At 34.7% G+C, this 56,643-nt stretch overlaps 4 protein-coding genes across 4 annotated transcripts; 3 read left to right on the top strand and 1 right to left on the bottom strand.

The window, feature by feature from the left end:
• The first annotated feature begins 8,989 nt into the window (after positions 1 to 8,989).
• LOC140979892 (sulfite exporter TauE/SafE family protein 3-like) lies at positions 8,990 to 12,926 on the top strand. Its single transcript, XM_073445524.1, has 12 exons — positions 8,990 to 9,529; positions 10,125 to 10,284; positions 10,609 to 10,809; positions 10,884 to 10,948; positions 11,065 to 11,092; positions 11,178 to 11,263; positions 11,336 to 11,422; positions 11,533 to 11,583; positions 11,675 to 11,896; positions 12,085 to 12,178; positions 12,278 to 12,418; positions 12,590 to 12,926. The coding sequence occupies exons 1-12, from the start codon at positions 9,302 to 9,304 to the stop codon at positions 12,673 to 12,675; spliced, it is 1,449 nt and encodes a 482-aa protein (XP_073301625.1). The 5' UTR covers positions 8,990 to 9,301; the 3' UTR covers positions 12,676 to 12,926.
• A 4,656-nt stretch (positions 12,927 to 17,582) lies between these two features.
• On the top strand, positions 17,583 to 43,571 carry LOC140979893 (uncharacterized). The gene is made up of 36 exons (XM_073445525.1): positions 17,583 to 18,518; positions 18,753 to 18,897; positions 19,465 to 19,743; positions 20,379 to 20,546; positions 20,676 to 20,891; positions 21,058 to 21,152; positions 21,508 to 21,679; positions 22,536 to 22,966; positions 23,237 to 23,360; positions 23,808 to 23,900; positions 24,008 to 24,079; positions 24,392 to 24,529; positions 25,952 to 26,105; positions 26,229 to 26,596; positions 27,570 to 28,030; positions 28,107 to 28,445; positions 28,536 to 28,757; positions 28,840 to 28,930; positions 29,050 to 29,127; positions 29,277 to 29,567; positions 29,656 to 29,853; positions 29,923 to 30,411; positions 31,427 to 31,588; positions 31,669 to 32,001; positions 32,079 to 32,161; positions 33,087 to 33,191; positions 34,087 to 34,315; positions 34,883 to 35,242; positions 38,432 to 38,533; positions 39,477 to 39,620; positions 40,542 to 40,630; positions 41,250 to 41,332; positions 41,438 to 41,553; positions 42,185 to 42,270; positions 42,705 to 42,804; positions 42,900 to 43,571. Exons 1-36 carry the CDS (start codon positions 17,686 to 17,688, stop codon positions 42,963 to 42,965), a joined length of 7,515 nt encoding a protein of 2,504 aa, XP_073301626.1. The 5' UTR covers positions 17,583 to 17,685; the 3' UTR covers positions 42,966 to 43,571.
• A 1,148-nt stretch (positions 43,572 to 44,719) lies between these two features.
• Positions 44,720 to 50,363, top strand: LOC140979894 (potassium channel KAT3). Its single transcript, XM_073445526.1, has 13 exons — positions 44,720 to 45,100; positions 47,296 to 47,511; positions 47,592 to 47,753; positions 47,900 to 47,957; positions 48,024 to 48,341; positions 48,434 to 48,673; positions 48,798 to 48,896; positions 48,971 to 49,003; positions 49,129 to 49,314; positions 49,413 to 49,490; positions 49,599 to 49,656; positions 49,778 to 49,918; positions 50,060 to 50,363. The coding sequence occupies exons 1-13, from the start codon at positions 44,898 to 44,900 to the stop codon at positions 50,161 to 50,163; spliced, it is 1,896 nt and encodes a 631-aa protein (XP_073301627.1). The 5' UTR covers positions 44,720 to 44,897; the 3' UTR covers positions 50,164 to 50,363.
• Positions 50,364 to 52,303: 1,940 nt separating this feature from the next.
• On the bottom strand, positions 52,304 to 56,415 carry LOC140979895 (uncharacterized). Its single transcript, XM_073445527.1, has 2 exons — positions 56,267 to 56,415; positions 52,304 to 56,179 (listed from the first exon to the last, which is right to left on the bottom strand). The coding sequence occupies exon 2, from the start codon at positions 56,113 to 56,115 to the stop codon at positions 52,384 to 52,386; it is 3,732 nt and encodes a 1,243-aa protein (XP_073301628.1). The 5' UTR covers positions 56,116 to 56,179; positions 56,267 to 56,415; the 3' UTR covers positions 52,304 to 52,383.
• Between the last annotated feature and the right edge of the window lie 228 nt (positions 56,416 to 56,643).

The raw sequence follows: 56,643 nt of genomic DNA on the forward strand, positions 1-56,643 counted from the left end.
ACTTATTTAGCCCTACCTAATAATATTTTTTGGTTTCACCCATAAGTCCTTGTACTCAAAATCCTAGCTACGCGAAGATCGTCGATTTGTTCTTTTTACTTTTAACAAGAACGTAAGCTTCGTTGCACCTTTTTATAATTATATTTACATCACATTGATATTTTCGATAATAATCAATATACAATTATAAATATTTGAAACTTCCGCTTATTAGAATACTATAATTCTAGGTGTTCCATATTTTCGATTAAGTACATAATTTGTTTAAAATGTGTATAAAAATAACTTCCCGATAATTTTGTAGTATTCTCACTATTTTTTCTAATTGGGCCTCAATCCTTAAACCAAGTCCTCGAATATTAGCCCAAATTAGTTGTGCCCACTCCACGTGAAAGTGGATAACTAAACTAAATAGCATTTCTGGCGCAGTCCATATTTTCAAGAATTTAGTGATACAATGCATATATAACATGATAAAATGAAGAGTATGTCTCTTGTGAAACGATCTCACTAATCTTTATTTGTAAGACGGGTCAATCTTACCGATATTCATAATAAAAAGTAATACTCTTAGTATAAAAAGTAATATTTTTTCATGGATGACCCAAATAAAAGATTTGTCTCACAAAATACGACCCGTGAGACCGTCTCACACAAGTTTTTGCCTAAAATGAAAGTATTCAATTATAAAAATTTTTGAATCATTTTATTTTGAATTTGTCTTCTCATTTTATAATTGTAATATATCATTAAAAATGTTCGATGACTCTTAGATAACCATGAAAAGAAAAAACATAAATCTTGGTCAAAGATTACCAAACATATATCAGTACATACAACGTCGTACTTAATTTTTTCTGGGTCTTCGAACTTAAAAAGTTAGGTCCCAAGCATAAATATGTGTTCATTTTTTTTTTATTATTAAAGAAGGTTTTTTCGAAACTAAAATTATGACGTGTATACTCAATAATTACGAGGGGGCAAAAAAAGACGTAGTAACACTATTTACCGAATATATACCTCACAAAATGTAATATATGTGTGTGTATCGGGGATAAGAGAACGCAAAAATGAGTTTGAATGTCTCTTAGACCTGAGCATGAAGTCGATCGACGAGTAATGTTATATGTACAATCAAATTCATACAACACAAAAAATTCAATACAAAATCTCACGATATAATAGCAAAATATCACAATATTATTGTTGTACATATCATTATACAATATTTTAGTTGTATCTAAAATATTATTCTTTTATAAAACAAGTGTACGAAATCTTTCTCCGTAGGGACAAAAAATGAACATATAATATCTTATATAATCAATACACTGTGGCCATATGTTGCTAGTACTGGAGGCCTTGTCTTGTTGCTGCATTTGGTATTGGACAAGTGCATTTATTGATCGGATCATGGAACAACGTTATCGTATATAATATTATATGTACGAACATAATATTAGTTTTGATAATTTTAAATTTGTTATAGATGTATAGGCTATAGTCGAATTGAGATAAAATGGAAGTTGAAAATTTGTGAATTTTGGAGATAATCTAGGTGAATGGTAAGATTAGATGAATAGTTGTTTATTCCGTGGGAAGTCGAATACAATTTTGTGTGAGTGAGTGAGTGAAATTATCTAATACTATAATATATATTTTTTTGTTAAAAAGAATATATATATATAAGTAAATTTTCTATGCTATAATAGAATATTGATGTATAGATACATATTGCATAGTAATTATTTGCATAAATATCATATAAAGTATATGAAGAGTAATATTTAAATAATTCTATAATTTATATCACTGAAATGATTATGCCTTTTGAATTTATCAAAGTCCACAAGAGTTCGAGAACTCAATTATTGTGAGGGGTGTCAATTTGGGTTGGTATTGTGGGTCAGAGGTGTCAATTATTATTGAACGAACCCGAAAACTCATAACTCAAACCCAAACACGATTTACTCGGAATCCACTCGATTCAACCCTATTTTTTATTTAAAAATTTAAATAAAATTCAAAATAATAATATTTTAAATTAAACATATAATAAGAAAATCTCTATTATATATGATTTAAATTTGAAACTCTAATCGTAGAAAATTAAAGTATATTTATTAAATTAATAAGTATTTTTTAAAAAAATGTACAAAATAAATATTAAATTATGAAAATTTATTATATAAATATACAATAAATATTTTTTCCAACAGAATATATATAAAAATATAGGAAAAATTTATTAAATATATTTTTTTAAAAAAAATTAAAATTTTAGAGTAAACAAACTGATTATTTTTTGGGGACCCAAAAACTTAAAATTCATACCTAATTTTGTTCTCGTAGTTAATGTAGTCAAATAAAGTAGGTCGGACATCCCGTGAATAAATGTTAAGTTTCGATAATTAATCAATTAAAAAGGTTGGTATATATATATATATGATATGTATGCAGTACAAATTCTGAACAAGGTGGAATAAAGGGTTGGGTGGCAAGGACTGAGCTAGAAAATAGAAGTTGTGGGGAAAAAAAATTTAAAAAAAAAAATTGGGGGGTGGGGGGCAAAAACAAATATTAGGAAAAAAGGTACAAAAAATATAATTAATTTTAGACTAATAATCAATTAAAATATCGCGTGACGGGTGTGTGCGTATGTGGGTGTAGGGATGACAATGTGTTTAAATTTATGGGTTTTCTCATCCCCATCTCTGTTTTCGAGCTATGTTCTCGCTTTCATTCTCGCTTCTAGCTACCCGTTTCGAGTTTTTTAGAGGGAGCCCCGAACATGTTCTCTAGTTGGGTGGGTGTTGGGGGACGCCATATGTGTAAATAAATCGAATGAAACCAAATATAACAAACTGTTGAAGCTTCGATTTAGTTTTATTATAATACGAGTTTGATTCGAAATTCAAATTTTTTACTATTTTTGGCTCGAGTTCAATCCGAAGTAAAGCTCGAGTTCGGTTCAAAAGATTTGAAAATATTCGCGAACTATTCAAATTATTGCTCAAAATAAATATGACATAGGTTCAAAATTTATTTATTTAATATATAATTAATTTAATAAAATATTATGGTTCACGAACTATCGAACAAATAATTTGAGTTCAAGTTTGACTCGGAAAAAGTTCGAACATGTTAGAGATCGGCTCGAAATCGATAAGCTCGAATACAAATAAAATATTATTCGATTCGATTAGAAAAAAATCAAAAACCGACTCAATTTGTTTACTCGGTTACAGAAAGCTGTCTTCCTCAAATTATTTTTTTTTTTTTAAAAATGGTATGAAATTGGGTGATGGAGATTGGATGTGGCTTAACTACTTTCTCAAATTTTTGTTGTAAAATTTTATATTAAATATAATAATAATACAGAAAAACAATTAATTTTTCCAAATTTTCGTTTACCATTCCTTTTTTCTGCCAAAAATCTATAAGTGATCTAGTAGGTGGTCTCTGTTATTTTTATTTTATCTTGTGAACTTTTAAGCTAGATAATGATATTTCACTTAATTTTTTGTTTTGTAAAATTTAGTATGAAATTTTATTATATTTTTTAATATTTTTGTTATTAAAAAATATTTGTCATGGATATATTATGATAAGAGTTTCGTCTCATAAAATTGACTAATAACATGATATTATATGAGTTTTTGTGTCAGATAATTTTGTTTTACAAATAGTTATAATTAATGTTTGAGATTTTTGTGGAATTGATTGACATATAATCTATTATAGACAGAGTACTAAATTTTTTTTCATTTTAGTTAGTTCTGATTTTAGTTAATTTATTTTCAATCAATAGATTTTAAAATAAATAAATATTATTGTACTTGTTAAAGTAATATTATGTTTTATAGTCAAAATTTTGAATTGTGAATAAACATCCAACACTACACTGCGTTCGTTGTCATTCCGTTGAAGAATCTATTTAAATTTTATTTAAATTTGTTAATATCATTTTTAAAAAAAAAATTAGTTTCGCCTCTCCGAAAAAAATCTAGACCAATCCTCAGGGGTGTTAAGAAATCAGCCTACACCGAACCGAACCAATCGCTTTGTTTATATCGATTTTCAGTCGGTCACGGTTTGGATTGACATTAAAATAATCCAAACTGAAAAAATTGATTTGGTTCAAGTTTTGGATGAAAATAAATCAAACCAAACCAATCCAAATCTGGCACACTAATATAAAAAATTATGTCATCATTATTTTTTTATTTTGTGTGATTTTTTTTAATATATAAATATATTGTTTGATTTTTAGCCTTTATTATATTATCAGTGAGCGTTGCAACAATACAATTATATTGAGATTGATTGATTATATATTTTATCCCAAATAAACATAAACACATCTATAAAATTTATTTTTTAATAAATTTGTGACTTGTTTAATAATTTTTATTTATTATATTTTACTTATAATATATTAATAATTTTATTTTATGATTAAATCCAATGTTCATTCAACTTCTATCCACCGTTCATTGCTAATTTTTTGAATTGCAATATTATATGTATTAATTCATTATAAAACTCGAAATTTAAATTGAATCGTCAAAATCAGAACAATCCGAAATTAATGGGTGGGTTGATTACAAAGAATTCATGGTTTGGTAGCTTTAAAATTTTATAAAACTAATATAATATGGTTTGGTTCGAATTTTATATAAAATCGAATTAAAATATAGTTAAACAACCCTTACCCGCCACACGAAAAACGAGTTGATGAATAATCTGTGTGTGTAGGACCATATACATAAAGGCTTATAAAAATAAAAAATATTATATATAGGATCTAATATTGTTGTGTTCCCAAATTTTGACTAAAGTATCACAATAAATATAATTTAAAAATAGAGATCTAGAGGATAGTCGTGATCTCACTTTCTCTCCTCTTGTAAGATTGAGTTGTCTGATGTAATCAAAGAATTATGTAAATAGTTAAACAATAATTATGTTATTTTTATTTTTCAATTTATTATTTCGTCTCACGAATCAAGTTGCGTCTCTTTCATCGTTTCATATCACGAGTCAAACGGATGTCTAAAATACTTATTTGACAAGATTTTGAACCGAACCGAACTGAAACCCTTTAATTGGAATACTATCAATTAGAATTTCTCCTTACCAAAGTCAAGAATTTAATGTTGATTTTTATGCATTAAATTTTAATTTAATCAAAATAAAAACAGCAGCCCCCGTCAAAATAATAATAATAAAAAAAAGGAAATAATTTGGACATCTGAACACGTCGCGATCCAGACTTTGTTCGGTGGCTCACGTTTGATCGATGTCTTGATTACGTGATGATGGCTATCATTTATAAAAGCAAATTTCATCGAAATTTGAGTCCAAATAAGACCACTCTGAAATTAAATAATTATATTGCATCAAGTGATTTACTCAAATTATTATTATTATAAAAAAAATATATGAAATCTATGTCAAAGTTATAATCCAAATATATCATAATACTAATCAAAGCCAAAACCATCTTAGAAATAATAAATAGACATTAATAATCAAATTTAGAATATCATGATCGAAACCAAAAACTTATCTGATACTATTGTATTTGTATAAATTAAATTAAAGCTTTACCTTTTAATCTAAAATTAAAATTTGTAACTTTAATATATTACCAAATGATTCAGAGTGAGTTTCGATACTTAATCTGTAACTTAGAAAAATACTTAATTAAGTCCAGTTTTATTTAATTGATCACTAAAAGTGACGTGCACTAATTACTCTAAAATTATGAGTTTGGTGGATGTATATGGGAAGCTTCCTCGTGTTGATGGAATCAATGTTATTTTTTATTATTATCATTATGCGTTTGGTGGATGTATCTGCGAAGGTTCCTCGTATTGACGGAATCAATTGTTGTTGTTTGTTTTTGTTTTTAAAATTTTTTTTATTTTAAAGTAACATTGATTTAAACTTTCTATGTTGACTGAACCCGTCTAACTAGTCGATGTATCACTTTATTAGTCGATCGTCACTTGTGCTTGATATTTAGCTATATGTGAGTTTTGAGAAGTTCTCTAATTTTTTTGGATTGAAGTACCATCCCTCTATGTTGACTGAACCCGTCTAAGTAGTCGATATGTCGTTTCATTAGCCGATCGTATTGTGTGCTTGATATTTAGTCATATGTGAGGTTTGATAAGTTCTCTAATTTCTAGGATTGAAGTACCATCCAAACCAAAGTCATCATCGATTTTGTGAAACAATTGCAAAAAATAAAAATAGGACAATAATTCTTCAATCCCGTGTTATAAAGGAGTCCCGATCGGGCCCCATAATCTCAATAATATATATAAGCAATAATACAACTACTATGTATATGCGTGAAGGGCGTGCATTTTATATTTTTGTTTGCGCTCGACTTTATTCTCCGTATCACTATTACATATCAATGGAATATATATTAAATGTCGATTTTAGTTATCTATATATCCGTGTCTTGACAATTTTTTTTATTTGTTTCGTTAAATCAATTATAGTTTTGTAATTGTTTTTTTATATCAATTTTATTTATTTATTTTTCAAAATCATGTAGATGACCAATATTATTATTAAATTTATGTAAGTATGTAGTTAAAAAAATTTATCGAGATATGAACATATGTTTGACAATATCTTTATAAATGATAACAATTATATTAGTCATATATTTACATGATTTTGACGAAAAAAACTAGAATTAATAATTCAAAAATAGTTACATGATTATAATTGATTTAATAAAATATAATGATTAATTAATATCACAAACTAATAGATTTAAGACTAAAATTAACATTTTGTCTATATGTAATATAGCTAGCGTATCAATTGAAATTTGTGTGGTTTAAAATATAAGATTAAATTGAGTATTGGACTATAAGTTATTAATTATATTTTTAATATGTACTTAAATATTGTAGAAATGGGTTATGATTTTTCACATTCTTGAGTTAATTGAAGACTTTTGGCCCTTCATATTTTAGAATTAATTAATATTACACGACTCTTGGTGTGCATTTTGAGGCATATAAATAGTGTGTTCATTTCCTCATTTCAAATACATGAAAATGATTTTTACAAAAACTCAAGATCTCGTTCAAGCATTCTCTTGCATTTCATATTGTTAACTTTCCATTTGGTCTCCGTTAAATTTTGTCAATAAAGTGAATGTACGTTTTCTGTTAGCCGTAGTAGTGCATCGTGCTAAGTCACAGCTGGTTGTTCCGTTGTATCATAAGAAACAAACATCTAAGACGATCCTCGAAGCACATACAGGAGGAGACAAATCTGTTTTAAAGACACTGTACTTCGTACAGGTCTCGGTTTGGTTAACTTTAAACTTTGCTCTATTATGTTTTCTTCACCATTTATTTTAATGGTTTTTTACGAAAGTTTACTGTACTTTATCGTTCGATATATTGTGCAACATTTTATAATAAAAAATAACTAATGGTTAAATGTATGGATATCTATTATCTAAATGATCCGTCTTTTGTAAAACGCTCTCTTATATTTATATCCGTGAGACGGACCCGTAACATAGTTGTATTGAAAAAATAATATTTTTTTTCATGAATCGAGTCGGATGAAAAATTCATATTATAAAATTAACTCATGAAATGGTCTGACATGAGTTTTGGTTTTATCTAAAAACTTTCATATTTCATTTGAAGATTTTCACACTTTGTAAACAAGTTTTGCGTGTATCGCTTTGCTTCGTGGCTCGACACGTAAGTTTGACAATCTAACAACACATCATTCTTCATAAGTTATCTCCAATTGATTGGCTCTTATTATTTTGCATCACATTCTGAAATGTTATATTTTAAATAACTTTTATATTATAATTAATTAATTCATATAAATAAACACTATGTTTTACGTAAATTTAATCTCTATTTTTTCATTACAAAACTAATAAACAAATTAATGATCGTTAAAATTGTCGATATATAAGTATATCAATATATCATTGACACATAAGAATTTGGACGTGTCTGAGATGGATTTGAAATTCATACTTATCAATCTGACGTACATGCAATCCCTGTAGCCATGTGCCATAGTACATGAAGTCGATAACCTAAATATCAAATGCATATTTGAAAATTTGAAAAACAAATCTATTGTCGATAATAATAAATATTTTTTTTCCTACTTAAAAAAAATCATATCAAATAAATGGATCCTATCTAAAATTCCGGACGTGGAAGGAGCATCATCTTTTGTGAGACGATGATATAGATATTTATTTATTTATGAGACAGATCAATCATGTCTATTTTTATAATAAAAAATAATATTTTTAAATGTAAATAAGAATTTCTGTAAACAAAATTCATCAATTAGATACTGAGTACGAAGTTCTGCAATTGGTGTTGACATTTATTGACTTTTCATGTTATCCAGCTAAGCTCGTCCAACTTGGAAATTGACCGTTATAGATAAATATTAAATTATAATTTTCAGTCATGCTCTCTATAATTTTTTTAAATATATATTCATGTTTACTCTTCGTTCGCATGATTTTATTTTATCAAATCCATTTTTTTTATTTTCTACATAAAATAATATATCAACCCTTTCTGTCTCTATGTATTAATTTTTGTATTTCCTAATATAATTATTATGTTTAATTAAATTTGCTTTTTCAAATATTCTAATTTAAATAAAATGTACTAAATAAAATAGGGAAAAAAAAAGTCATGAATTGATTTGATATGTACACACAATAGCAACTGTCATTTTAGAAAACAAACATGTTTTTTTTTTTTAAAAAATTCTTTATTCATTTGTTTTTTTAAAAATTATTTGAAATTAATTTAGCAAGCATGGGCCCACAGCATTTTCCTCCTATGGTCAATTCGGAAACCAATACTGCGTCGTTTTGTAAACCAAAGTACCAACTTGTCCCATTATCACCTTTCCTACATAGCAACAACCATCTCAATCAAACTCCTCCTCATCAACGCCAACGGCATCATTAAATTTTTACCCTACAGCAATTTCCTCGCGGTCTTTCATCTTTCGTATTTTGTTTTCATTTCCATGTCGTCTTCCAAATCGTTCTTTTTAAACACGCAGGCTGCGTTCCCTTTTGCTTCGTTCTAAGAAATATTGTCCCTTCAAAGATCTTCTTTTAGATTTTGTTTTTTTCACCCTGCCTCACCAATTAGCTGAATCCTGTGAATATATAGGGACCCTTTTCGAATCGAAGTGGGAGTGTGTAAAAAAGTGAGGATCTTGTTTCTTGAGAGGTTGGATATCGGGAATTTTTTTGATGGCGGGAAATCAAGGGAAATGGAAGGCGTTCATGCCCTTTTTCACTGTCGTGTGTAGCTTTTTGTTGGCATCAATATTTGTTTCTGCTGAGAGAAGCTTAAAGCGAGAATCTTTACCGTATAACGGAACTGGGATTCCGGTTGATGATCCGGATTCAGATCTGTTGACTGATGTTGTGAATTTCCTATGGCAATCAGACGCGTCAGGTTACCAGCATGTTTGGCCGGTGAGTCAAGATTATAGATTCCAGTTTTAGTGTTGAAGCATCGTGATTAAATGCAATTCTTGATTTTAAAATTTTGTTTTGATCATAACTTGCATGTATACTGACTTTGAAGATTTAATAATTTTGAAGTATTTATGGCTATTGGTGAGAGGAGTTGGTTTTTGTCAAGGAAACAATTTAAAATGTCGTCAACTTATTATCTATCTGTAATTGGATCGCCAACATTAATTTTTTTTTTGTCTGTTGTAATGCGTATCCATCATGTATTTATTGTCATTGCACGAGGTATGAGAACTGTGCATCGAAATTTGGTCACCCAGGGGAGGATCTAGAAGGGAAGGGAAGCTACCGAGTAATTTTTTATTTGTATTTCTTAATATAAAATACATGAAATTGGCGACCTCTACCTGGTACTTTCCGCAGTAGACCCTGTTGATGGTAGCAGACTATAACTTTTTCCTTAGTTCGACAGACGTACATAATTTGAATTGTACTTGGTTTGTGAAAATCTGTGAACCGAATCATCTTATGGTGTTGTTGGATTTATTATCTTTGTCGTTGCCTTTAATCTATTCCTTGGGTTTGTGACCCATAGGATCTGGAATTCAACTGGCAAATTGTTGTCGGTTCCATAATTGGATTCTTTGGAGCAGCTTTCGGGAGCGTCGGCGGTGTAGGTGGTGGGGGCATATATGTTCCTATGCTTAGTCTGATTATTGGATTTGATCCAAAATCATCAACTGCTATTTCAAAATGTGAGTCAGAAACATATTTGATTGCCCTGCAATCTTTGCGCATATTTTTATATTTGTTTTTAAGCAACAATGTTAAAACCTTTTGATTTTACGTACATATCATTTTATTGAATTTATTTAAACGTGATAAGCAAAATATTAGGTCCCTATGCAATCCGGTTAGAATTTATACCTTCAGCTTATGAAGATCGTTTCAAGATAAATGTTCGGTTCAAATCCAAGATTGTTGACGATAATCTCGGGGTCTTGTTGAGTGTGTGAGTGTGTTTGACAAGTAATTTATTATACATATGAAAATGATAAATGCGTTTTCTTGTACAACAGGTATGATCATGGGTGCTGCCGTATCAACTGTTTACTACAATCTTAAACTCAGGCATCCTACCATTGACATGCCCATCATTGATTATGACTTAGCCGTTCTCATCCAACCAATGCTCATGCTGGGAATAAGTATTGGAGTTACTTTCAATGTGCTATTTGCGGATTGGATGGTCACCGTTCTTTTAATCATTCTCTTCATAAGTAATAATTTGGTGTATTAAGTTTTACATGTTAGAATCCTTTTTCTATCTCCTTACTTTATATGCCGATTTCAGCCACATCAACTAGGGCCTTTCTTAAAGGCGTTGAAACATGGAAGAAAGAAACTATTTTGAAGAAGGTGACTATAATCATCATTTACTATTTCCATGATTTATTATTTTCCGTTGTCAAAAATATATGCTTCACCTAGTATGAAAGTTCAAATAATTAATAGTCCTTTGTTTCTTGTTGCAGGAGGCTGCAAAGCGATTAGAATCAAATGGTGAGTTGATTGATTCCATATCCTTTTCCTTTTTGTCCTTCTCGATTCACTTAATTATTAAGCATGTATGCTTCTGTATTGTTAGGCAGCGGTAAAGATGAAGCAGAATATAAGCTTCTTCCTGGTGGCCCCGTTACGGATAAGGGTGCCAAAGATTCGTCAGAAAGCGAGGTGAGAAGTTTCTCCTAGTATCAAATACTCGAGAAAACCAAAGTCTCCTAGTTATATATCTTGATGTTTTAGGTTGGCATTATTGAGAATGTTTGCTGGAAGGAGTTTGGGCTTCTGGCCTTTGTTTGGTTTGCATTTCTTGCACTTCAGCTGGCTAAGGTGAATATTTCTACCCTTTTACTGCCATATTGGTTTTTTTGGCAATTATTATTAGTTTCTTCAAACTTGTGCAAGCAAGTAAACTTACCGGTATTGAATTGCTGCTACAGAATTACACATCTACTTGTTCGGCATTATACTGGGTGGTGAACTTGCTGCAGGTTTGTGTGTGTGATTATCTAATTAATAGGCAATGTAAAGAAATTTGTGTATTTTGTTCTGCGCAATCATCCACTTGAGATTCCTTTGCAGATTCCTGTGTCGTTTGGTGTATCTGGTTATGAAGCTCTCTGCCTATACAAGGGATGGCGAAAAATTGAATCCAAGGGAGATTCGGGTACCAATTTGACAGTGCTCCAACTGATTATTTATGGCTTCTTCGGTGTCTTGGCTGGTGTTGTAGGTGGGCTACTAGGTCTTGGTGGTGGATTTATCATGGGTCCACTATTTTTGGAGTTGGGTATTGCTCCACAGGTAAGTTCAAATTCTTTATAACCTAATTGTATTTGACCCGTATACCTAATTACCTCTTGAATCACCATGTATATTAGGAGAAGAATCTGCAATGTTTTTACTGCACGACAAGTAATAACAATTGTTTCTTGCTAATTCTTGGCAAATTATGATCCGTAGCTCTAATGTATAACGTCATTCCCATTTAGGTTTCAAGTGCCACAGCTACTTTTGCCATGATGTTCTCCTCGTCAATGTCAGTGGTTGAGTATTACCTCTTAAATCGTTTTCCGGTTCCTTATGGTAATTGAATTCCGACAATAAATGCATATTTTTTCATATTGTTGGTAAAAAAATTCTTGGAACTTTTCGTTTTAAATGATTTGCTGTTCTCCATGGCAGCTCTGTACTTTGTTGCGGTTGCAACTGTTGCTGCATTTGTTGGGCAACATGTCGTTAGAAGAATTATCATTATTTTGGGAAGGGCTTCCATTATCATCTTCATTCTAGCTTTCACGATCTTTGTGAGCGCCATCTCTCTAGGTGAGCACCTTTTGCATTTAGAATATATTACCTCTTGTAGCATATAAATTATCCGTCTCAAAGTGACCGACTGACCTTTAATGGTCTAAGACAAATATCCAACTATGATAAGATTCTCAGCATGCCGGATATTTTCTTGATTGACGGGCTTTCTCTCCTGGTTAAAAACAGGTGGGGTTGGCATTTCGAACATGATTGGAAAGATGCAGCGCCATGAATACATGGGCTTCGAGGACCTCTGCAAGTATGACGTGTGAGATAAAAGATCTCAGCTACGGGATTCTTACACCGTGCATCGCAAGAAGGGATTTGAATCTTGTTCAAGTACTCTGTGTGAAACAGACGACAGGCAGAATTTCATATTATTTATTTTTCCAGATTCTGTGTAGCATTCAAATTCTGTGAGGACAATTTTTGTCCTTTGTGTAATATTTGATCTCGTGGAGTATGTGCTCCTAAGAACATTTCTTATTAACTATATATAAAATTCTTCAGTGTCTCAAGATAAGTTCCACGTTCCAAGCGATATACGAAGATTTTTCATATGTATCCTTCTTGTCTGGGGTGCGTATCGGATCAAACTCCATGATTTCAGGTGCGCGCATAAGCACTTGAATTGCATTTCATCAACTTGTTTTTGCTGCCATCTAAAAAATATTTAAGGTCAATCTTGGAGGCACTTCAAAATTGCATGTTAAGAGGACTATGATCAATGGTAGGTGTTAAATTTATTTTCTAAATATCTTCTGATAATTATAAATATGATTATACTGAACGGGCACTAACATCGCCTCTCTCTCAGTACGATTTTTTTAATATTTAAAATAAAATATAAAAATTATCGATCCTTGCTCTTTTATATATATACATTGTTTTACACGATTCCTGGTAATTTCCTTGGCCAATGAAGTGTGTTTTTGCAAAATGGATTTGTATTTGTTTGTTGAACTCAATAAATAGTCACTTGCTACGTTATTGAATCTGAAGGACCACCCTACGCAGTTGGTCTCTGCACCGCTATCCTCAACGTGGATGATGAACAATTAGCTAAAATAAGGGTAATGCACAGTGACAAGATTTTGATTTGCAACTTGAAAGGGCAAAATCTTCTTTCCGCGTCGCGCATTGCATGCTGCACAATTAAATATACGTATTGCATGCTGCACAATTAAAAGACGTTGAAAGCTACCTACATTGACATTATGTAATGCACAATGTGGAAAAGCACATCAACAAAACGCATTGAACGTTACGAAAAATAGCATCGACAATTCACACTATATGTCACGAATAATATCATCGACAGCGCGCACTGCATGCCGTAGATAATAGCATCAACAATATATCCTTTCACACCTTTAAAAAATAATTAACAACTCATTTTGCACGTCGTGAAAAAAAATATCAACAACACACAATATTCATGGTGGATAACATTGTAAGATTCCAATGTGATAAAAAAATTCAACCAACTACATAGAAAAATTAAAATTAAGATGTAAATAAAAAATTCCAATTTTATTCATGAAAACCGAAAAACATATATCTTTACAAAAAATTTAGTTCAAGTTTAACATTAATCCACACACAAAGTTAATAAAAATCATTTTCTTTCATCATTGTTCATATAACTTCATTTACTATTGTTGTTGCTACTACTATCTTTTGGTCTACCAGAAATAACATTGTTTCTTGAAGAAGCATTCGTTTTCGATTACTCTATTAGCTTGGTTTCTAAGATTTTGCAGCCATCAAACATTCTAGCCACCAGCTACAAACCCCAGTTTTTTTTATTTATTAACAAATTGGTTGTTTTTCATCCGGCAATTATTGCTTTGGCTCAACTCCTGCTTCTGGAAAAATCAAGAAAATAATCAAAACGCAACACACGTAACCATTCCATGTAGCAAAATAAATTGCCAAATGCGTGGGCATTAGAACGATAATAAAAAACAGAATCCCGCAATGAGACTCATAAAAAGTCTAAAACACCACTTATACATCACATAATCATAGTAAAAAAATACGTTAAATTATTTTAAACAATTATGTTAATTTGTATTTTTATGCCTTATTATACGAACTACGAAAGGAAAAACGTTGCAAGGTAACTCGCGACAAAGCCAGAGACAACAACATGTGTTCTTCCACGAGCCATCATATAAAAACAAATTAGAAAAAACTAATCAAACAAACAAGAATAATAGGAAGCTACTGTTAAAAAAGAAAAAGAAAAAAACTGAACCATCAAGAGCAGGAGCCATACAATCAAAACCAATAGACATTTATTCTTTCACGAGGCATCAAATCATCAAAAAAAATTTACAAAAAAACTAACTGAACAAACAACAGCAGTAGAAAGCTACAGTCAACAAATAAAACCAGACAACCAAGAACACGAGCCATCCTAGCAAGCTGCTGTAAAAAAAAGAAAACCGAACAACCAAGAGGACGAGCCATCAAATCAAAACGAAACAGAAAAACACTAAGGTACCGTTTGGTTCGCTGTATTATTTATCCATATTTTTATCTATATTTTTATCCAATTTAATCCCATGTTTGGTGTATCATATTATTTATCCACTTGCCAATCATTTATCTTACATCAATCAAATCATTGAATTGCAATTACAATATTACACTTAATAAATAATATTATAAATATTTTATTAATATTTTCAAAAAGACAAAACAGTAATATCACATTGAAGATTAATGAAACAAAAATATTATATTTTCTCTAATTGTTAGGATAACATAATAATGTACATGGAAGATTATCAGATGTTTTTGGTTTAGTTTTTTTTTTTTTTTTAACAGCGATAACTCCATTTAGAATAGGGCAAGTTATTAGAGTCAATATACGTTACTCCCTTGTTTTTACAAAAAAAGTTGAAACCAAAATCTTTGGAGATTTGTAAGGGATAATAGATTGCTATTTGTAAAATTTTCATGGATGGTTCATAATTTTGTATTATTGACACGAGATATATCCAAGTGAATTAGCATTTTGTGAGTCTCAGCTTAAATAACTCGATAGCTTACATAATCGATTATACGGAACGGGCGACGTTATATTTATAATTATCAGAAGATATTTAGGAAAAACATTTAACACGTACCATCAATCATAGCCCTCTTAACTTGTTGAAGTGCCTCCAAGATTGACCTTAAATATTTTTTAGATGGCAGCAAAAACAAGTCGATGGAATGCAAGTCCAGTGCTTATGCGCGCACCTGAAATCATGGAGTTCGGTCCGATATGCACCCCAGACAAGAGGGATACATATAAAATATCTTCGTATATCGCTTTGGAACGTGGAACTTATCTTGAGACACTGAAGAATTTTATATATAGCTAATAAGAATTGTTCTTAGGAGCACATACTCCACGAGATCAAATAGGTATACTTACACGAAGGACAAAATTTGCCTCACAGAATTTGAATGCTACATAGAATCTGGAAAAATAAATAATATAAAATTCTGCCCGTCGTCTGTTTAGATCACGAGTAATCATGAAGAAAATTGGCGACGGGAATAATTTAGCTCCGGGAGTGAAAGAGCAATTGAAAGCATCTGTTCCGGGTAGCAAAGTCGTGATGGGCCGGGCTCACATGTGGCTTTATGCCGGTCGACATATCTAGTTTGGCAACCGTGTCAGTGAAGACGGCTGCAACAAGTAAGTTTATAATATTTATTGGTTTATATGTGAGTGGATGCGTTTATATTTTGTTCTACATTTCGAAATGCGACGAGAGGTATCTGATGGAATTTGCGAATGGATGCGGTTTAGTGTTACTAACGTTATACTGGCTGAAATTGCATCGAACAGTGATTGACTATGCGTCGTCCCAAAAAAAAATGTGAAAGCTGGCAGTAGCTCTGAGCCTTGCGCAACATATAAAATGTTAGACAATGAACCTATAATAGCTTTAAGTTGTAGTAAAAACCATTGAAATGGGCATATTTGTGGTAACTTGGGTTGTATCTTTAGGTTGGACTTTTCTATCCTTGAGGTGGGCTGAAATATCGATGGCTCATGTTCTTGTTCTACGCTTCAGAGATATGTGTTTGAGTATTAATGTTGTGTTTGTTGGAAAATACTTCTGTCTTTTTAGAGCTCTCGATTATCTTGTTGAATTTCCCTTATCATACTTCTTGATTTGGTGATGTTGCCAGGAGTAGGAGAACATGGAAGTCCAATGTGCAAGAGAAGCGGCTCTTCAGCTACATCCTTGATCGTCATCTTCACATTAAGGTAACCACACATGCATTGCGCTGCATAGACAAGGCTGGTGGGATTGATGAGTACTTGCTGAAGACACCGTACCACAAGATGGACACGGAATTGGGCCTTTACTCGGAAACTAAGATTGAGAAGATGTATGAAGATCTCAGGAAGATGTAGCTAGTTTTCTTTTCTCCAGAGGACGAGGCCAACATCGAACACCGGTTCAAAGAATTAAAAAAATTCAATCATACTCGTAATTTTTTAAACGTTGTGACAGTTATTTGTGTATATAAAATAAAATCAGTATTATTTTTTTTACCAAAAAAATAAAATAAAATTGAAAATGGACTCACAATTTTTAAATCTCAATTACATTTTGATATTTTTTCGGAAAAAACTATTTTATTTTCTTTACATTGTTGTATGGATATTACCAACACCACTTGATGATATGACATAAATCTCTCCATCAAAAGATGTGGTATGAACTTCTCTTCCTTCCATCAATCATTATTGAATCATCAGATGTTCAAAAAGCATAAAAAATTGAAATATTTTCATTCTCATCTCTTTTGAACGGTTGATGGAAGAAAAAAAAATCTTTTTTCCAAATAATTCTTCTAACTTGCTTATCGACTTTAAAAGAAGTGAGAAGAATTGGTCTTGTGTTCCATCCATCGTCTAGAAAATGTGGTATGAACTTCTATCCTTGGAAGGAGAGGGAGTGATTTTAACATTTGAAAACAAAATATCGCCCGATCAATGTTGCAATAAAAATCTAATAACAGTGGAAGAATCTTTTCTCATATTTTTTCCTTTTCTGGCGATATGATATCATAAACATATCTTTTCGTGGTATAAAAGTATTGGATGGATCTTTCTTTCAAGAGTAGGTCTATTGTGACGGTATCACGAATCTTTATCTATGAGACAGGTCAACCCTATAAACCTTCTTCCCCGATCCGAGAGTCTACTGTGAATGTGTTAGGACATGTATATTTCGTAGGAACTTTCAAGAAAAGAAATTTTAATCATGGAGGACAAGGACACCGAGCTACTCTCCAGAGTCACCGTAAACCACTTGTTTCTTGGACAATTCGAGGCGTTTCGGGCCACGCTCCGGAGCCTGCGTACCCGGAACGCTGACCTTGCACGAACCATTCTTCAGACTGTAGTGTCCAGGGGAGGGAACGTGAGTCAAAACCACCCGGTTCTTTGGTCCGATTCATGCCCTTCTCCCGCCATCCTCACGTTCTTATGCACACTCGAACTTCTTCAATTCCCCGACCCCACAGCAAATCTTTGGTCGTTCGATGAGAATATGTTGAAATTGCGTGTGGAGTTTTTGTTGTATGTACATATCGTAAGATCTAGGGTCTTGGAAAAAGTCGAGGATAGTGTAAATACGGAAGGGAGTGAGGAATTTGTTGATGGGAGTTCCAAGAATGAAGAGTTAATGGTTCTGGGGAGATTATGGGAAGCGGGATTGAGCCGTTTAATGCCTGATTTAGCAGTTTTGGAAGAAATGGACGAGGGGGTTTTGAGGGGGTTGGATGAAAGGGAAGGCATGAAGCTGAGAAAGGTGATTCTGGATAATTCTGATATATTTGACGCATTGTGTAGGAATATAGGGGTGCAATTTGGGCAGGTGGTGAAAGATGGTTCGGGGGGGATGGCTATTGCTTTAAGAGCGGAGGTGAGGCGACAGAATGAAGAGGAGGAGGTTCTTAGGTTGGTGCAGAAGTGCGTGCAGGTAGCACACCTGGATGCCATGAGGCAGTGCTTGGGAAATGGTGACGAGGATGGCGTAGTTTTGCACGTTAGGTTTCTTCATCTGGAATGTGGAGTTGAAGAGGCTGAGTATCGGTATGTGTACCCTTGCTCTCTTGGCTAAACTTGAGCACGGTGTTAGTTGTCTGATGTAGTGGACTTTTACTGATGTTCACTTGAAATGAAAATTAGTACATCCGGAGTTAACATTTCCTAATTTTTCTACACTGTCTACAAGATCTTTGTTGCCTGTTTTTGTTTTCTCTTTGAATCACTATTTCTGACTTGCCTCTTGTGATTTACTGCTACTCTGTTTTAATTCTGTAATAGCATAGTTTTGCAAGATCTCCTTAAGAGGGTCTTATTGGGGAAGGATGATTACGGAGACAAATCACGTGCTATGAGGAAGAAATTGCTCTCTATATATACAGAAGCTCTTTCATCTCATTCCACTCCCCTTCTTAAGATGCTTCAGGTTGCTTTCATACTTCAATCTTTTATAGCTGGTTTATTCATGTTTTAATTTGGAGTGAATTCTGACTTCCATTGATAGATGTTTTCTTCTTTGTATTTGATAAGTGTTAAATGTGTATGAACTTGTGCATTTAGTGTTTGACACGATGGTTCTATATTGTTTTAAAAGCCAGAGTAATAAAAATTTCTGAATTCATCCTTTGATTCTGTTCAATATTTCTGATGTAGTTTGTTTGCTTCATGTTTATCTTTCTATACCTTGTAAAAGTAGTGGAAGACAATACTAAAGAACAGAATGAAATAGCATATATGCATTAACTGAGTTCAATATATTGCTTTTATGTCATCCTACTGCTGCAGTGAGCCCATCACCGAATGGAAATTTTGACAAGCATAATGTCCAGAAATATGCTACTATAGCATTGATAGAACATCCAGTTGATTTCAATATTAATATCAGAGACCAACGTGAAAATATCATTTTCATCTTCAAGCATTTTCCTGCATGTTTGCTTGAAATTTTCTTATATATATCACCATGCAGTTTGTGTGATGATTGGTCTTACAGCTTATTCAAGATGACTTGCTTTCTGAAGAAATTGAGGCACACAATGCTTGTGAAGCCAACCAGATTCCTATTCCTTTTCAACGCCTTCAAAAGTTTATATCAGAAACAACACTCGAGACAAATTTAAATGACTCATCATTGTCTCTGAAAATTGCCACTGCTTTTTGCATGAGGGACTTGTATCATCATGCTCGTGTGCAAGGCTTCCATGCACTGGAAACAGTCATGGATACTGCTCTGTCTCTAGTACAGCGAGATCAGATTCAAGAAGCTTCCCAGGTTTGTCTGGTGTTTTTTGGTAATAAAACATTATATGGTGTCAATTTATACTTATGATTTGATTTATATTTCATTTTCAATTTGCATTACTTTGCATTTATAAGTTCAGTTACGGAATGAAATGAGGTTGGTAAAAATATATATTGATAACTTCCTAAATCCTAATACCAGTAAGTTAGTCTAATGACTTAGATGTAGGTTATTGTTTATTCTTTTCCAGACTTGTTACATGCGGCTATTGGTGAACTAATTTTTCATCTTGAAATGTTAACATTTACATCAGCAATGATAGATTTTAATGTTGCCTATTAACTAACATATGCCAATGTCCAATTATTATGCTTGTTGTCGAAGACTTGGATACGACTCGGTAAAACGTTCCCATGGTCTCCAATTATGTTTTAGTGAAGGAACCTTTTGTGCACGATCCTGTTTCTAGGCTTCCTCTCGAGGTAAAAAGAGTTTTAGGACAATTTCCATTAGTCATGGTTCCGCAGTAAAAATTGGCTGATTTTTTATTTTTTATTTTTCGTTGAGGAGTTGGAGTCGTCAATGTTTTTTGATCCTGCAGTGATTTTTTTTCCTTTCTATTCTGGTTATTATATTTATTCTAATATCTTGTACCTTGCACACAGGTTCTTATGCTGTTTCCTCGGCTTCAACCCCTGGTAGCTGCCTTGGGTTGGGATCTTTTGGCTGGGAAAACCAGAATGAGAAGAAAACTTATGCAGTCTCTATGGACAAGTAAATCTCAAGTGCTTAGGTTGGAAGAGACTTCTCCTTATGCTAATAAATTCGATGAGGTAAATGGCTATAAACCTTTGGTACTTCTTTCTCTATTAGTGCATCCATTATTTTTTATATGTCAATATCTCCGTTACTTATTCTGCATGGATTCAACTACGTTTCCTTGTTATTTTCATTTTTGGCAGGCATCATGTGTGGAACATCTTTGTGATACATTATGCTACCGGCTTGACGTTGCTTCGTTCGTTGCCTCTGTAAATTCTGGTCAGTCATGGAGTCTCAAATCTTCTGTACTATTATCTGGAAAAGATTTAACGAACAATGGTACCGAGGATCATAATTTCGATCCATTTGTGGAAAATTTTGTGTTGGAGAAGTTATCAGTCCAAAGTCCTCTTCGGGTGAGTTTTTTAAATGTATAATCCAACATTGATGCACACTCAACTCATTCTTTCTTGGTAGATTCGTTGAGTGCATTGGACATCTTTGATATTAATAAAGTGATGTGCTGACATAATTGTTTAATTATTTCTGATTTGTGGTGTGCTATAACATTTCTGTTTGTAGGTAATTTTTGATTTAGTTCCCAGCATAAGATTTCAAGATGTGATTGAATTGCTCAGCTTGCAGCCAATTTCTTCAACAGCAGAAGCTTGGAAGAGGTATGACTGGAAATGTTATATTATATTTAGAACAGTGTTATCGTGGTTGTATGGTTCTTATGAATTTTCAACTTTTATTTTCTCAAGTAAGCCACTCTTGTCTGACCGAGCGAGTATATTTGTTAAATGGCTTATGTTAGGGCGGGATTATATTGTAGATTTATGAATGCATTTTTGATTATATAGCTCTGACTGAATATGGGGCACAGTAGTTTTTGGCTTGCGCTAGTGCTGTTTCAGTTTCATGCTAGGGAGATTTTTTTCCTTTTTGTTTCACAGATTAGCATTCTTTTTTAAAAGCTCAATATTCTTATAAACTCCATGGGTTTTGTATTGCATTGAATTCCTTTGGCAGGATGCAAGATATTGAACTAATGCACATGCGATATGCTCTTGAATCTGCTGTTCTCGCCTTTGGAACAATGGAAAAGAGTACTTCTGATGGACCAGGAGATCAACAAATGACATTAAGTTATTTGAAAGAACTAAAGAATCATTTGGAGACGATCACAAGCATTCCTCGCAAGGTCTTGCTGTTTGCACTCTGCATATTTATCATACAACTAAAATCGTTCCAATGAAATTTCCAAATTCATCATTCAATAAAATTGCTAGTAATATTTCTTTGCATTTAAAAAAGCTCCCTAATCTTGATTTTTTTTGTTTACTCCGATGAATCTTCCGAACACTGGTTGGTGTTCTTGATCCGGACAATGGTCAAGTATTGCTAACAACTGATCTGTTTATATTTTGAAATTCACAAAAATGCTTTATGGATATTTGTAAAGTTCTAACACTCTTCAGGCAATCCAAGCATCGGAATGTATAATTCCTGTTAGTCATCGAAATCAGCCACCTAGTTTATTGTTATGTCAACACTGTAAAGGTATTTCAGTAAAATTGAAATGTTTGTCCCCTCCCCTTATTGTCTTATCTTTTAATTTGATCAACTGCCTCCTTTTCAAATTTTCTTTCTTGACCATCGATTATGGAGTGAACTGATGGAGGACTGTCGTGATTTGGGGTATCAGTTGAGATTAAATATAACTTGAAAATTTATCTGTTCTTATACCAACTTATTTTAGGTTTTGTTCATTAAATTATTATGTATCTGTATAATTGTTTGCATTGCATTGGTTGTGGAGATAATAAACAAATTATCTGTATGTGAATCAAGGAACACTACTTAAAGTTAATAAATTTGTCACGAGAACTCCAAATTGATCAACTCCATATAACTCAACCACCCAGGCGAAGATTTCTGTTTTAACTATAATCAGTCAAATTAATTTTGTATTGACATTTAGTGCTAAATATCTGATGTTATTGTCCTTTTATCCTTGTCCATTCCTGATGCTAGGATTTATCATGCATACAATGCAGATATACATGGTGAACATTATTATCTCACTTCTTTATATGGACAATCTCCAACTTGAATGGGCACCTAATGATCCTTCAAAAAGATCTTCCAAGTCATTTAATATTCTCACTGGGGGGGAACAAAGAGATGTCATGACTCAGGACCGGGGAAATGAGATGGTTGTCTCCTTTACAGGCCAAGTACTTGATATTTTGCGGCAGCAACTACCATTATCAGTTAATGATGATCTGGATAATTCCCTGGAAGGCCGTATTTTGACTAGTGGTAAACAGGCCTTGGAATCTAGAATCTTGAAGGCTAAACAATTCATTGAAGATTGGGAATGGCGTTTGTCAATTTTGCAACGCCTCTTGCCATTGTCCGAACGCCAATGGAGGTGGAAGGAGGCTTTAACTGTGCTGCGTGCAGCACCATCTACTCTACTTAATCTGTGAGTTATGATGTTGAAATTTGTTATTTACCTTTGCTTCATGTTTATCATGTTTATGATTTATGTTCTTTTTTATCATTTACTCTTGGAAATCTTGTCTCGTTGGTTATGAATGTTGTATGAATTCATGTGTGTAGTTTTGCATATATATCTGTCGTTATGCATATATATATGTGTTTGTACTTCTATGTATCTTTATCCATATAATTTATCAGCAGTATATAATTGATTGTGTCATTATTGGTGGTGCTGATTTTGTTTGTATTGAAGTTGCATGCAAAGGGCAAAATATGACATTGGGGAAGAAGCAATTTATCGTTTTTCTTTACCTCCAGAAGACAAAGCAACATTGGAATTGACTGAATGGGTGGATAGAGCCTTCAGTAAAGCTTCTGTAAGATCTTAACTAATGACAAAATTTTGTCTTGATGGTTGTATTTTGGGCCTTTTGTTTCTCTTACGACTTTACTTTTGTATCTGAAAGGTTTATGAAAACCTCGGTGATTGTGTAAACGTGAAAATGTGAAATGGTTACTTTAATGGATGTGACTTTTTAAAGTGGTATTTTGATAATTATTTCTGGAATTACATGTTTGCTTTGTGAAAAAGATGATAGATAGAGAGAAGGAAAGGAGGGAAATGGGGGTTGGGATTCTGTAAGTAAAGAAAAAAATATCTTGGAGGAAAACTGAAGAAAGGCTAGATGAATTTTTTCCGTCATTCTTATCCGCTTGGTGTAGACCTTATTATAAGTTTAATAAATTAATGTTTCCTATCAAAAAAAAAGATGATTGAGCTCGTAACCTTTCTGAATCTGATGTTCTGTTGATTTTATTATTAGGTGGAGGATGTGGTGTCTCGTGCTGCTGATGGTAGCTCTGATCAAGAATTGGATTTTTTGTCCTTGAGCTCTCAGTTGGGTTCTTTGGCAGCTGTAGGTTTTCTTCGCTGTTTTTTTCCTTCTAAAAGCTCTTTGTTACTGTTTTTGTCTTCGCTTTTCTGAATGTGCTTGTAGCTTGATTTGTTTGTGTTCCCTTACAGATTCTCCTATGCATTGATGTATCAGCAGCATGTTCGAAGTTGCCTAAAATGTCTTTGAAGCTTCTGAATCAGGTATATAGACCAACCTTGCATTTGCTGTGTTGTTAACCAGAGGTCTTACTTCTAGAGGTTCGACTGTCTCCTTTTTTGAGTTGGATAATTCTCCAAGGTCACCTAAATTCCTGATGTATTTTTTGGTTGGAAGGTTTTTTGGGTGGTGGGAGTGGCAATAGTTTATTTTATTGTTTTCAACATGGATTTCATCTTCAGCTACATTAATGGTAGCTTGAAATTTGTCTCGTTCTTTTATGATTTGTGATGATAAATCGATAATAGATGCTCCAGTTCTGGCTTGAGTTTAACTAAGTGAATATTTTTCATTAGGCTCAAGTTATGCTCTCTGAGATCTATCCTGGTAGTGCTCCAAAGATGGGATCAACTTACTGGGATCAAGTTCGTGAAGTGGCAATTATATCTATTGTTAAGCGTGTCCTTAAGCGTCTGTCCGAGCTCTCAGAACAGGTATGGATCAATTCTCTTGTTCTTATTTCCTTAATGATTAGTGGTAATAATGAATTGAAGATTGATGAGGGATGCTTCTTCCTTTTTATTGCCATTTGAACATGAGGAAATGACATTCTTATGATTCTATTTATAGGATTGTTCTGGAAAAAACTCGCTTAAGTGGTGCTTAATCTTGCTTAAGCCTAAACACGCTTATGCTCGATTTCAGATTAAGTTGATGTAACCAGAGCTTCATTTATCTTTTAAATAGTTACGGATAACTTGTTCGTCTTTTGTAACCTTTAACTTTAATTATTCTAATAAAAGATCATTTCTTATATAAAAAAAGAATTCATCTTTTGCTTTCAACTTTAATATACAAGGTTTCATTAATTTTTGAATGAATATGTTTTATGAAAATAAATAACTATTGAATAAAAAGTCATCTATATTTTATTTAAAGATATGACACACTGATTGATAATGAGATATTTTTATTACATGATAATTCTATAGATTTGTAGGAAGCTATTAAATATTGCACTTTTAGGACTTTTCTATCTTTTAGAACGTATGCATTTGATTTTAATTTTATTGTATTTCTATCATTTTATTTAATACTCAACTTAAAATAATTATTAAAATTTAAAACGTTTTTCAAAAAACTCCACTTAATATTGCAATGCTTGATGCTTGATATCAATGCTTCGTCATGCTTCGCCCTTTTTAAAACCTTACTTATTGGTGGAAATCCTTTCTGTACCGTTGACGTTTATGTGTAGTGTTCTGTGGCTAGTTTACTTCAAGTTACCGCGCTGTGCTGTTTTCTATTTTTTGTTATACATCTCGATTTAAAAATAGTTCCAACATGGATGACAATGGGATGGGTTTGGCCGATCCAGGACCCACCCCTCCAAGGAAAAATTGGACCCAACCCGAACCAAACCCGGACGAGCCCCATCATTTTTAGGCCCGCCCGACCTACACTGAAACCTAGTGGATCCAGGTCCGGGTTGGACTGTTCGAACCCGTTACACATTAAATACATTTTTAGTTATAGTAAATACACAATACAAAAATAAAAAAATTAATATATTCATCAAAATTAAATCCAAACCATAACATTTTAGTAATAAATTAACAAGAAGAGACCAAAATTATGTGAATTGAAGTTGAGTATTAGGTCTAGACCCGCCTTGCTATCTGTTTGATCGGGTCTAGGTCCCAAGGGGGAGGATTTAATACGGGAACCCGGTCCATTGCCATCCGTGGTTCCAAGTATTAATAGGGCAGTTCTAGGAATCTCAAACTTTGTCCATGATATCAACTTTGTGAGCAGCAGATGAAGGCTACCCGTTTAAATCTGGATCATTTTGTTTCTTTGCATGTAAATTGGATTGTTTTAGTTCTAATTCCATTTAATTATGATTAAATCTTTAGGAAAAATCTCCAGCTCTTCAGGCGATTTTATCTGGAGAAGTGATACTTCCATTATCAAAGGAGTTTCAGAGAGAAGGAAACAAAGAACGTGCTCTTGTTATGCTGCATCAAATGATTGAGGATGCTCACAAGGGCAAGCGGCAGTTCCTTAGTGGTTAACTTTTTGCCTTCTATTTTCCTTTCTTAGAATTGTTGTTCTACCAACTTGCTATTTGAAGCTAAGGGGGTGATGTACAGATTTGTTGACAAGGCATTACATTTTTATTAATGAGTTCAGGTAAGCTCCATAATCTTGCGAGAGCGATTGCTGACGAAGAGACAGAAAGGGACCATGCTAGTGGCGAGAGCTCATATTCTGATGGGAGAGGGTTTCCAAGCCATGACATGAATGTAGTTCTGGGGCTCGGATTGAGAACCCTGAAGCAATCATCTTTGATACCAGAAGCTGGTGAAAGTAATTTGACCTCTGCAAGTTATGATGTCAAAGATTCAGAAAAAAAACTGTTCGGACCTTTTGGTTCCAAGATTACAACATACCTATCTCAATTCATTTTACACATTGCTGCTATTGGTGATATTGTTGACGGGACCGATACAACTCACGACTTCAACTATTTTTCCCTCGTGTATGAGTGGCCCAAAGATGTAAGTTTTCTTCCTTCACCTCCCTTTGTTTTCTTTCCTCTTTATGGGGTGGTATATTCTATATATTGATCAGAACTAGTGCCATAAGTTTTGGTTAATGTCGATAACATGATATAATTTAGATTTTTTCAACTATTTAACAGAAGTTACGTAGTTAGTCCTTTTATTGGTATTTATAATTAATCAAAGTTTTGGATTGCTAGAATAGTTGCTACTAGGTCATGACGACATGCTGAAGTGAGCGAGTGTACTATCTGCAAGATGATCTCACTAATACTGTGGAGTATAAGCTTGATTCATTTATGATGTATGTGTTTTTAACCGACTGATGGCTGCCAAACTTATGCATGCATTGTTATTGGTTGTCTTTAATTTTTTACTACTTATCAATATTATGACAATAATTCAATAACTTCTAATGTAATTATTTAGAAAAAATAAAATTTACATACTGAATTTGGAGATTAATGTTTTTCATTACATTTAATTTTTATAATTAAACAATATTTCGTGTGCATACATCATGTATGTTAATTATAAATGAATGGCAATCTTAAGGGTACTTGGAGAATTGCATATTAGTTTATTTTTTGTATGAGCGGCGGAGGTGGGGGTTGTTTTTGAATCACATATTTGGTGTGTCATGCTAGTTTCTGTCCATCCCTGCCATATTTCGTTACATATACAATTTTTATAACTGAAATAAAAAAACTTTTTCCTGTAATGAAGATGCTGAAAATTAGAAACTGAAACTATTGATTAGGACCAAAGAAACTTTCAGTTGATCACAGAGAAAAGTTGAAGCATCTCTTAACTTATGCATGTTTCATCTGGTCATGTTGAACTGGATTGTTTACTATTCTTACTGCTGATTTACTGTCATTGTCCGAGACACTTCCTTCTCATCCATTATGAACCATGTAAAGGATGCTGGTCCAACTTGGCTTATACTAGTTTGTGAACTTTCTTGCAGCTCTTAACTCGTTTGGTATTTGAAAGAGGCAGCACTGATGCAGCTGGAAAGGTAGCAGAGATAATGAGTTCAGACTTTGTGCATGAAGTTATTTCTGCTTGTGTACCTCCTGTCTACCCTCCAAGGTCTGGTCACGGATGGGCTTGCATTCCAGTGATTCCAAGCCTTCCTAAGATTTACACTGAAAGCAAGGTTATCTCACCTACCAGAGAAGCTAAACCGATGTTTTATACTCGTTCTTCAGCCACTCCTGGAGTCCCGTTATACCCTCTCAAGTTGGATGTTGTGAAACATCTTGTAAAGCTATCTGCTGTCAGGGCAGTCCTTGCTTGTGTGTTTGGAAGTACTATGTTGTACCGTGGCAGTGATCCTGCTATAACTAGTTCCTTGAATGATGGATTATTACCTTCACCTGATGACGATAGGTTTTTTTATGAATTTGCCCTGGATCAATCAGAGAGGTTTGTTTCAGCAAAATATTGTGGTAACCTTGTGAATGTTCAACCTATCTGTAACTCTTTTCATTTTGGCTAGCAGATTTCCAACTTTGAATCGTTGGATACAAATGCAAACTAACCTTCACCGAGTTTCTGAGTTTGCTGTCATGACGGAACATGGAATAGATGAGGTTAAAGACCATTCTGAAACCAAAACTTTCATGAAGCGGTTTCGTGAAAATGACACTGACACTGAATCAGAAATGGATGATGTTGGTGGTAACCTTTCAATGCCACTGCCCGAGCTTAAGGATCAAGGCAACATGGCTTCTGATGTCAGGCATGAATCTCCTAGGTCTGAAACTGTAGAACATGATAATGCAGTTTTCCTTTCTTTTGATTGGGAGAATGAAGGACCCTATGAAAAAGCTGTAGACAGGTAAAATCTTTCAGCTGTATGTCATAGATATACTATTCCTATGAGTAAAATAAACTTGTTTCACTTAGAATAGATAATTTTACCGAACAGATTGATGGATGAAGGGAAATTGCTTGATGCTCTAGCACTGTCTGACCGTTTCTTGCGCAATGGGGCCTCAGACAGGTTGCTTCAAATGCTCATTATTAGTATGGAGGATGATAATTTTTCCGGACCATCTCAAGGTAGCTCAGGCTTTCGTATCTGGAGCAATAGTTGGCAGTATTGTCTACGTCTGAAGGATAAACAGCTGGCAGCTAGACTAGCTCTTATGTATGACGACTAAGTCCTGTTGCAGTCTTTCAATAATATCCTTTCCTTTTGCCATAGCTTGACAAATTTATATTTTCTTCAGATATTTGCACAAATGGGAGCTGGAAGCAGCTTTGGATGTTCTCACTATGTGCAGCTGCCATTTGCCTGATGGTGATCCACTTAAAATTGAGGTACTTGAATTGGCTTTGATCTGTACTTTAAATGGCGCAAGTTCTATCAACAAAAGGATGCTGCTCTGTATTGCAGGAAATAAGTTGACATTCGCGTTATTTACCGTTTATATATACAGGTTGTTCAAAGAAAACAAGCCCTTTGCAGATTCAAACGCATTTTATGTGCAGATGATCGCTACACCAGCTGGCAAGAGGTGAAATATCTGTTTTGTTAATTTATTAAATGAATAAAAAAATGTGAGAATGTATTTTCTTTTTTCTCCACACATGAAATTTCTTTTTTTATTTTACGCAAAATTCAGCACAATTTTTTCTACTGCAATTATTTTTTTGTTTCACTCAGGTTGAGACAGATTGTAAGGAAGATCCTGAGGGTCTTGCACTTCGATTGGCCGAGAAAGGAGTTGTGTCGGTTGCATTAGAAGTGGCCGAAAGTGCAGGACTTTCTATTGAACTGCGAAGAGAACTCCAGGGCCGTCAACTTGTTAAGCTTCTCAATGCAGACCCTGTAAGTGGTGGAGGCCCTGCAGAAGCTTCTCGATTTCTTTCTTCCCTTCATGATTCTGAAGATGCTCTGCCTGTTGCGATGAGTGCTATGCAACTCTTGCCCAACCTTAGCTCCAAGCAGCTGCTTGTAAGTTGAGATATTTTTATGTTTTGACAAGTTAAATGATTTGTTTTACCCAGCTCTGACAAGTTAGATTATGGTGGCTTTCGATAAGGTGCACTTCTTTCTAAAGAGAAGAGATGGAAATCTTTCCGAAGTTGAGGTCTCCCGGCTGAACGCATGGGCTTTAGGTCTTCGTGTATTGGCCTCCTTGCCATTACCTTGGCAGCAAAGATTGTCTTCCCTGCACGAACACCCTCATTTGATTTTAGAAGTTTTGCTTATGAGGAAGCAACTGCAGTCTGCTTCTCTGGTAAATTATCATATCAACCACCCTTTGTTAATACTAGCTTGTCCTGAACCCTGTATCAATGGCTTGTAGATACTCAAAGAGTTCCCCTCATTGAGAGACAACAGCATCATTGTTGGATATGCTGCCAAAGCTATTGCCATTAGCACGAGTTTCCCTCCTAGGGAATCCAGAATTTCAATTTCTGGTCCAAGAGCAAAGCAGAGAACCAAGGCTAGCACACCCACAAGGTCATCTTTTAGTAGCAGCTTGAGTAACTTGCAAAAAGAGGCTCGCCGGGCATTTTCTTGGACTCCTCGTAATGCAGGAGATAAGGGTGCACCAAAAGATAATCAGAGGAAGAGAAAAAGTTCAGGATTGACACAATCTGAAAAGGTTGCTTGGGAGGCCATGACTGGTATTCAGGAAGACCGTGTTTCATTATTCACCGCGGATGGTCAAGAAAGGCTTCCTTCTGCTTCGATTGCTACAGAGTGGATGCTAACAGGTGATCTCAAGAAGGACGAAGCTGTCCGTTCTTCTCATAGATATGAAAGCTCCCCTGACGTCATTCTGTTCAAGGTTTGTAGAATCTAGTCTGCTAGAACGGAGCATCTGTTATTGAGATGACCGAGTCCAGGCACCTCCTGCTATGCATTTTTAATTTGGGTTTTATCTTGTGTTCATCAGTGTCAAGATCAATGGATTTCCCTATGTGACGACCTTTTTCTGACTCAGTAATAAGCTACCATTGAGAAACATGCCTAGCATAAGCCTATTTTTAATAGATCTGTGCAACATTAGTGATGGTTACTTTTCTGATTCCTTCAGACCCATCATTTCACATAAATTCAAGACCGTTATTTTCATTTAATATTGGGGCGGAAGTGTTTGTTTTCACAATGTGAATTACATAATCTTAATATTTAGGATTAACTAAAAAGAAAAAGAAATGATGGCTACCTCTGAAAATTTTAGAAAATTTTCAGGTCTTGAATGAATGCTTCATGATATGGTGCACCTGTATCATATTTCAGCAGAAACCTGCTCTGTAGAACCTTGAGAACATTGTATTTCAGGCAGATCTAACTGCTCTTATTCGGAATATGAAATATTAGCACTTGATAGGAAATCTACCATATTTTCTCCTTACCTAGTTTCACAGCCTCTTCAATATTTGGCACTGAGTAATAGCAATATGATGTCAAAACCTGGCTACTGATAGACTTCTGAGGCTAGTTTTAGCATGTATGAGTGAGTACCATCAGTATGGAGCCTAGAGCTTCCTTTATATGCAAAAATAAAGGATTAAAAATGTCAATCGCTGAGTTCAATCTCAATTATTTTGATGGATTGTCCATTGGTAATTTATATCTCGTGCAAGAACTTAGTATATCCTGCTGTAGAATTTTGATTTGAACTTGCATGCTCTGTTTCCTGTCTGCATGCAGTTGATCCTCATTATTCGTCTTCAAAATTTGGCCTGAATTAACTGTATCTGCACTTTAAGCAATTTGAGAAGTCTTATGTAGCTGCACTCAAAAAATTATCAGTTTGAGCAGCAATCCTAATTCCTGCGTTGTATTTTTCCTCCAAGGCATTACTCTCACTATGTTCAGATGAAAGTGCTGCTGGAAAAGCTGCTCTGGACTTGTGTAGTAATCAGATGAAAATTGTCTTGAGCTCTCTGCAGTTGCCTGAAAATGCATCTATGGAAACTATTGGTCAAGCATATCACGCAACAGAAACATTTGTGCAGGTACCAAGCTTGTTAACTGTTAGAAAAAGTGCAGCATTTCATTAGACTAACATTTTTGGAATGCATTCTGGATCTTGCAGGGTTTGCTTTTTTCTAAATCCCAGCTTAGAAAATTGTCCGGGGTCAATGATTTGTCTGGTAATATGTCTGAAAAAGGCCGGGACGCTGATGATGCATCCTCTGATACTGGCAGCTCTAGTATGGGTACTCAATCAACTGATGAACTCTCTGAAGCAGTATCTCAGGTAGATGTATGGCTTGGACGTGCCGAATTACTGCAGAGTCTTTTGGGATCAGGGATAGCTGCCTCGCTTGATGATATTGCAGATAAAGAGTCATCCCAATCTCTTAGGGATCGATTGATCAATGAGGAACGGTATAGCATGGCTGTATATACTTGTAAGAAGTGTAAGGTAGAGATAAACCAAATCCTTTCGGCCTCAGTTGTCCAGTTACATTCAACTGCTTATATTTTATTTTCTTTCTTCAGATCGATGTTTTTCCTGTTTGGAGTTCATGGGGCCATGCCCTCATTCGAACAGAACACTATGCACAAGCTCGTGTGAAATTCAAGTAGGTTAAAATTTCAATATAATTGCACCAAATACCCATTTGAAATTCTCGTTGAGCTAGTACCTCTCCTTAAAAACGGATTTAAGCATTTCAGTTTTTCTGGTGAAATTTCTCGTTGAGCTAATACCTCATTTGTATCGGATTTGAACATTTCAGTTTCTATTTATATATTTTTTGAGAATTGAGACCCCTATTTCTATGAGAAAATTACGCCAAATACCCATTAATATTTTTCGTGTTTTTCATTCTTTTTTCGCATTCAATATGTGATTAATTGACGCAATTAAATCGAAATAATTGTGAGAAACTTTGATTCTTTAGTAGAAGAGGAGCATTTTTTGAAATTAATTAGCTAAGATGTTGAACTAATACCTCTATTTGTTACGGTATTAGCTCAACCGAGAATTTGAAGTTGCTTAACATCTTAGCCAGTTAATTCCCAAAAATTCTCTTTTTCTACTACAAATCAAAGTTTCCTACAATTGTTTCGATTTAATTGCGTCAATTAATCTTATGTTGAACGGGGAAAAAAATGAAATATGCGAAAAAACGTTGATGGACATTTGACGTAATTTTCTTATAGAGACAGGACGGGGTCTGCATGCTAAAATAATATAATAGAAGGACTAAAATGTTCAAATATGTTACAGAGGAGGGTATTAGCTCGACGAGAATTTTCACAAGGGTATTGACACAATTATATTAACAAAGAGACTAAAATGTTCAAATCTTTTACACGGGGAGGATCTAGCTCAACGAGAATTTCATTGGGGTATTTCGCGCAATTATCTCTTAAAATTTCATTATATGTCGGGGGAGTGTGGTGAAGGCTTGTTCCATGAATGATTTTGTCATAGCTTCTTCATGGATTTGTTAGAAGATTAATGGCTTCTCTATTTAACGTAGTTTACGGGATAATGTACAGGCAAGCTCTTCAGTTATATAAGGGCGACTCTACCCCTGTGATTATTGACATCATTAGTACTATTGAAGGAGGTCCTCCGGTGGATGTTGCATCAGTACGGTCCATGTAAGATTTTACACTTGAGAAATGAAAATCTTGGCATTTAAACCGGATTTAGTGATCTGTTGTTCCTGGCCTCTATATTCCATTATCAATTGTCAAATGCTGGTGAAAAGTTGATTACTTTAGCAAAAGAAATCTTCTCCTGAAGATATTCTAGTCACTACTTATAAGGTTTGTTTGTCTGAATAATGCTGCTACCTGTTTGTGTATCGAACTGAAATTGATTATTGATTGGGGTTTTCTGATCTCAGATCTGGACAGAAGTCGATTTTGAACAAAATATGCTGCATGTCTCAGCATTTCATTCTTAGAATATTTTGTGTTAGTGGAAATCCTGATAAAAAGGTAAATGGGGCTAAATCTAGAATCATATACCTAAATTTCTGAGAAAATGTTGTATTAAGAAAATATTGGGGAGTCTGGGTTCTAAACATGGAGAAAACTAAAAGGATATAGGGATAAAATCATTCAAATTGTAAATGAAAATAGTCTCTTGGAAGGATCACTTCTAAAACCGCAAAAGATAGCTTGTACTGCTTGAGTGGTTTGAACTAATTTGTCATTTAATTGTTATTCACACTGTGTATCACCTTATTGACTTCAAATTTACTTTACTTATATTGAAATTATTAACTCATCCCGAAATTCTTGGATCCTTCTGACAATCATTTTGCTGCTGTAAAAGTTTGATGTATTCTCTCAGTTTTTGGATTGGATTTAAGATCCATAGAATTACTTTTCTTCTGTAAATTCTGTTTACATGGCCAGATACGCAAGTGTAATGTTCACCTGCACAATTGAAGTTCAGCTACAAGAGCAAATTAAATTATATAATTAGTTTCCCTTTTTGAAATAGTTGATATGTCAGCTTATCCTGTGCATTCAATCTATGATATAGGTATGAACATTTGGCTAAAAGTGCACCAGCAGTTTTAGATGACCCACTGTCTGCTGATTCCTATCTCAATATTTTGTACATGCCTTCTACATTTCCACGGTCAGAGAGGTCTAGGAGGTCCCAAGAAGCCACTAAGGACAGTCCTGCACATAGCTCAGATCTTGAAGAGGGACCACGAAGCAACCTCGACAGTATTAGATATAATGAATGTGTTAACTATTTACAAGAAGTAAGTGTTTAGATTTATCATGACCTAATATTTTGGTGTTAAAGTCATTCTAGAGTGATTTGGGTTCTCTTCTTCTTCTTTTTTGTTTGTCATTGTTTCTTAGGACCGTGTCTTGCATGTTTTCTAAGTTAGAACTTAGAACTTCATTGTTATTATCTTTCTCTAACATCCATCTCAAATTTATTGATAATATCTTCCAACTCATTTGGAATTGGATTATTTAATTTTATATAGCTACGACTCGAGGAATTCAAGCAGTAAGTATGATGTGCTAGTTATTTGTCTACTCATATCAATGTTATTTAATTATTATTTGTCTTGATTCTTGTTTCATCTGTTTTGCATGCTGGTAATTCCATTCAATCTCTTTGTCTCCTGCTTTTCTACAATGTATCTTTTCCCCATTCCATGTCAGATAATTGTGGCTTTTGATTCACTTGCTGTCATGTTGGCTGTGCTCTGTGTTGATATTTGTGATTTTTTCAATCAACTTCATAACTGTTATGATCTATGTCAGTTTATTGGTCCACATATAGTTCCTTGATACGGTATATTTTGCAATTGCAGTATGCTCGTCAGCATTTGCTCAATTTTCTGTTTAGACATGGCCGATATAAGGAGGCTTGCCTGTTGTTTTTTCCTTCCAATTCTGTTCCTACTCCACCTCAGCCATCTTCCCTGGTTGCGGTTGCTTCATCTTCTTCCCCTCAACGACCAGATCCTTTAGGAACTGATTATGGGACGATCGATGACTTATGTGATCTGTGCATCGATTATGGCGCCATTCCTGTCCTAGAGGAAGTGATATCATCAAGGATTTCAACGGCACAAGATCAGTCCGTGAATCAGCACACTGCTGCGGCAGTTACCCGCATCTGTCTCTACTGTGAAACTCATAAGTACTTCAATTATCTGTACAAGTTCCAGGTATGCACATTTCTTTATGTTAAACTTCCCTTTTTTGACTTCTTGTTTTGGTTGCAATACCATTCTAGAAATTTATTGTTAGTGACACAGGAATTGGACAAACTTACTTACTTGCGCATTATTAATTCTGATACATAATATATTCATATTTATCCACATACAATTTAAGGAAAAATAATCATGAAAATCCCTAATTGATCTAATCAAATCCTACTCTATCTTTATGATTATACCATGCATACTTTCTTATTCTATCTAAAGAAAAAATCTAATAGATTTTATTTTAATAATTTCCAACACTCTCCCTCAAACTTAGGAATAGATACAACGATAGAAAGTTACGCAAAGTTCACAATATTATATACCATGAAACGCTCTTACTTTGACCCTGCTTACTGGCTTGAATCCAAGGTAAGAAAAATTTCCTTTCTAGTAATTTCGCATTACAAGCTTGTCTAGTAGATCTTCATGACTTGGCCTAAGGAGACTCTTTGCTAGGATATCTACCTCTTGTGCACGGGAAGAGATATAACATAAGTCGATGCCTCTTTCCTCAATTTCATTCTTGATGAAGTTTCGATTAATGATGCATGTTTCATTTGACATGCTGAATAGGATTTATCACAATTCTAATGGCAGATTTGCACTGTCTCTGTACAACTTTGTTGGATGGTGAGTGGGGATTTGCAAGTCCTGCATTAGTCTCTGAAGCCGTATAACTTCACACGTTCCTTGAGCAATAGCCCGAAACTTTGCGTTTGGGCTACTCCTTGCCACAACTGTTTGTTTCTTACTCCTCCAAGTGACAAGTTGCCCCACAACTTGGTTCAATATCGTGAAGTTGATTTGCAATCTTCACTCCCTTCCCAGTCAGCATCAACATAACCTTCAATACTGATGTTCTCATTTTTAAGAAACATCAGTCCTCTCCCAGGAGTCCTTTTAAGATATCTCATAATATGATTTATTGCCTCGATGTGTCTTTGGCTAGGTGAATGCATGTATTGACTTACAACACTCACAGCATATGCAATATCTGGTCCTATAAGAGCGAGGTAAATCAATCTACCAACCTGGCTATGGTATCTCCCCATGTCCATGGAACTCATCATTTATAATCTTGAGTTAAATCAATCTACCAACCTGGCTTTGGTATCTCCCCATGTCCATGGATGGCTCATCATTTATAATCTTGCTCTTCCAATTTCTTTCCAATGGAGTTCCCACTGGTTTGCATCCCAACTTCCCGGTTTCATTCAGTAGTTCGAGGGTATGCTTTCTTTGAGAAATGAAAATACTTTCCTCACTTTTAGCCAGTTCCATCCCAAGGAAAGATTTCAAGGGTCCCAAGTCTTTTACTTGGAATTCTTCCTTCTGCTTGTTATCGAGCTTATGAATCACGGTAATATCATCTCATGTGATTATGATGTAGATGATTATGATATCTTCTACATACACAATTACGATGCCTTTTTTTAGTTTCTCCCTTTTTTATGAACATATTGTGATTTGCCTTTCCTTGAATATATCCAAATAGAGTAAGAGTCGAACTGAATCTAGTAAACCATGCACGTGGGGATTGTTTTAGACCATACGGTGATTTTTTAAGCTTGCAGACTTTACCTTGTTCTTGTTGTGATGGAGTTATCATCACACATTTTCTGCTTTCTTCTCTCTTCACTTCCACAAAAGATTTACACAGAGCGGGGAATGGCTTCACACCCAGCAACCTTCCACTCAGTTCATCTAAGCCTGGATTCAGCCCATGTAAGACTTTCCTGCATCTTTTTGTATTTCTCGGCATCAGTAGGACATGCCCATCCAATTTCATAAAAGAGATCAATTTCTTGCCACAATTCCATGAGGAAATTGTAATATTCTGTAACAGTGGGACCGCCTTGTTTGATGTTGCGGATTTTTTTAGCGAATCTCGAAACATTGAGATGTATTTTCGAGATCATAATATATTTCCTGAACTGCATCCAATCCTTAGCAGTCTGATAAAAAAGATATGTTTGGCCAATGCTTGGTTCCTAGAATTGATGAGCCAAGCCATGACAATCGAGTTTTCAGCGGGGCAGTAACTGCTCCAGTCAGGTAGCCGATTTTTCCTCTTCCCGTGATGACAAGTATGACGGACTGAAACCATTCTTGAAAATTCACGCCATTAAGTTTGTGATGCGTAATTTTTAGAGACCGATTGTCAAACGAAAGAGTAAAAGAGGATTTGGATACGGTTGATGTGGTTTCCACGATGGATGATACTTCGGAGGCCATTTTGTGAACAATGAAACAGGCACAAGTGAATCAAAGACAAGGCAGCAGTATCGCCCTCTCTTATTCCATGAAACAAAAATTGGGCAGAAAGTTTCTTGATACATAATATATACATGTTTGTCCGCGTACAATTTACTAATTGATCTAATCAAATCCTACGCTATCTTTATGATTATATTGTGTATACTTTCTATTCTATCTAAGCAAAAAATACAATAAAATATATTTCCAATAGTTTCCTATTCATGAATCAATGCATCAGAATTTGCATCACATTTCCAGTTCCTTGAGATAAATTTTATTAAAAAAAATTTAAATCAACACCTCCAGAAGATCTATCCCAGTTTCTGACATACGTATGACTCCTGACTTGAAACTGTGAGGGATTAAAATAATGATTAATAGATTCCCATCACTGAAATGTGTCTGGGACATGCATTTAACTGTTGAGCTTATTCTTTTTTACCTTTAAATTAGATTTTCTATTTAATGAAGTATTCGTTCACTTAATTTTCCAGTTTGGAGAAAAGAGTTCACAATATGTGATTTACATTTATGTCGGAATCTTCAGAGTTATAACCACATCACTTTTCCAGTTTGGAGAAAAGAGTTCACAATATGTGATTTACATTTATGTCGGAATCTTCAGAGTTATAACCACATCACTCAGTGGAATAAAACGGAAAGAGGAACTAGAAGTATCTTAGGAGGTTGTTCTCTGTTTAAGAAGTGTTGAACTGAGTAATGACACTAGGAGCACCATATTTCTTTCAATTTTTTGAATTCTATAGCTGTAAAGGTTCCTTAATCTTAGCATGCTTACGTTTCTCTCTTTGATATGATTCTTAACCGACAATCGAATCAGATTTTCTATGGATTTGTAATTGGGTTACTAATTGTTGGATGTTTTAGGTGATAAAAAAAGACTATGTTGCTGCTGGGCTTTGCTGTATTCAGTTGTTTATGAACTCTGCTTCTCAAGAGGAAGCTTTAAAGCACTTGGAACATGCTAAGGTCACCCATACCATATTTATAGGTGTTACTTGTTATTTACTTGGTCTTATTTTCTCCAATTGATTAATAACTTTTCCAATGTTGTCGCTGCTGCAAAGAATGGGGTACGTGGAGGAATCAACCAGGACATTATGCTATGTTTGGTTGATTTATCTTGTTTAGAAAATACATATTTCCGTTCTTTGAAGATGGTATATTTGTGTATTGAAACTTCTATTTTTGCGTTATATATTATTATTCATTTCTAAGGGCGGATTCGTTGAGCACAAACTTAACATGATTATGAGGACTAGGAGAAAAAAGAATTAATATTTTCGTGTAAATCTTGGACTTGAGCACTATATTTTAATGTATTTGGTTCAAATTAATGAATAAAAAATTATTGAGTTTTTTTTTTTTTTTTTTTTTTTTTTTTTTTNGTGTTAATTATCAGGAGCAAAAGTTTTTAGTCTTCTGTAAATGCTGTGCTAACTCTCATCTTTTAACTGTTTAAAATGCACTCATCATATTTCTATCCTCTCATATATTAAGTAATCTGGAGAGGTATCAGATTGTATATGACAGCAATAAATCGAACAGGAAAACAAAACCCCCCGAAAGCAGCATTGAGCGTAGAAAAAGTATGGTTACTTCAAACTCCATTTAGCTATGGTTATGTATGTGAAGTTCGAAATTCCAAAATGAAATTACACTTTAGTTTCCTTGTGTAGACTGAATCTCATCTTGTCTATGTTCAAATTCTGGTGAATATTCCATGAAGATTGAGAGTCGAGGCACATCTGAATTGTCCATATAAAATTACACATTTGGCTCTTTAGAAAATTTGATTTAAAATCATAACATAACTCATAACATGCTCCTATTACAAAATTTGCAAGCTGACAAGTTTTTTTCTAATTGTAACGTTTCTTCATTTTCATATCCCAATCCTTTTTTGGTGCAGATGCATTTTGATGAAGGCTTGTCAGCACGATATAGAGTGAGTGATTCTACAAAACTTGTAACCAAAGGTATTCGAGGGAAAACTGCTTCAGAGAAGCTTACTGAAGAAGGATTGGTCAAATTCTCCGCTCGTATTGCGATTCAGGTAATAATATGGAATGAATATGAAGTCACTAAGTGGGAGGAATCATATAACTTACTAGTGAAAAGAAATGCGTAAGGCAGATTATTCAGATGAACTATTGGATGCTTGTTCTTTAACCAAGGTGCCACTACATCATCTTGATTGTGAATATCATAACTTTCTTCTGTACCCTGTTGGAAATAATTGTCATTTGATAATCTTTTATCTGTTTCGCAAAATCTTCTTGCATATTTTTATTAGATCCTTGTCTACATTGCTCTATAGACTTTGTGATGTCAATATTCACGGGAATGGCTTGGTTATGCAATTTTAAGGTAGTGTTCGCAAGAGGTTATTTTAAGTAATTCTCAGCTTCTAAATACAATTTTCAAACATTTCATTGAGTAGAAGCTTAAAAACACTTAAAATAGCTCTTGCAAAAACTACCAAAAGCTCAATTGTCTTAAAATTTCTTTTTTGATGTGCATTTCTTGACCCCCTGTCCAAAATATGAGTATTTCCATTAATCAATTTTCGGAACACAAAATAATCTCTAGGTTTGGCAGGAGAAATTGGTTAAATAACCTCGGTCAACTCTTTTTTTAAGAAAATGACATTCTCAAGTGTATTTGAAATATATTTGATGAGGTCATTTTCTTAAAAAAAGAGTTGACCGATGTTAAAAAATATAATACCCCGGTTTGGCATCAGCTTTGAATATCATGTATTGGTTTCCAGTATCTGGTGGGTGACTGTTGGTAACATGTTTTAGTTGTCTCGTGAAGACATTTAACGTACAATTGTCCTCATATTATTTGATTGTCATCTTCCCTTTCATCTGAATCTTGTGTCGCTTGAGGCTGTGAATTTCATAGTGCAAGTTCAACTTGCATTTTTGCATGTCAACTTGGATATCCTTTTTAAATTCTTGTGGCCTCTTAGATGGATGTTGTGAGATGCTTCAGTGATGCAGAAGGTCAACAATGGAAACACTCTCTTTTCGGGAATCCAAATGACCCTGAAACATTCAGGTTTCGTGATTTTATATTTTTGCTGCTCGATTATTCTCCATCTGTCACCGAAGTACTACTCCTTAATGTTTTAACATGCCTTATCAAAATCGGGACAGAAGTTTAATAAGGTTATGTTTTAATTGTTTCAGTGCAAGTTCTTTGACATAGCTCCAAGGTCAAGATAAAATCATTTTGTCGAAGTCAAATCATATGCTGGGTTATACACATTAATTCAGATTTTAAACCCATTACCTTTTTTCTTAACATAAAGCTTCCAAATAGTTCTATGCACCTATTTTTTTCCCTTGTTCTGACAAACGATTGATATTGCTATATTGAAGAGTTCATTTCAAATTTATTTCAGGAGCCCTGATAAGGTTGCGAATGGCTGAGACCCAAATATTACTTCTTTTTGAATTTATTGATGAGATTATACAGTTAAATGGCGAAGTTAAGAGAGTCTACCCACACACGTTCATTTTTATGTGATAGATTGAATAGTAGCATTAGTGGTCTCTGAATTGAGCTCGAAAGGCTTTTTCTCCTACTGAAGTCTTGATTCAATTGTCTTTCCCTTCGCCGTCCCCATATTTTGTCTATGTAATGAGCCCAATATATATGATGTTTGTATATGCAGGAGAAGATGTGAAATAGCCGAAACTCTTGGTGAGAAGAATTTTGACTTGGCTTTCCAAGTAGTCTATGAATTTAATCTCCCAGGTATTTATTTTGTTATGTCAAGTATTGGTCGTTCCATACCTTGATATGCCTGTTTTGTGTTAGTGAATTATGAATAGTACATTTACGGTAATGAAATTGTTCCAGCTGTTGACATTTATGCTGGTGTTGCTGCATCACTTGCTGAAAGAAAGAAGGGAGGTCAATTAACTGAGTTTTTCAGAAACATCAAGGGTACCATTGATGAGGACGATTGGGATCAGGTACTGTTCCTTGAGCACATGGTATTTTGGTTTCTACCTGTATTAATAATTACAGATAAAAAGGTACAAATAGAAATGCAACATGATTTCTGGTCTCCGTATTTGTGCAGTTTGAGTGCAAATATACCCAAGTTGATATTATTATACTGCAAGACAAGTTAGATTTTACAGACTAGCAATTGACAAAATAGATGGTGAAATAAGGGCATGGGACGTACTTATGCTAAAGTGACTTCTCGCACTCATTTGGAACATAATTATCCTGTATTTTTGGTAAATCTAGTAGTAGACATCAGTTATGTTGAATGACGTGACTTAAAATATTGAGTGTTTGTCATTAAACTTAGAATATGGTAATGCCTATGAGCATAGTTTAAGAAGATTCACTTGCCTAATCTAATACAGATACCAGCTTAAGATTTTCTTCATCCGGGTCTGGTTGTACTGTGGACATAAAATTTCCATTTTGTATATTAGGGAGGTATATATGTTCTTCACTTGATGAACTCTAGCTTTGGGAGGCCTACCAAGTCTGAGTTAACAGGGGATCTACTTTGGTGCTTTGATTTTGTGTTTTTTCAGAAGTTACGCCCAAATGTATCGTAGTTATTGTATTTAATATGTTTTGCAGGTCTTGGGGACAGCAATTAATGTGTATGCTAACAAACATAAGGAGCGCCCTGATCGCCTTATTGACATGTTGATTAGCAGCCACAGGTTAGGTATCTTTTTCGTCTTGCTACTTTAATCAGAGATTTGGCAAATCGAGTGCCAATGTTGGGAAATATCTTGTTCGATATTCTGTTGATTTTGTTAATCAGGAATTAAGTTTGGGACTCAAATCTGTTCTTTCCAATGCACGTTATACATGAATTGCATTTCAAGCACATTCGAGGAGTCACATTAATTTAAAAACAATAATGCACAGTTTCACCAAATGTCCTGCAAAATGATTAAATGATGTTGCTCATCCCTGTCCTTTTGAATCCATCCAGTTAGTGGATAAAAAGGAGGAGGTTGATTTTTCTTTGTAAATCGTAGTTTAGACTAGTACTTTAGTCTTTCACAAATCTTGTTTTTCTTTATTCCTTGTACCTTTTCCCATCGCCGGTTGAATCAGAACACCTTACAGTCTAAGTTGGATTTTGCAGGAAAGTGTTGGCCTGTGTTGTGTGTGGTCGTCTCAAAAGTGCTTTCCAAATTGCATCAAGGAGTGGCAGCGTGGCTGATGTTCAGTATGTTGCCCATCAGGTTTTGCTCACATATCCAAATTAAATTTTCGGGACTTCAATGTCACTACTACCTCTTCATCAGTGATAAACCATTGTCGGTACCTATATTTGCAGGCGTTACATGCCAATGCACTTCCAGTTCTTGATATGTGCAAGCAGTGGTTGGCACAGTACATGTAGCTTTTGTCCCAAGGCACTAGAAGTTAGTCTGAGGCGATCATGGCCCATGTTTTGCAATTTATTTGCCTGATGGCAGCAAGCAGGGGATTATTAACATTATCTTGTGCTGTGTCATTTTCCTGAGATGCTGGTACAAGATATCAATTTACATCATGTTGGAATTTCAAATCTATTGTAATAACAGAAAAGCTCTGAAAGACTTGCATCAGAAATTTCCTAGTCCTCTTCGGATCATCGGCTCCAGAAGATGTCGTGAAGACATGATGTTTGGAATATGTTAACGTGTGTTGGGTTGGCTTTCATCATTACTATCATTAATTTTTGTAGTTGAAACAAACATGTAAATACTAGTGTGCTCACAGTCTGTACAAGATATAGCATCTCCATCTGTAGGAGGGATGCCATTTTTCCTCTCTTTTTCCTTCTGAGGGTTCATTTTGATATTACCCTCCAAGGTTGGTACATCATCAGTCCTTCTAAATCTGTGTATCATCTGACGTGAATGCATTTGTGTACTCACAGGTGCTTGATCTCGTAAATGTATATTCTTTGATTTCTGGAAATTTTGTGCGCTCCTCGGTGTGGTAAAACTTGGTTTCATCGGTACATTCTCGTAACTCTACTCTTTAAATACATCAAGATTCTTGTGATCATGAATGTGAACAGATATCGGTATTTGTTTAACTAGTCATAATTTACGTCTATTATACTTTTTTATGGTGCTTGAAATGAAATTTAAATTGGGATTTTATATTGATATTTCAAGGAACACTCCACACATCTGACTATTTATTTGTTATTATAGTCTTATAACACCAATTATTTTATGTACTTAAAAAAATTAAGTCGGCACACGATGACGTTGGAAAAATGGTGTTTACAAGTCAACGCCCTCATCTTAAGAGTATCTGATAATTCGAATTACTGGTAGTAGCCTCTTTTGGTTCCTGGAAATATTTATTGTGTTATGATTGTTTCCCATTGGTTTCGACAATCCAATCGTTCCAATATATAGTTTTGATATGTTGTCTGTGTTGAACAATAAGATGACATTCATCTACTGAATGTACAATTTGGACATGTTTTTTCACATTCAATATAAGCGTGTCACTTCATTAGTGGATATAAAAGTGAGTAGCGTATTAAAATTATATATACGTGTGTGTTTTAATGGATATCTAACTTTTACTGCTGTATAAATTGGTTTAAGAAATTGAAATATTGAAATTTTTATTTTTATTTTTAGTTGGAAAAAGCATAACATCTCTGCCTGCAGTTGAAACTTGAATCAATGTATCCTACTTAATGGCTAGGCCTTATAAACCTCAAGCGACTATTGAACTTCTCTTAACTAAACATCATGCCATAACTTAAATACATTTGACTTTGAGAACTTCAAATCCCGAATTCATGACAAATTAAACAGTTTTCAAATATATTTTATTATTTATAATTTATAGATTATTGTTATTATGACACCCACGCCGTGTTATGTCAATCCGCTACCGTAAAATATGAAATCACCAAAAAAAAAATATCATTAAATCCCCAATAGTTTAAACCTGTATTTTCAACAATCCCACCACCACTAACCGCCCCCTATAAAATAAGTCGAAATTAGAAAAAAGACAGAGAGAAGAGTGAAATTTTCAAATATATTAGAAAAAGGACAGAGAGAAGAGTCAAATTTTCAAATATATATAAAAAAATTATCAAATCCTATCTCTCTTCACAATTCTTCTTGTGTATATACATATACATATAGCATATAACATCATCTGATTAACTGACCCTTCTACACAATCATTACACACAGAGCATAGTATAGAGAAGAAAGAAAGAAAAGAAGAGCTTAATTCTCCCCACCAGCTCTGAGTGTTTTAGTTTGATGTATTAGTCATAATAAAATATAGTATATATATATATATATATATGGCAGTGGAAGGAAGATCACCACTTACATCGGAGGCAAGGTCGCCGGTGCCGCTGATATACCGGCATCATTCGAGCGAGGGAGAAATCAAGAACTTGGCGTCTATTTCCAGCAGTCTTCTTCCGGCTTTTGGGACGGTTGTCGGAGACGGCTCTCTTACTCTTAAGAAATTTGTTATTGCTCCTTATGACAGAAGATACCGGTAAGTTTATACACACATACATACATACATACATACATACATACATACATACATACATATGACCTTCTCCAGAAATCGCAAAGAGTCGGTGCAAAAAAAAGTGATTAAATTTTCATAAAAGCCAAATTTCTTGAACATATTCTGATATGAAATACATACATAATATATATATATATATATATATATATATATATATATGTTTTGTGTTTATCTTGATTCTGTTTCTGAGTTTTTAGCATGCATCGTTGTGGTTAGTTCTGTTGATTCTACTAAGTTTTGCATTTAATTAAGCCTATGTCTTTAAGAAAATGGTAAAACGTAAATTTAGAGCGATTATTTTTTCATATAGGGAAATTTAATTTTGAGGCCCTTTTAAAATGCGTAATTGCCTGCATTAATTATGTTTAATGATCACAATTATGTTTTGTAAATTTTTAATAGTAAAAACTTGTGTGAGTTTGTGAGATATAATCTTATTTGGGTAATCCTTGAAAAAATATTAATTTTTATGTTAAGAGTATTAATTTTTATTGTAAATATCGATAGGGTTGACCCGTATCACAGATCTCAGAATATACCTATTCATTTTTAATTTAATAATAATAATAATAATAATAATAATAAATAATTAAGTATAAGAGTTGTTTTAAGACTAGCTAGCTAGCTTTAGTTGCCCTCTAATTATTTCGTTGACTAACAAAATGATTAATTAACTACTAAATCATAACACGCAAAAAACACACACAGGGATTAGTTAGTTAATATGAGCTAGGAAATGGATTGTGGTCATTAAATTCTTTGAAAAAATTGTAATTTAGATTATGATCTTGAATAAAATTTGGAAATTCGTTGTTGAATAAGTCCAAATAATAATACGATTGAATCTATTTTTAAGGTATTGTTCTAAGAGTTGATTCAATGACATACAATATATCATATCTTATTTTCATGTGAAACTATGTATCTTATAACATGAAAAATTATATATAGCTCATTGAATCAACAGTAAGAGTCGAATAAATCTAGGTAAAAACTTGTGTGAGACGATTTCACTGTTCGTATTTTGTGAGACATATATTTTATTTGAGTCATTTATGAAAAAATATTATTTTTTATGTAAAGAGTATTATTTTTTATTGTGAATATCGATAAGATCGATACTTCTCACATATAAAGATTACTGAAACCGTAACAGAACTACTCATAAATCTAATAATATATGTATACCCGCCTTTATTTGGTTACCAACTTCGGAATTGATTCAGCCATTTCACTTGACTTCCTTCTAATTTCTCTAAAAATGGGCCAAAATTTTAATTATTATTTATGGTCATCTTCATTATTGGTCTATGCGGGCCTCTATATTTCTTCAATTTTTTACAGGTCAATACGGTATAGACATCTCGATTTGATTGAGTTTGACCACCAAATTTGGCTTTATATGCAAATATAATCAGAGCCCCCACCCCAAAATTTTGCCCCATCGGTAGCTAATTTACATTTAAATTTGGGACCAAAATGTTTGAATTATTATATATATTATTTTCATATCGTTTTGTCGACTCAAAATTTGTTTCACTGAATTAATATATATCGTCGGCAACAAATAGTTTTGGCATATACACTCTAATTGCGACTATTTTTTCTGAATTTTACTGATTAATTTCTCTTCTAGAATTTAAAAAAATCCATTGAAAAGTGGGTCATCTTTCGAAAAACGGGTCCTATATTTTTACATTAGTTTGAAATTTCTCAGCATAATTTTGCTCTATAAATAAATAGTTTATAATTTTCCCATTCGTTAAAATTTTTGTCACTTCATTCAATAATTATCATATGTTGTTCAGTAATATATAATTAAACCTTGTGTCTAATAATCCATTTTGACTTATTCGTAGGACATGGTAACCATTCAAATCACCATTAATATATTCACGGGCTCACGATTTTTTTATTGATATAATATAGTATATATTAAAATAACATTTAGCTCCTAAAAATTTATTTATATTATTATATATGCTTATCTACGACATTAATAAAATCATTTAAAAATATTAGTGATGCCTACTCCTAGTTATGCTTGCATTAAATGCCTCGTAAATTTGAGAGTATATTCAAGATTCAAAAAGTTTCTTATTTCTAATATAAACTCTCAAAGTGTATGTAAAATCACAAGAATTTTGTGATTGCAGTTGGTGGCAGAGTTTCTTGGTGGTGCTAGTGGTGTACTCGGCATGGTCATCTCCTTTCGAGCTAGCTTTCAGGGAATTGTCGAATGGAGCACTCATGCCTGCCGACTTGGCTGTTGATTTCTTCTTCGGTATCGACATCGTTCTCACTTTCTTCGTCGCGTATTTGGACAAATCCACATATTTGCTCGTTGATGATCACAAGAAAATAGCTTTGAGGTATGAAACTACACACGCTATTACATTAACTGCATGTTCCTCTCGAGTTTCTTATATTGATAATTTTTGTGGTTTCTCAGGTATGTTTCACATCTATGGTTTCCAATGGACATAGCCTCGACTCTACCATTCCAAACTATATACAGGATTTTCACTGGAAAAAAGTCCAGCAGCGATGTCTTCGGCTTCCTTAACTTGCTTAGGCTATGGCGACTTAGGCGTGTCAGCGATTTCTTCTCTAGGTATTATCTCTACTCCAAGGATCATGCAAAACACCATTCTATTCATATCTATGTTTTGTTTGTGAGGAGGCATGTCAAAAATATTCGAGTCTATCCTACTCTTTGCGTCTCATTTATATCTAAAAGAGCTCTCTGGCTTGCTTCAGGCTAGAGAAAGACACTCGCTTCAGCTATTTTTGGACTAGATGCTGCAAACTGATATGTGTAAGTAACTTTGTATCCCCTTTATCATGTGCAAGCATGCACCTAACCGTCCGTGTTGTCCGACAGGTGACATTGTTTGCTGTACACTCCGCGGGTTGCTTCTACTTCTGGCTGGCGTTACATTATCGTATTGCAGATAATACTTGGATTGGATCTCAAGTTCCTGGTTTTGAGGAAAAAAGTGTGTGGTTAGGATATACATATTCGATGTATTGGTCGATTGTAACTCTCTCAACAACAGGATATGGAGACCTGCACGCAGAGAATACTGGGGAGAAGGTTTTCTCCATCTTCTACATGCTTTTCAACATCGGTCTAACGGCTTATTTGATTGGAAATATGACCAATCTTGTTGTACATAGCTCGGTTCGAACATTTGCCATGGTAAATGATCATTACGAAGCAAGTGCATTTTGCTGATATATATACTCTTCAAACTCGACAATAATTTTTTTTTCTCTATCTTGCATTTGAAGAGGGATGCCATCCACGAGATCCTACGTTATGCTAGCAAGAATCGCCTTCCGGAGGGCTTAAAGGAGCAAATGCTAGCACACGTGACCCTCAAATTCAAGACTGCTGAACTACAGCAAGAAGAAGTACTCGAAGACTTGCCTAAGGCAATTAGATCTAGCATTGCTCAGCATCTCTTTCGTAGGACAGTAGAAAACAGCTACCTTTTCAAAGGAGTTTCTGAAGACTTCATTGTCCAATTGGTAATCCATTTAACTTTCAATAATTTATCTTTTTTCTAAAAATCAAGCATTTCAGAGATTATGGTCACCATTAAATACCAAGAATGTTATCAAATAAGCTTGTACTGATATTTTCTTATGACAGGTTCCAGAGATGAGAGCGGAATATTATCCACCTAGAATGGATATTGTCATACAAAACGAGATACCAACTGATTTCTACATTATAGTTTCCGGAGCAGTGGTATAAATATAACGTTTTCAACTATTTTTTAGCATATTAACACAAGCAAAATCTTATAATCTCCAAAACTGCAGGACGTGCTAACTCACAAAAACAGAATGGAGCAGGTATATACGACGTTCTTTTCTCCGACGTCATTTCAAGTTATCTTGGTAGTCTTTAGCTCCAGGACCATTATTTAGCGTGCCATTTCCGTGCCATGTAAAATCTGACTGTGATGTAATTTTTCCAGTTCTTGACAAAGTTAGGATCTCCAGATATCTTTGGAGAAGTCGGTGTGATCTTAAATATTCCCCAACTTTTTACAGTGAGAACAAAGAGACTTTCCCAGGTCATCAGGATCAGTCACAACCATTTCAAGCAATTGGTGCAGCCGCTAAACGAAGATGGAAAGACAATCATCTCAAATTTTCTTCAGGTCAGCATAACATATGCTAAGTTTTATTTATAATTCTTTGTTTCATGGTGTACATGAATTTTGAAATGATAAATGCTTCTGCGATCTGTATTTTTCAGCATTTGAAAAGCCTGAAGAAGGAGATGCTAGAGGAGATGCCATTTGTAACGGAGTTGTTTGATGAATCCTACGTGGAGGTAACCTTGAACCATTACACTAACGCAATATAGTTTATGAAAAGAATATATCCCGCCACATTTCCATCACTGAACACAAGTACAAAGCGCTGATCAGTTCATTTTCAGGCCCTGACACCAGCTGAGGAGCGTCAAAATCATGAAGGACCAAGCCAAGAAGAAAATGGTATGACACCATCTGCTTGATGTTTTAGTACAGGATGCTCCCCGTCTTGTATTCACTCAGTGATAGAACTATAATGTATTTTTTCATAGTACACAACTCACATGACTGTATAATAATTCAGTTAGCTCCACTGTTTCCACGCCAAACATACGTCCAACAAGGGTGGTACTCCATGGACATCATCCAGCGGACAAACAAAACGAAGCCGGGGGAAAACTCGCCCATCTACCTGGATCAATATCAGAACTCTTGTCCTTAGCAGGTGAGCGTTTTCTATCAAAATCTTACATTAGAATAAATATTTACGTGAAATAACAAATGTAACAAAAGATTATCTCTACTCGCGGGATTCCATCTTGAAACTTTGTAGGCACTTTGCTTCACCTTTGTTTGGTAAATGTAGAAAAAAAGCTTGGGAAACGAGGGACCACGATTATCATGGCTGACGGGTCTCATGTGGAAGACATAAATGCGTTACGAGACCATGATCACTTGTACATATACTGAGGACTGTTGGCTTAAGTAACTGCAATGGTTCCGACGGCTCAACTACTTGGCCGAATAAAGGCATACAGCGAGCGGTCTTCTGCAAATGTATGTTGTAGACCCCTCAAATGTAAAAATCTTGGTGTGTGATGTTTCCTTTAAAAAAAATTTTGTCCTTTTTTTTTTATTTTTTAAGTTATCCAATCTCATCATCTTGATAAATTTAACCACAATACCCCAAATTAATACTATTATACTTGAAGTTACAAAATTACAAAATGGAATTAATACTATTATACTTTAAAAAAAGTGGCATATGTTTATATTGATGAAATTATATCAAATATATTAATATGAAATCAACTATGTAATTGGAGATCATAGTATTAATGATTCGTACTCACCTTTCCTTGTTGAGCAACTATCGGTCCGGTCCGGTCCGTGTTCCATTCAAATGATCGGTTACGTTCTTCACTTCTTTTTACATGAATGAATGTTATCATTTGATTTTTCGGTTAAATTATTGATTTTAATTTATTAAATAATAAATACAATTGTAACAAATCAAAAGTTCAGATGTTAATATAAATATTATTGAGCAAAAATTTGTTAGAGAACACATAATATTGAAAAATTCTTCATTAATTTGGTAGTTAATATAATTTAGTTTTAATAATTAAAGTAGTATTAATGATTCATCCATTTACTTCAGCACTTATATTGGTCTTACCACGTCCGGAAACTAGTTTTATACTTCCACAATGACATTATGTCTTTCTGTTTACAAGATGTCATCTTTGGGCATTACCAGTTCATAGATCTCACACGTAAAAATAAATCTAAATCATTAGATACTTGAACTAATGCTAAGAGTGGTTGACTGAACCTAAATGTAAAGTGTAAAAAGAGTATCAGTTCTAGCAAGCAATTCGTTCAAAGCCGCCGTCTGCCCTTACAGAATTACTACTTCTTTCAATGTCCAATGCACAAATCACAGCAAAGGTTCGGAACAAACGTAATTGTAGAACCACTGGCCAACCAAGATTTTGATATAGAAACCAGACAGATGTCGGAGTTACTAAAGAACGCTGAACAGTGAAATATCACCACCACAGTTCACCGTCGTGAATCAGTAGGACAAAAACCATGCCTCGGCACGGTTACTCAAATTCAGGCTGAGCAAGTTAAGGTTTATACATTATTGTATCAGCTTTAGCTTCTCTTCTACAACAGATTTTTGGTTAAAAAAATGTGGCGTGGTGTCACCGAACACATTAGACTCAGATGCTAGCACATGTAAAACTAGAATTCAATGCATCAGAACCACAGAAAGGAGAAATTATCGAGGACCTACCTAAAGCAATAAGATCAAGCATTGCTTGGCATCTCCTTCGTATTACAGTCGAAAATAGCTACATTTTCAAAAGAGTCCCTGATCTTAAGATTTTCACTGTCCATTTGGTAATGAATTTAACTTTCCATGACATGAAGCTATTTCATCGCTTAGCGACCAACAACTTGAAAGTACAGAATGTACCAATGATTTTTTCATTTTATCATTCATCACTACATAAAATAAGTTTATCTTACTAAGCAAGAAATTCAAGTTTGAAAATAAATAAATTTTTTTTAAAAAAAATAGTAGGTAAATTACATGGCCAGATAGATGGTTATTTGGACACGGCCTCCTATTTAATTCTTCTTCATGTTAAATTTGTGGAATGTCATTCATTTTTCTTTTTATTCAAGTACTGCAATAGTAAAGCATAATAACATCCTTGAATTTGTTGCGACTTGAGGTCAGAAAATTGTCTTAATAAGAACTTAGAGAAGATTGTAAAGTTGGGGATCATATTGGGATTCAACTAAGATCATCATTTTCAAGATCTGCAAAACCATGTTGTTCATAGTATGGATTTGTACCTCAAGCAGCTGTGATTCATTTCCCATGGTTGTAATGTGAAAGCCAGATTTTTGTTTTAGATGCTTGATTTACTCAAAAATAGAAGCGCTTGATTCTTGTTTAATGCTCGAACTAATAATCTCAAGAAATTACCAGCTATTTTGCTGCAACATGAAACTATCCATAATTTTTAACCTTGATGGATTTCTAAAACTGTAACAAATTATTTCGGGCGTTGCTACTACCTAAGATTCAAACTTCGATAAATTTAAATCAACCATATAATAATTAAAATTAAAGCAAATCAATGACTTAAGGTATTGAAAGTCTCAAACAACTCAATACATCCTGCCAGTACATTCAGCAGAACCACAATAACATTTCTTAATCTTGATATTTCCATTTGAATCACGTACCTGGTCAACTGTGTAGTTGTAATGGTAAGTCAGCTCTTGCAAAGGGGGAATGTTCTCTGCGGCAAAAAGCATTACGTGGGGCATCCTCTTGTCATCATGATCATATATCACATTTTGAGCATAGAGATTCGGTGAACAGCTGTGATTGACAAACCTGCCAACATTTCCATATTGTCCGGCATCAATTGTATATCCAGCTTCAGCTTCTTCCAAAGATTCAACTGGAATTGCACGTTCTTCTGCATTGAGGGAAAAGTCGCTGTAATTTTGACCAATATCAAAGAGATATTCATCATTTCCAACTCTTTGTTCTGCTTCCTTGTCTTCAAGAAGCTCGCCTGCATACTCACATATAAAACATCCTGAAGGGATAGAATTTAGGGACCTTAAACCCCAGCCCCTCGAATCTGTTTTGAATATCTCAAGCTTAAATCTGATGCCACGTTGGGTGACTCTGTTATAGCATGAAGGAGGACAATTACAAGAAGGGCCACACTCGAATACCAGCGGTTTTGCTTCGACAATAGCTCCGTTGCGGTTGTATGGAATCTCACCGCCGTTTCTCACCGTGCATGGGCATTTTTTAGTGTCACTACATCTCCCTGTGCAATTACAACCTTCGGGGGGAATAGGAAAGAACCAATCAGGATATATCATCTTGGGGGTGTAGTTGAACGGGGGTGGTTTCTCATCATCTATAGTATTGACAGCAAATACAGGGACCGGCTCTTTTCCTCCTGAAATATCACTGACACAAACACCTGGCCGAGTTCTGGATTTATTTGAATTCTTCAATTCCTTCCAGGCAAGTTCAGGTTGACCAGGATTCCTCCTCAACTCAAACATGAAAACCTGCTTACCCCGAGGCCCAACTTCTGTCCAATATCTTTTCACAGTGTATAGACCGTCATAAACATAAATGGAGACTGTCTTAGGTCTTGAATCAGCAGTATCAATTGTCTTTGTTTCCTTCCACCCACGGACAACACGAACCGGAGTCTCAGCTGATATACTATTCCTTAAAGCCAAATTACCTCTTTCAAGCTTCTGATCTGCAGGTTCCTTAATCTTCCCAACTACATTTCCTCCTTGCCCCGAGTATATTAAGACATCAGCATTCTCCAAATCATCAGAATAAGCCCCAGAAGCAACAATACTAGTGGCAACTGGTTCGCCATCGACCTTCATCCAGTCTATACCAGCCTGATACAGGCGGTGAATACCAACAATCGCAAGTTCCACTCTGTACTGAAACTCATCACCCACTTCAACTCCTGGTACTTGTCCAAACATCTGCTTATCTGTGTTAACTTCTTTTCCTTTGTGTTTAATTATCTTTGCAGAGACAAGATCGATCCTTTTCATTTTTTTGTCAGATTCCTTTAAGTTTCCTTCCTCATCTTGCATAGAATTCGCTTCCTCTTTTTGCAAGAGCTTCCGACATATAGCATGAAACAGCCTTAGGGTTTCTCTCACTCTGTTACGGGCATCACCTTGACTTGAATAGTTAGGACCAAAAGGAGGCAAACTGACTCCAATATCTTGCATTTCACGGATGGCAAAAGAATTTGCAGGTAAGTCTCCATCATGATCAGGACCTGCCTCATCCGTTTGCATAAATCCCTTGGGGCTACCATCTTCATGAACCACAGAATTGTCTTTCTGCTTCATAGATAGTCCTCGCGGAAATTTCAATTCAGAACTACTTTTCTTAGAAACAGACTTCATCTTTTTTCTCGAAGACAATTTCTGATTCCTCACTTTTCCTCCACTATTACCTTCATCTGAGTTTTCAAAAACTATTTTCCCTTGAGTCCATGGGCAATAAGGCGCTGTCATCAGACCATGCATTACCTCTCTCTCCACTTCATCTTTTAAGCTGACACCACCGTGCAAATACTTCATATTATCACACGTATCCTGTGCATAGACAACAATCTCCTTTCCAACTGGTCCTGCAATATCCTCGTGAGTATTCCCGGGAATTGCTTGGATCGGAACAGGTGTTAAATAGGGTAAATCTTCGTCATAAACATCATGATCTTCCTTGTGAAAGATCATTGATGAACCCGGGTTTCCATCTGCATCATACGAACCAGGAACTGCCATCTTTTTTGTAGATGAATTTCCTACACAATCTTCTTGAAGTTTCCTATTTGAAGGAACAGCTTTAGACTTACGTTTCCCACAGGAAGTAAGCTTTTTTGACTTTCCAGCAGGCAATTCACCAGGTAAATCATTCGAAGATAGTTTTCCCTTCCTCCATGGACAAAATGGTGCAGCAGCTAGGCCATGAACAACTAGTCTATGCGATTTGTCATCTGAGCCAAAATCATTGTGTGGAGGCATTATTGCAGCACTTCTCTTTAGTGAGGGAACCACAGTTTCTGTCATCACTGATGTACTATGTCGGCTATCAAGCACTGCCTTGGCCGAGGTTGCCGATACAACGGTAGATTGTCTTGCATCTGTTTCCTCCATATTGCTATCTTGTGGACCTCCATTACATTCCTCAAAACTCACGGGCTCTCGAACTACACTGGCTCTGTTCTCAGTTGTATCGGTTTCATTCATGTCCTCTGCTTTTATTGTACTGATTTCATTCATCTCCTCGAATTTTTTTTCAACTTTTTTTACGCCATCGAGATAGTCTTTTCCTGAAGTAATAACAGTCTGTTGCTTTTGTTCAGTAGGAACCCAATTGTTAGTCCCACAACCTGGAGGGAAGTTACGAACAGCCGACACTCTTCTCGGATGGTATTTGTCCTTCACCATAGCAGAAGCCCCTAGCTTAAAACTGCCATGAAATGAAATTGATGGCTGAGAGAAACCAACCAATGGCAGTTCATCAATTGAAGCACCAGCATCTAACACGGATTTTACCTCCCCTGCGACGGAATTTGGAATCAAAACAGATGCTTCCACCTCACTTAACTTTTCCAACGTTGTCTGACCTTCAGGCTCAATCTCTTCCTTAGAAGAATCAGAGTCTGTAATCTTTGCAACACCATTCGAGAAACCATCCATGGTGTTCATTTTCCCCACCAATGCATCCAACGATTCAGCTTCATCTAATTCAACGTGTTGATCTAATGCTTCGAGTGTTTGAACTTCAACCTCATTTGGCAACTCGTCGCATATGGGTCCGATTTCAATCATCACTTCCTCTACACTCGTGACATCTATCGTTGTGACTGTAACATCTTCCACCAACGCATCCACCGACTCAGCTACTACTTTATCGATAGGACTATTGATGCAACGCGACCCACAATCAACCTCGATGTTAACGCCACTGGGTCCCTCATCCTTTACAATTTCAGAATTCTTCATCACATCAGGTTTCAGGAATTTGGGAATGTCGACTCTATCAGCCTCCATTGAACTGGGCGCTAAGAAACTGTCGACACCACTAGCTATCGCAGCGTGGGCCACGTGACAATCATCAACACCACCAGACTCCGAAACACCAGCGCCACTACTGCCATTCTCTTCATGCTTGAAATCAGCAGGTACAGCATGGAGACCACACCCAGGAGGAAAATCACGGACCGCAGATAATTTCCTGGGCTTATATCTGGGCACAAAACCATTTTCCAATGGCCTTTTGTTCGACGCTTCCCCAAATAACCCGACATCTGAAATCGAAGCCATTCTTTATGGTCAATAACCTGAAGCTTTACCAACCCCACTGCTCGTCCATCGAAATATTGGAAATCTAAATAGCAATCAATCCATGATAAGAATGCAACAATTAGGGATAACAAACGAAATGAAAAAAATAATTGATCGATCGGTTCGATACCTGAATCGCGAGGTTCGAGATCGAATTCAGAATCCGAGGAACACGATAGCTGTGTGTGTGTATTCGAGAGTATATGTGAAATTTGAGGAAATGGTGAATGTAATGCCTCCGAGAGTGAGGAGGAGGGTTATGAAATTACCGTTACACCCACTCGGGAACGTGGCGAGAACGCGCGATGTCCGGTGTGTACAGGTTTACCGGTTTTGGAAGCGGTCCAGGCCCGGGCCCGGATGTGATCGATTTTTTGTATTGATTTGGAAAATCAAATTATATTAATACCTATATTTTTTAAAAGGAAAATCGCATTTCAATCCTCAAATCCAACCATATCTGTTTGGAAGAAAATGTTTTCTTATTTCTTGATCTATATATATATA

Source organism: Primulina huaijiensis, chromosome 6 (genome assembly GCF_012295235.1).
Source record: "Primulina huaijiensis isolate GDHJ02 chromosome 6, ASM1229523v2, whole genome shotgun sequence".
In the NCBI taxonomy this organism is placed as follows: Eukaryota; Viridiplantae; Streptophyta; class Magnoliopsida; order Lamiales; family Gesneriaceae; genus Primulina; species Primulina huaijiensis.

Bases quoted from the DNA above. Each gene is read 5' to 3' on its own strand.
- LOC140979893 (XM_073445525.1), top strand. From the start codon at position 17,686: ATGGAGGACAAGGACACCGAGCTACTCTCCAGAGTCACCGTAAACCAC. The intron at 28,446-28,535 runs GTAAAATCTTTC...TTTACCGAACAG, and splicing joins TATGAAAAAGCTGTAGACAG to ATTGATGGATGAAGGGAAAT. The intron at 28,931-29,049 runs GTACTTGAATTG...TTATATATACAG, and splicing joins GTGATCCACTTAAAATTGAG to GTTGTTCAAAGAAAACAAGC.
- LOC140979892 (XM_073445524.1), top strand. From the start codon at position 9,302: ATGGCGGGAAATCAAGGGAAATGGAAGGCGTTCATGCCCTTTTTCACT. The intron at 10,949-11,064 runs GTGACTATAATC...TTCTTGTTGCAG, and splicing joins AAGAAACTATTTTGAAGAAG to GAGGCTGCAAAGCGATTAGA. The intron at 11,897-12,084 runs GTAAGTTCAAAT...ATTCCCATTTAG, and splicing joins AGTTGGGTATTGCTCCACAG to GTTTCAAGTGCCACAGCTAC.
- LOC140979894 (XM_073445526.1), top strand. From the start codon at position 44,898: ATGGCAGTGGAAGGAAGATCACCACTTACATCGGAGGCAAGGTCGCCG. The intron at 48,342-48,433 runs GTAAATGATCAT...TTGCATTTGAAG, and splicing joins CGGTTCGAACATTTGCCATG to AGGGATGCCATCCACGAGAT. The intron at 48,674-48,797 runs GTAATCCATTTA...TTCTTATGACAG, and splicing joins AAGACTTCATTGTCCAATTG to GTTCCAGAGATGAGAGCGGA.
- LOC140979895 (XM_073445527.1), bottom strand. From the start codon at position 56,115: ATGGCTTCGATTTCAGATGTCGGGTTATTTGGGGAAGCGTCGAACAAA.